This window comes from Carassius auratus, chromosome 31, assembly GCF_003368295.1.
Source record: "Carassius auratus strain Wakin chromosome 31, ASM336829v1, whole genome shotgun sequence".
In the NCBI taxonomy this organism is placed as follows: domain Eukaryota; kingdom Metazoa; phylum Chordata; class Actinopteri; order Cypriniformes; family Cyprinidae; genus Carassius; species Carassius auratus.
The window spans coordinates 18,798,414-18,857,419 of NC_039273.1; the positions used below are offsets into that span (position 1 = coordinate 18,798,414).

The 59,006-nt window shown below is 41.7% G+C and overlaps 1 pseudogene; it reads right to left on the reverse strand.

Moving 5' to 3' along the window:
• Window positions 1–32,081: 32,081 nt before the first annotated feature.
• LOC113051114 (uncharacterized) lies at window positions 32,082–34,029 on the reverse strand (annotated as a pseudogene).
• Window positions 34,030–59,006: the final 24,977 nt, after the last annotated feature.

The window sequence follows — 59,006 nt, forward strand, 5'->3', positions numbered from 1 at the left end:
GTAAATGCTAATGTCAGGACTCTCAGTCCTCCTCCTAGATGGCCAGTGTCCTGCAAAGTTTAGCTACCCCAAATAAACACACCTAAGCTAAGCAAGGTCTTCAGGATCAGTAGCAATGTCCAAGTAAGTGTGTTGGAACTGAACTCTGCAGAACATGGTTCTCCCGGTTCAGGACTGAGTTTTAAATCTATAAATGAATTTGTACAGTTGGGTGTCTGCATGCAGAGGTGTACTTCAGTAAGTACAATGTAAACTGTAATCTATAAAGACAAATTCTTCAGATAAGCATTTAGGCCACTGCTTTGAGGTTTCCATCCATTGGTCAAAACAGACCTCGCACCCCACCACACTCCTGCTAGCTTTCAACATTAACTGCGGCTGGTGCCAAATAAAAATTATTATGTATCCCTTGTGCATTGTTCAAATTCACTACCCTTTCGTTATGTTTGGGATGAAAACATTCACTCAATTAAACTGCTGTAAGCATTAGATAAAAAAAAAAAAAAAATTCCCCTAATTTATTGTTGGTGGATGTTTTTTTCACTGACTTCCATTATAATTACATTTTTGATTGCAAAGCCATGACACATAATCATGCATTCTTGATTGTTTGTGGTTTTCCCTGTTGGTTTTTTCAGATACATCAAGGTAAGTGCACAAAGGTCTCTCTCACCCTCTCTCTCTCTCTTTCTCTCTCTCTCTCTCTCAAACACACACACACACACACACTATAATTTGCTGTTAAACTCCATATAACTCCATATACAGGCCAGAAACTAAGCCTTTTTTTTTGCACAGGCCCATCTAAAGGGTTAATGGTCCCACCTAGTGATCAACTGTAAAAATAACAAATGTTACCTCTTCCCAACAGGGAAAACCACCAACAATCAAGAGTGCATGATTATATGGTGTCATGGCTTAGCATCAAAAAATGTCGTTATAATGGAAGTCAATGGGGCAAAAACAGCCACCAACAATAAATGAGGGAGAAAAAATTAATCTAATGCTGCACAAAAACTAACAATACATCAAAGCCAATCTACAGTTACTAATCTTTGACATGCCCAAGACTGTCATAAAAGGTAAAAAAAATATCCAGTCCACAATTACTTTTTATATTGGAAATATGTCATTTTGTGTGTTTCTTCCCAAATCAGTGACATCATTTATGAACTTGGTAATTAAAGAGTTAAAATCTTGGGTTTTCTTTTTAAACATTTGGTAGTTTTGATCAGGACTGAGGGTGATTAATAGATTTATGCAAAACAAAATAAAAAAAATCTTTATCTGAGACATTTTTACAGCATTTTAATTTAGTGGGTGTTTTCATCCCGAACATAACAAAAGGGTAGTGAATTTACCCACAGTATACTGTTGAGTTTTTGAAAAATGTCAAGCATTTTCCCAAAATAAGTGTCAAAATAAGATTTGTCACCAATCATTCCATTAGCTGCAACACAGAGAAAGTTGTGGCCAAAAGACTCAACTTTAACCCCTAGTGGACGAAAACGTCCCCAACAACGCATATGGGGTATTATGTAACAGCAAGTCATTTGTGCAAGTACATTTGACTTGCAGTTTTCCAAAACTTTTATTTGGCACCAGCTGCAGTAGTTAATGTTGTTTTATATTATACAGCTATCATTGAGCTAAGGCATACCCCCCTACCACACCATCTATCATTGAAGAACCTGTGTTACACATGAAATTAATGTATTTATCTGTCATTTAAACTTACATAAACAGAAATCCTGTCTCCCCCTCTAGTGGACCTTAAGTGTAAGACCTTCATTGTTCAGATAATGAAAGTCACTAGGATTTTTTGAGAAGGACAAAGTCTGACCAGTTACAGCGACGAGTCAAACGAGTCTGAAGATCTGAGCTGAATTTGGTGAAACAATACAATTTTAGTCGTTGTCAATTACTCTCATAATAAATGATAATAATGTTCAAATATATGTCGGCTTTCTCAAGGCCAACAAAGAAGACTAAAAGAATAATATCATTCAATTTAGTATGGAATAAAACTAATATTACTACTTTATTTCATAAATTTAACTATATTAATTTTCCCAATTAATTATTAATGTCACACACACCTACCTAGTGCCTTTAGACTTAAAAGACGAGAGTGGTAAATGTTACAGACATATTATCATGGAACTGTTCAGTCTATTATTGATTTTTATTTCCACTTCACTTTTATCCAAGGAGACAAAACTATTTGCACTGTATTTACAGTGGGACAATATTCATACAATACTATAACCTAGAAATAATTTAAAGGCGTGACTTGCAAGTCACAGCAGCACGAATTATGTGCGCAGCAACATCTGACTCAAATATTATGTTAATTAACAGTGAGCTGTGGTTTCAGACACTACTCTTATAAGACTCTTATTCTGAAAGAATGTAAGATCGAGTTGAAGGCGGAGCGATTCGACCAATCAGATGAAAGGAGCGTTTCAGCTCCGCCCACAAGTGCGTATGAAATATTGAAGCCATAAACCGTTTTTTAAACCCCAAACGACAAAATGAGAATTCAAGTCAAAAACTAATTTTCCGTTTGTTTACCTAGATGGAATAACGAATAAACGAGCCATTTTTCCATTTCTCGTTATTGAATTCATGTTCTCTCACTTGAATCCTCTTGAGTTTTTCATTTTCTGTTTTTTAATTTGAAACGGATTTGGAATGGACGGAAGATACCCTGATTGTGTGTGTTTCACTCATAGACAGTAAAAGAAATGGACACAGCGACCCCATTGGAACTCAATTGAGACAAATGAAGCCCAGTTTTAGCATTTTTTAGCACTTCCGTTTCTGACGCGCAGACTCAAACGAAGCTTGACGACGTCAGCAACCTGTCTGCCAGATGTAAATCTTCTAAGTGGCTGTGCGTGAAAACTGCCATCGTTAATCTTGCAGAGACGGCGAGCTTGAGCGGGGAGTTCTTTGTCGTGAGTGAGCAGGAGTAAGTATTCTGATTAATTATTTTGTATAGTATTTTAAAATGTAACGCCAGTACGCCATATTAAGTTAATTGCCTGCGAGATTCTCCTCCTGTCTGTACGGTAATGCGACAGAGAGCCGAGTGGTTATGACGCAATCGTTAGCCTATTTTTAACAAAAACTGTTTATACGGGGCCATAATGTAACATAGAAGGTAATGGAGCCCTTTATACATTGTCGTGTATCTTTAGAAATAAATAATGGACAAACAGAGTCTTTAAACGCCTCAGATGTAAAGTTATTCGCTGTCAAAGTGACGCCAAAATGAATGGGAGTCAATGGGAATGCTAACACAAGTGAAGTTCTGCTAAAAGATGGCAGCCCCCACCCGACTTCAACTTCCGGTCGAGTTCCTTGCCCCTTGGTTTCACTTTGGTGTTTTCGTCTGATGCCAGTTAGTGACGGTCGTTATTGAACGATTCGGTCATTTTAAACGAATCTTTAATGTGACTCGGGAAGAACGAGTCGTCTCGTGGAGTGATTCGTTCAGTCGCGCATGCGCAAAATTATATAGTTTCTGTACAGGAATTAGTCTAGTTCACCTGTTTCAGACTGACTTTATGCAGCCATGTTTGTTTGTAAATCTTTATATCTTCAATAAAAAAATAAAAATAAAAAAAAAGTTCACCTGTTTCATTCAGGCGGCAAGGAACTCGACCGGAAGTTGAATTCGGGTGGGGGCTGCCATCTTTTAGCAGAACTTCACTGGCGTTAGCATTCCCATTGACTCCCATTCATTTTGGCGTCACTTTGACAGCAAATAACTTACATCTGAGGCGTTTAAAGACTCCGTTTGTCCATTATTTATTTCTAAAGATACACGACAATGTATAAAGGGCTCCATTACCTTCTATGTTACATTATGGCCCCATATAAACAGTTTTTGTAAAAAAAAAAATAGGCTAACGATTGCGTCATAACCACTCAACTCTCTGTCGCATTAACGTTTTTACGTAACTCTGCTCAGGTTTCTTTAGCTATTAATATTATTAGTTTATTTTCTCGGGCATCAGGTTTACATTTAAATATTCACAAATGTGAATTATTTTTTTTAATTAAAAATTGTTGTTTAACAAACATAGACAGCATCCCAGTGAAAGAAAAAAATACTTACCTAGGCATAGTCGTTTCTAAGGATATGAAGAATAGATGTGTTGATAACTTCTCTCCAATGATGGAAAAGACCAAAAAGAAGCTAAATCTATGTTTACACAGAGATTTGTCTCTCAAGGGTAGAACTTTACTTTCTAAAGCAGAGGGTCTCTCACGTCTAGCCTATTCTGCTACATCTCTTTATGTTGATGCTCAGACTTCCAAAACAGTTGATCAATGTTTATTTAATTTCTTATGGAAAAATAAGAAACACTATATTAGAAAATCTGTAGTTATGAATTCTTATGAAAAAGGTGGACTTAATTTTATCAGCTTTTCTACCCTTAATTATACATTTAAAATAAATTGGATAAAACAACACTTAAAAAATCCCACCTCTTTATGGAACTTTATACCAAATTTTATTTTTTCTAAATTAGGTAGTCTAGATTTTCTGCACTTGTGTAATTATAATCCTGACAAAATTCCTTCCAAATTATCTCACTTTCACAAACAATGTCTTTTATCATGGTCTTTAATTTACAAGCATAATTTTTCCCCACACAATTATATAATTTGGCACAACAGAGATCGGCTGTACAAAAACAAATCTATTTATTTTGATAATTGGGTTAAAAATAATATCATTTTGGTGAGTCAGTTATTCAATGACCGAGGAATTCCATTAAAATATGAGGAGTTTCTGTCACATTATAAAATCCCAATTACAGCAAGAGAATATGCTATTGTTTTTGGAGCTATCCCTTCTGGGATTATTATGTTTATGAAGGGTTTTAACAACAAGGTCTCTCAGTTTGTGCCATATCTCAATGTATTTGATACATATGTCGGTAAATTATCCCTAACCACCAAATCAGATAATAGGAGTATTCGTGCTCTGTTCCAGAATGAGGTTGTCTCTTGTCCGAATGCCATCTTTTATTGGAACAGACATGTAGGTGAAATTAACTGGGATAGGGTCTGGGTTTTGCCGCAAAAATTATTTTTATATAATAAGACCAAAGAAGTGTCTTATAAAATTATACATCGGTGCTATCCCACAAAATGTTTTTTACGAGGACTTTGATGTAAATTGCTCCTTTTGTGGTCTCCAAGCTGAAGATTTAACTAATTTATTTTGGTATTGTGAGTATACTAAGAATCTGTGGAAAAACATTTTGAGAATTTTTTTGTGGTATAATTCCTGACATTTCCTTGAAATATGAAAATGTTATTTTGGGTTATATACATTTTGAAAGAGAACAATCAGATGTTTTTTATTTACTTAATCTTATTTTGCTTCTCGCCAAATATTTTGTCCACAAATGTAAATATTGTAAATGTAAGCCTTTCTTTAACCTTTTTCTGGAAGATTTAAAACTGTATCTGTATTTGATTTCGGATTCTTACAATAAGAAAGCTGTAAAAACTGTGAATCTTTTTAAAAGGTATATTATTTTTTTGCTCCCTGGCATGTAATATGTTGATGTCATTCTGTGTTTCAAATGTCATTATAATAATAATAAATAAATAAATAAATTACCATACAGACAGGAGGAGAAGCTCGCAGGCAATTAACTTAATACGGCGTACTGGCGTTACATTTTAAAATACTATACAAAATAATTAATCAGAATACTTACTCCCAGGGCCGGCCCAAGGCATAAGCGAACTAAGCCCTCGCCACCAGGGGGCCCCCCAATAATAATAATAATTATATATATATATATGTTACTCCTGCTCACTCACGACAAAGTACTCCCCGCTCAAGCTCGCCGTCCTCAGTGCCTTACTCGGAGACTGGCCCCATTCTCTCTTGCGCGGCTGCTTCTCTAGCATCGTTGGATGCCGATCGCAATTCGGGAGTCAAGACCGAAGTTTGAGCCAGCGGCTTGAATTGATATGGCTCAGGCCCTGGCCCTGTGTCCACAGACACCTCGACATCCTCCACTTCAGGTGAAGGTGGGGGAGAAAAGTCCTCTACCTCAAATGAATGCTCTGTTGCAAAGCTACTTGCGTCACTAGAGTCACTCTCCATTTTAGTGACTCTGACAGCAGCTGTCAATTAATCCGTCACTGTGGGTCTTCGCCCCACCCGCTCACCCTCGCTCTAGGTTCGTCCCCTCTATCTCCGCTGTGCTCTGCCCACTTTTCAGCATTTTCCAAATATTGCCAGTGGGTGGAGTCAGGCTCTGACCAGGGGTTTAGTTACCCTTTAAAGCCTTATCTCTTGTCAAAAGGCTTGACGTGACCGCAGACTTGATGAACACTGCTGGCAGCAGCGACGTCTGTGTCCGTATCATTCTTATCAATGAGAGCATAACCTCGTATCTCCCCGCTCCCAAGTCATAAATCTTGTATGTCTGATTAAACATGATTTTGGGGAAATGTTGTGTTAATGTTGGTATACAACAGTATATGTGACCAATCACGGAAAGTAGGGACACAAGTCGGTTCTGGGGCATTTTGAGTTATTCACAGATTCTGAAAGCGTAGTCTCCAAGCTGTAAGGAAATATTAGCTCATTTATTCTGAGAAGAATCAAATCTAAAGATTCGAATTGCTTTCCTTGAACTGAGTCCAAATTGATTTAGTTTATACTTCATCAACGGTTCGTCCAGCGAACTTAAAATTCAGTATATCCTTAAAATCTGTTTGAGTTTACTTCATGAACAAGATAATACAAACATAAAGATAATTTATACGCTACAGGCTAGGTAGCACAGGATCTGAGCAAAGTTTAATCTTAAAATACACCACACAAGACAATACTTCTTTATAAATGAAACAATAATTTATTGAGCTATTCTATAGATTATATGGATCTAAAACTAAATGAACACACACACACAAACATACATACACATACACACACACACAGTTGCAACGGATTTATGAGGTGAGTTAATGAGAAAATCTCTACCAAATTCATAGGCGTATCAAGAATCAATAAAAGCAGAGCCCTAGTTTATCTTTACAACTTAAAACAACCTTGCACCATTTCAGCAATAGATAGAGGTTTGTTTGCCTTTACTTGTGGTTGTGCTGCTGGCCGCGGTGTCGTTTCGTCTCCTTGGCTCGCGTTGAGCTGAAAGGGGAATCCCGGCTGGGATTCGTGGTTGCGTAAATGACGTCTGGGGATGCCCTTTGCCTCGATTGGTTGGTTGACTGCCCGGCGATTTTGAGAGATTCAACAGCTCTTGCCTTGACGGTGGACAAAGTTTCTTCCGAGTCCTCTCGTTTGCGCGGCGTAAGCTTTGAAGATTCTGTCACGGAAAGTTGAAGTTCTTTATGTCTTGCAAGCACGCTGATGGCTAGAAGCCGGGGTTGAAGAGGGGGAAGCAAGCATAGTTTCGCTGTCACAAAGTTTCAACGGAGTGGTTTTGAGTTCTGGATGGCAAGAACGCTAGCAGCGTGTAGGTAGTTCAAGCCATGGTCTAGATGGAAGAGCAGCGTAGCGCACCGCACCGCATTTAAGCGACACGATACACGACACAACCCTTGACAAGAGATGACGTGCTTGGAGACTAGACTGGAGCATTAGGGTTTTATCGAAGCAGATTTGGTCCATCCCACGATGCGATCTCCCAATGGGATGCTGTTGCAGAGCTTAGACACGCCCTGTACTGTTTCTCGATTAAACATCATGTGGCATTGTCATGTGGGATGGATCTTTGGGTTAATACCTTATAAAGTTTCATAATATGCACACAATACAGAATCTGGAAATTTCATTTGCTCCAAGTTTAGATAAATAACGTGAGCTTTCATTCAATACTAAACTTTCCATATCTTACACACATTTAGTATCCCTATCTGTTATAAAAACAATGATTAAAGTTACACAGATTACATTGAACACATCAAACATTTACAGGACATAAAACATTATTTGTGAATCTAGTTAAACCTTCAGATTCCTTAATGGTTGTCCTTTTGAGATAGTTTGTTGAAAAGTTCAGTTCGTAGCAAGATTTTCAAGCAAGCAGGTAGCAAAGTCATGGGATGATCCTGTATTGGTTCTTTGTGTTGAGGTCCACTAATTTATAACAATTCCTGGGGCGTTTTCCATACGATGGGGATCATGCGATGCTGTGATACACAGGATCCTTGTATCTTGTAAAAAGAGTTAATTAAATCAGCTCCTTTTTAGAGACTCAGGATGTCGATGTCTTATTAGTTTCCTCATGAGCGGGGGCATTTCGCAAGACCTTTCCTCTGTTGTATGATCACGTTATCACTTCGCTTAATGTCGCAATGTCCTTTAGCCATTTGTTTCCCTGACAAAAAGGGGTCCAGACAATCTTGAGCATTGTTTTCCTCCGCTAATCATTAACTGTGTTCAGATCGCAGATGGGAGGAAGTAGGCTCTTATAATTACTTTGGCCGAAGCAGCCGATTCTGCAGTTATTGGTGTGAACATCGACGGGCACTAGAACAAGACACAACACAAACAACATCTCCATGACTTGCTGAATTATGGTGCTGGACTTGGGTAACTTGGGATAGATGGGTTAAGAACACTTCAAGTGACATAGGTGTGAATTGTTTAGGATTAGTTATAATTGGGTTTTCAATCGATCTAACTGTCAGTGGTTCGACGAAGCGTTATGGGCGTAATCTCAATCAGGTTGGTTGGGTTCTTCAATACGGGTTCCTGGTCAGTTTTAACACGTCAAAAAAAGAAAAATTCTTAGGACGCCATACGTGCGTTTACTGAGAGACTCTTGTACGGCGTTCACTCGCTTGTGCAGGAGGAAGGCTAGTATCAAGGTCACAATAAGAAAAATTCTTAGGACGCCATACGTGCGTTTACTGAGAGACTCTTGTACGGCGTTCACTCGCTTGTGCAGGAGGAAGGCTAGTATCAAGGTCACAATACATCCTACGATAGTAGAGATACGAAGCGCTATGTCAGCAACGGACAAAGACCGAACGATTGGCTCACCATTGGGCGGAAAGCGAGCTATAGCTACTAAGGCTGTATCCGCGGGAGTCAAATCAATCAGTTGTGTTCCTTCCTACCTGATCTTTTCTTCCAATTATGGATCAAGGACGACAGAATGCGGTTTGAAGAACATTGAGATTTCGAGTTCAGCCTAATACTCATCGTCGTTGAGGTAATACAATGCTAGATCATTGATACGGAGGATCGAGCCCTTAGTGACATTGATCCACAATGTTTAGGTTAGGCGAGATAATTTATCGTAGATGACGATACAGATTCTGCTGTGTCGTTAGGAGCTGGGAGACACTCTACCCAATTCTTGCGTGAATTCGCAAACCACAGTGAGGAAATATTTGTTACCTCGTGTTGACCGTGGTAGGGGTCCTACCCAATCTATTTGGTGGTCTGACCATGGGTACGTCATTCCTTTCCGTTGTAGTGGCGCTCGGTGGTCTGGATTTGCCGGTTGGAACTGGCAACACACCAGGCATCCTTTAACATATTCCACCATGCCTTGCTGCATGCTAGGCCAGTACGCCACTTGCTTGAGTGTTTCGTAGGTGGCCTTGGCACCGTGGTGTCCAGCGCATGGTGCATCGTGGGCATGTGTCAGCATCATCCCCCTTTGGCCTTGAGGAACTATGAGCTTTGGCGAAGTTAGGGGCTCAGGGACATATGTGAGAACACCGTCTTTTGAGATGCAGCATGTGCTTGATTGAGTGAAGTTGGCGGAGATCGGATGAATTGGACAGGTCGGAGGAGGAAATGGGATGAGTTAGTGGGTCAGTAATGTGAGTGGCAATGGTTTGTAGGATTGGATCCAATGCTTGAAGGGTGAGGAGATCATCAGAAGTGAATTGAGGTGAGAGTTCAATTTGGGAGGAGGTGGGGGTTTGCGCACCAGTGGCGTGCTGGTGGCGGGTTATGGCCGCCACTGATGGGGTGGGTGGGAGGGAAGAAAATGTCCAGGACTCTCCATGTAATGCACCTGCTTTGGCGAGGGCATCAGTTTGGTCATTGAGATCTTTGTCTTGTCATGGTTGACGTGAGTGACCTCTGACCTTTTTCCAATAAACGATCATGTCATGGTCGGTGACAATGGTATCGCATGCTTGGAAGAGTTCCTGATGTTTGACTGGCTTGTTGTTAGTTGTCTTGAATCCATTCTGTTTCCATCCAGATAGGTGGCCTGAATTGTTGTGGTGGGCAAGGGTCGTTGTTGAGCCAGACCACACCAGCTCCAGCCTTCAAGTTGCCCTGTTGATTGTAAGAACAGCCATCGACATATGCTGTGGGCATGCCTTCACACACATTCTCCTCAAAGTACCTATAGTTTGTCACCTGTGGTTGTGACAGTTCTTTGGTTTCCATTGAATTGTGCGGCATGTCCATTGAAAAGTTTTGGCAGGCTGCTAGCCCATTGCCCAGAGATGACTTGTGGTTTTGGGCATATCTTGCCTCGACGTCCGTCCTTGGAGTGTCATTAGCCATGTAGCTATGCGTGCGTTGGTTACCACGCCATCCCTGATTCGTTGGCTGTTAAGGAAGGTCACTGGCTGGTGACACGTTTCTATGATGACCTTTTTTGCGCTCCAATGTAGTTGGAGAAACGCTGAATGGCCCATAGAGTGCAAAGCAACGCTTTTTCACAGTCTGAGTATTTGCATTCTGGGGGAAGCAATGTTTTGCTGGCATAAGCGACCACTCGTTTGTCTTTGTCATGGAGCTGGTAGAGGCCTGCACTGAGGCAATCATTGGAGAATCCAGATTCCAGATAGAATTCCTTTTCTGGGTCGGGGTAGGCCAGGCAAGGTGCAGAGCATAGGCGTTCTTTGAGCTTGCTCATAGCTGTGTCCTGAGCTTCCAACCGAGCAAAGGGTTCATCCTTTTTCAGGAGGGAAGTTAGTGGTCTTGCGATGTCAGCATAGTTCTCGATGAACTGTCGTGAGTAATTGCATACTCCAAGAAAGCTTCGTAGCTCAGAGATGTTAGTGGGTGTCTTTATGTTTTGGATAGCTTGTGTACGGCTGGACTGTGGTTCGATGCCATCATGTCCGATGAGCAAGCCAACATAATTTACCTTAGTTTTGCACCACTGTCCTTTGTGTAGGGCAATTTTTGCTCCTGCTGTTGTCAGCTGGTTCAGGACGTGGTCAATTTCTTTGAGGTGGTCTGCCACATTTGAGCTCTTCATAAAGACATCATCCACGTAAACAAGGTTACCTCTGGCTCTGGCATCAGGGCATGCTTTGTTTAGGAAGATGTTAAATTCAGCTGGTGAGTTGGCATAGCCGAAAAGGCACCGTGTGAAGGTGTACTGTCGATTGCCAAAAGTGAATGCCAGTTTGTGTTGGTCATCAGGGTGGACAGGGATTGTCCAAAATCCGGAAGCAACGTCCAGTGTGGACAGGATCGTTGAGCCTTTAATTTTGGGAATCTCTTGGTCCAACTGAGTCATGGGCCATCGCGATAAGGGAACTTGTTGGTTCAACTTGCGATAGTCTATGGTGGGCCGCCATTTGCCGTTGGGCTTTAGGACTGGCCATATTGGGGCAGAGTAGGTGCTGTTACAAGGCCGGATAACCCCCTTTTCCAACATAGAGTCAATGATCTCCTGGACCGATTCGTAGGACGCTATCGGAATTTTGTACTGCCGCACAAATGTGGGTGGTGCATTTGGATGTGTTGGGATGCCCACCATGTGGATATCTGTCAAGCCACAGTCCAGGGAATCCTTTGCGAAGGAGTCCTTGTATTTGCATAGAACTTCTCGAAGTCCTTGGCGATCCATTTCACTGTGGAGGGCATCCGCCTTACTCAGGATTTGTTGGACTTGCGCATTGAACCCGGTGTAGGGTTCCTCTGTTGAATCATTTGAGGTACTCTGGGACTCAGTGATCACCCGTTCAGTTGATTCTGTCGCAGACTGCATTGAGACAGCATAGACAGCAAGATGAGTGTCGTCTGTTAGTTCTGAGCGACAGACGCTTTCTTTGGACACTGGCAGAACACATGTAGCAACAATCACTTTCTGGGGAATAATTAACTCAAATGAAGTGAATATTCGTGAGTCTATGAATATAACGTGCTTATTGCTTACAAATATTAAATTACCCAAAGAGGGAATATTTAATCATTTAAAGGTAACCTTTACTAGAATTAATTTAAGTTACTCTAGACAATCTGTTCGTCCAGCGAACTGGAAGCTAGACTTCCTTAGCAAAATTCAATAAAAATACCCTTCTTACAAACTCCAAGAAATATTAATCTTCTGATCAGGAAAAAACAATATTTTCTGTGTCTGTACTACTAAGATTACTAAAATTAATTAATATAAAACAAAGCTCGTAGCGTAGATCACACGATTCAGGGACTTCGATCTCAATGAGCAATAAAACAATTCAATTCAAGCAAATTAGAGGATTTAATAAAAACAGACTAAAGAGTACACAACTACCATTCACACGGAGTAAATATGAGTATATAGCAAAACGAAAATACAATTTAAACAAGGTAAATGAACAAGAATAATAATGAGATAAATGAGAGAGAGAGATAAAGAGAGAGAGAGAGGGAGAGAAAGTGAAAGTGAAAAGCAATCTCAGCGTGGCAATTTCAAACAGTTAACTTTGCAAGAGACCCCAAGTCATTGAATGATTTCACAAACATGGAATAGCCTAGACAACCTTAAACAGCAATTTTAGTTGCGATATAAGAAAGTACTTGCTTTGATCTGGCTCTTGTGCGTAGCTGCGCTCAAATTGTCCGGTCTGTGCGGCCTCAGCGTGGTTCTTTCCAGAGCAGATGATGCGCAAGCTCGATGGTTAACGCGAAGGTAAACTTTGCCAAAAGATGACTAGACTTAAGTTCGTTTGGCTCGTGAGGGCAATTGAACGAAGTCAAATATCAGCAGACAATAAAGAAAAACTAGAATGAAACGAAAAGTAAAGAAGAATAAACGGAGAACTTCTTGAAGTCCGGTTGCAAAGCTGGGAATCCTCTTTTCTCTCTGGCGGAATGCCCAGAATACAGGTTTCCCTGAGCTTTTAAGTAAATCTAGGTTTACACCTATTTTTTTAGTATGAGCCAATGAAGTGTAAACAAACTAAGGTGGGAAAAATCTTCTTTGTTTGCTGATCTCCGCCCACTGGTCTAATTTATGGCGATGTCAATGTTAAACATTTTTCCTAAGCAAGATCGTTCCTCTGAAACAATGCATCTTTTTGTAATTTGCTATCAAGATTCGTTACAGTCGTGTTTTTACGATTATACAGACACCAAGAACTATGATTTTACCAGTCCCGTATCCAAATTAAACACACAGTAACATTCATATATTCCACTATGCCGCATACATACATTTGAGCACAAAAAGGGAGACATTAAAATACATTTAGAGGTAGTTTTAGTAAAAGAAGGTCCATGGGCCAGCAAAAATGCTTGTGCCTGTTTTTGAGTGTGTGTGCGTCTCATGAATGTGTGTGTGTCTGTTTCACTGGAATGTGCGATCAAGAAGGGGGGGTGTTTGTCTTCCCTTTTGAAGTTCGATATCGCATCTCTGGATAGTCTCCGAGGTGTTATAACTCTCATCCCCGCCAGGACGTTGCTGTCATGGTGGCGCCCAGGGTGGTGAGTTATGTTGTAAGAGGGTTGTAAAACGAAAGTCCTTGTTTTTTCTTTAACTCACGTTCTGGTCTTTGAGTGTAGAATGTGTCAAAAGGGTCAGGATTCATTAATATGGAACAGATGGTTGAATACCATCCGCTCATTGTTGTTACATTCCCCCTTTGTGGTCGGATGATGCCCTGTGGTCATTATCGGACAACACCCACCACCATGGTCGGATGGCAGGTGAATCCTGACAGTCGGATAGCAGGTGTTTGTTAGGGCTGAGGACTCAACTCGATGAGGTCCTTATCCGTCTCTGGTGTGGTACCTTCCCTTCGGGGTTTCCATCGGAGACCTCCAATCCTAGTTGTCTTGAGTTTAGCTGCAGAGATTCGCATCTCGTTGAGTTTCCTGTATAGGACTAAGGCCACGCCAAGGGTCAGGGTGTGGCCGACGACCATGGAGATACACAGTGCTGTGTCAGCTGCAGTCCAGGCTTGGACAACAGGTGAGGTGTTCAGGATGGGCAATCGAGACAAGGCTTGGAGGGCTGCGTCGACGGGAGCAATGTCAATGAGCTGAGGCCCGCCTTTTTCAATCCACAGTTCCAACTCCGGACCTAGGGTAAAGTTGTAGTTCTTGAAGAAGGATGGGATTTCTAGTTCTGATTGGTACTCTTCACTCGGAAGATGGTATAAGGCCAGATCGTCGAGGTGGAGGATGGCACTTCGTGGGACTTGAATCCACATGCTCTGGTCAAGCAGATTGACGCGGGTGGCTGTGTCATGCTGGTCGTAGGTCAGTGTAGCGGTACATACTGGAGTGTTAACGAGCCATCTATCACCTACAATCTCAGCTTGCGTATCGGTGACGTGGCTGCGAGGCTGGGCATCGGCAGGGCAACGCGTGTCGCTGATCATGGGTTGCAACCCGCAGATTCCATCAGTATTGTCTCTGAGAAATGGTTTGCTGGGGCAGAGGTAGTGAATGTCTTTAGTTAGGGTGCACATGTGCAGGTTTGGGGCTAAGTACAGCTGGGTGTTGCTGTCATGGTACGCCACCACCTCAGGGGTACGTATCTTGATATGAGTGTTATCCTTCCAGAACCCCACATTAACAATGTCTTTGAGTCTGTAGATTCGGCTTGACTCTATGATGGGTAAGTTCAGGAGGAAACTCATCTCCTTCTGCTCAGGATCCACGTAAAGGGGAATAGCACTACCTAGAGAGTAGGCAAGGTGGATTTGCATAGGATCAGTGGGTGTGGTGATGGCGGAAGCCAGCACATTTTGCACCAAGCTTAGGGGTATCAGGTATGGTGGAATTCTTCCCATGGCTAGACTGTCGATGGAAGAACTCACTTCCCGTAGCATGTCAGTCATTAATGCTGTGACCAGCTGCGTTTGGGCAAAGTCATTCTGGAACACAGTGAACAGCTGTTTCATGGAGTTCATGGTCTGGTTCAAAAGCACGCTGTGGGTGTTGAGAATGACCACCGTTCCTTTCAAAGTCTTTCCAATGGTTTGCAAGGATGCACTCTGTGTAGTGAGTTGCTCTTTTAGCTGTGGAAGTTCAGTCTGAATTTCAGCCACATGCCATCTCACAGTGGCTATATTTACTGCATTGACACTGGACATACCAATGTTGAACAGAGTTCCAACAGCAGCGGCGGCTCCGAGCAGCGCTCCCAGGAAACGTTTGGGGCGGCGGTTGTGTCCACCTAGTTCCGCCTGGGTAACAGTCATCTTCTCAAGTTGGTTGAGCATGTGCTTGACATCGGCCTCGGCGTGCTGGAGGGAATCCTCTGTCCAACGGGCACCGGCCCAGCTGTACTGGGCTACTGCGCGGGGGTAGTGTGCTCTGTAGACATTGCGGGGGTCGAGTCGAACGTATACTTTCTGGGTGTACGTCCGACAATTCGTGATCAGGAGTCCTGGTTGCTCTCTCAATACAATGCCCGAGGCAGGACCCGGTGTGATAATGTCTGATGACGGCTGGCCTCTGGTTGACTGGAAGCACAGGATGAGAATCCACAGCAGCATCCTGTTACAGGCCAGAGAGAGAGAGAGAGATGGGGAGGAAAAGGGAAAAGAGAGAGAGGGAACAGGTCAGTGAGGTTTGTCCCGGGTTGGATGGGACATGGTGTGAGGTTTGTCCCGGGTTGGATGGGACATGGTGTGTCGTGGGCGTACATTAGCATTACCCCCTTTTGGCATCGTGGCACCACAAGCCTTGGCGATGTGCTCTCATCAGGTGCAAACCACAGAATGTCGTCTTGTACACGTAGCATGTGTCTGGTGTTATACAGGTGTCGGAGGCACGAGTCATCATTGAGCTCAGCTTCAGTGATAGGGTGGTTGGAGGGGTCAGAGAGGTGGTTAAGAATTGTCTTTATGGCAGTGTCAGAGGCTTGCATATCCGCAATGTCACTGTTGGAGATCTGCGGAGTTAGCGATAGCGACTGTGAGGCGGGCACTGCCACAGGTGAAGGTCGTTTGCTGCGGGTTAATACTGCAACATCGGGCATGGGTGTGGGTTCTGGGGGTGACCACACCTCCCCGTGTATTGAGCCTGTTTTGGCGAGGGCGTCGGTTTTATCATTTAAGTCTTTGTCCAGCCCTGGTAGCTTAGAGTGTCCTTTTACCTTCTTCCAGTACACAGTCATATTGTGCATTTCGGTGATGTTATCACATTCTTGGAACAGGTGTTGGTGTTTGACTGGCTTGTTGTTTGCCGTTTTGAAACCATTCTGTTTCCAGCCGGTAAGGTGGCACACAAAACTGAGTCTGGCATAGTTAGAGTCTGTACAGATGAGGATTTCTCTGATGTCATGGGCTGATGCGATCTGCAGAGTTATGAGAATGGCTGCTATTTCTGCATATTGTGATGACTGGGGACCTAACTTGAAGTGTTGTGGGGAACACGGCTGGTCGTTGACCCACAGCACTCCTGCACCTGCCTTAAGGATGCCATCGTGGTTGTAGGAGCATCCATCGACGTAGGCTGTGAGCATGCCCTGACACGCATTCTCTTCAAAGTACCTGTGACAGGTCGGTTGTTGCTGTTGGGGTTCTTGCACGCCCATTTCTTCTGCAGATATGTTATCAGAACAGTTTTGGCATGCGGCCAGGCCATTGCCCAGTGCAGACTTGTGATTCTGTGCATACCGTGCCTCAACATTGCGTCCTTGGAGAGCCATTAACCATGTGGCTATGCGTGAATTGGTGACCACGCCATCTCGGATTCGCTGGCTGTTGAGGAACATTACTGGCTGGTGGCAAGTCTCTATGATAACTTTCTGTGCCCCAATGTAATTGGAGAATCGCTGAATGGCCCATACAGTGCAGAGCAGAGCTTTTTCACAGTCTGAGAACTTACACTCTGGTGGAAGCAGTGTCTTGCTGGCATAGGCAACTATTTTCTTGTCTTGGTCATGCCGTTGGTACAGGCCAGCACTGAGACATTGGTTGGAGAACCCAGCTTCCAGGTAGAATTCCTTTTGTGGATCGGGGTAAGCAAGACACGGAGCTGTGCATAAATGTCTTTTTAGTTCTTTCATGGCGTGTTCTTGAGCCTCTGACCAGACGAAAGGGCAGTCCTTTTTTAGCAGAGCTGTCAGAGGTCTGGCAATGTCCGAGTAGTTTTCGATGAACTGTCGAGAGTAATTGCATACCCCTAGAAAGCTCCGCAGCTCAGAGACGTTGGTGGGAGGCTTGATGTTCTGAATGGCATGAATGCGGTTTGACTGAGGTTCAATGCCTTGGGATCCGATGAGCAGGCCCACGTAGTTAACCTTAGTTCGGCACCACTGTCCTTTGTGGAGGGCGATCTTGGCTCCGGCGGTGGATAGTTGGTTCAAAACATAGTCTATTTCTTTCAGGTGGTCGGCCACCATTGTGCTCTTCATGAAAACATTGTCTACATAGATCAGGTTGCCTCTCATTCTAGCGTCTGGGCAGGCTTTGTTCAGAAAGATGTTGAATTCAGCTGGTGAGTTGGCGTAGCCGAACGGACACCTGTTGAAGGTGAACTGTCTGTTGCCAAATGTGAATGCCAACTTGTGTTGGTCTTCCGGGTGCACCGGAATGGTCCAGAATCCAGAGGCCACATCAAGTGTAGAGAAGATTGTGGCTCCTCTGATTCGGGGTAGTTCTTGTTCTAGCTGGGTCATGGGCCATCGTGACAGCGGCACCTGTTGGTTCAGTTTCCTGTAGTCAATGGTGGGTCGCCATTTGCCGTTAGGTTTGAGGACGGGCCAGATGGGGGCTGAGTAGGTGCTGTTGCATGGACGGATGACCCCCTTTTCAAGCATAGATTCGATGATCTCCTGCACTGGTTCGTGTGAGGCGATGGGAATCTTGTACTGTCTGACAAAAGTGGGAGGAGCATCAGGGTGCGTAAGGATGCGCACCGTGTGGAGGTTGGTGAGACCACAGTCTAGAGAGTCTTTGGCAAAGGATTCTTTGAACTTATGCAGAACTTGTCTGAGTCCTTGACGATCCGTATCGCTTTGAAGTGCATTAGCGTCTTGTAGAATTTGCTGCACTTGAGATTCAAAACCTGGGTAAGGCTCCTCCATCGGTGTGTCATCAGTCGGGTTGGCATTGAGAGGTGTAGTAAGTTCATGAGCCTCACCGACGTTCTTGTGGGAGACTGTGTATATTGTGAGGTGTTCATCCTCGGTCAGCTACGTTCTGCACACTTGGTCTTTAGGCACCGACATAACAGATGTGATGGCAATGAGTTTGAAGGGTGCAGTGAACAATGTACTGTCTGTACTCCCTTCGGGTATCAGTGCGGGTGGAATGGGACCAATGACAGGTAGTACAAGTTCAAAATCATGAAAGTCATGGCTTACTAGCCATCCCAGCCGGTAGGCCTTGGGAATGTTGATGTCAGTTGCCGTGCAGTTGTTGAACAGGATGTAGACTACACGAGATGACACTTCAGTGAGGGGTGTGGCTTCCAGTGTGAGTCCGAGTTCCACACATTCAGGTGAGGGTTGGAAGAAACCCAGCGTGTGGTTTAAGGTTTGACCCCATCGCATGTTGAGCCGAATAGCGACCCCTTTGGTGTAAGCTGGTACCACCGTTTCCTGTTCGTTGACTAAAGTGCAGACTTCTGGGATGGTCTGCCCTGATATGAGGTTGTCATGGTTGATGGAAACGTGTGGCTGCAAAGTCAATGGGGCCCATACAACTTCATTAAAAGTGTCCACATGAGCCTTGAGGCGAATCAAGAGGTCTACTCCAATGTAAACATCGTGGGGCAGGTCCGGAAGGACCAGGAAATAATGAGTCAGGCACCGATAATTCCATTTCACATGCAAAGCGCAGATTCCTCTAGCAGACACCATTGAGGATGGGTGTGAGTTCACAGGGAAACGAGTGCGCTTGCTGGCATAAGGGAGGTCAGGTGTCTTCTCAGTGATTGCATTGTATAGTGACAGACTAATGGCTGAGTTGTCTGCCCATATGGCCAGAATACTGTCCGTTGTTGTTATATCATGCAGCTGCAGTTCGGTTTTGACCTTGGGGCAGTAGGTATCAGAGTCTTTAGTGGCCTTGAAGGTACAGAGGATCGAACTTGAGCCTTGGTTTGTTGTTGAGGCTGGATACCTATGGCTGGCTGCTGGGGTTCCCGTGACCTCTGTGACCCGACAGTCTGGCTCTGTGGGAATTCTCGTGACCTCTGTGACCTGACCGTCTGGCACCGGCGACCCCTGTGGCTGGAGGGGAAGAGGTTCTCGCACTTGAGCCCAGACTTTCAGCTGTTTGAAATCTAGTAAAGGCTCAAAGCGATCAAGCAGGTCTTTCCCGATGAGAAATGAATAATTGTTCATTGATGAGACATAAATAGGATGTACTAGGCTCATAGGTCCGATTGTCAGGTGGATGGGAGCTACATTTCTGAGCTGGATGTCATTTTGGCTGTACGACTGCACATTCAGCTTGCAAGTGTGAAAATTAGAGTTCGATTCTGTCTCTGAGCTTCAAATTTGAGCTTATCAAATAGTTGAGCCGAAATCAACGTGAGGTCTGAGCCTGTGTCCACAAGGGCTTCGAGTCTCATTTCCTTTTCTAAAGTGATGGTTAGGTAGAGTTTCCGAGCCACTCCCTTCTCGATCAGGTTCCCCAGGAGTTTTGGTGTTGGGGCTTGTGTGTTGATTGATAAGCAGTTAGGGTATGTTTTGTGTGTTTCGTTGTGGGTACAGATAACCAAAACAGCACTTTCTGGCACCTCAGTGTGTGGGATAATGCTTTCTTGGTCAGGAGGTGCAGACGTCAGCTGGACTGAGTGGGTGTTGCTATTGTTTGATGAGGCAACAGCTAGTTCAATAGTTTGTGGTTGAAACACAGTGTTCTGTGTGCTTGGTTCAGTTGTGGAGACGTCGGGAGTGGTGCTGGTTTCAGGCATAAGGTTTAGTCATGCGGTGTCTGGTTTATCCTTCTTGTCCTCCTTGTGAGGTTTCTTTTGAAGGAACTCTCTCAGTATTCTCAGAAGTTCTGCAGCTTCGGATGTGGCTGCACTTTCCTTGTGAGATGTGGGCTCAGCCTTGAGTTTCCAAGCATCACGTCGAGAGTGTTCCCCCTCCCGCCTCCCTGGGCTTGATGTTCTGGAGGCTGGAGGTTGGCTATTTCTGGGTCTCCGGCCGGCTTCCCAGGTGGCCCCCCCGTTTTGGTTATGGGAGGGGCGAGGCCAGTCCCAGGATATTCCAGAGCGGTCGTTCTGGTGCTTCGGACGGGCACCACCACCGCGACCGCGCTGCCCTCTGCTGGCTTGGAACGGTCTTGACTCTCGGTTGCTGGGTGTATAACTGGGGTGCTGTTGGGCGCCCTCTAGGGTCAACTCTGAATAGGACTCAGAGACAGAGCAAATAGATGGGTGTTTTACAGTCTTTTCTGACACAGTCTTTTGTTTGGTGTAGGCCTTATGTGCTAAATCACGTAACTGTTGCGTTGACATGCTACGCGGGCACGCTAACACTCCCAAATGGTGGCTGACAGTAGGATGGAGGTTTCGCAGAAACAAAGTTCGGAAGTTGACGTCTTCCTCCATGCCTGGTTCATTCCTTGCTCCGAAGTAGGCACGTCGCAGTCGGTTGTAGAAATTTGGTGGGGTTTCAAGTCGACCTTGCTTGAGGTCCATTGCGGTTACTAGCCCTTGGTCTGATTCTGGATCAGAGAATTCACGCACCAAAGCTTTTCGCAGTTGCTGGTAGTCCATTTTGACAGTCTCTGGTTGACGGTCTAAGAAACTGCGTACCTCACGACTGGACGTAATTCTGAGCAGGTACAATTTGTCCCAAGTGGTTACGTTGGTGACAGTTTGCAAGTGAAAGTCTATATCTTGTAAATAAGCGTGAATGTCGTGGCCTCCTGCAGGCTCTGGGTTGAACGTAGGGATGTTTCTAGCCAGCTTGTCCAGTTCTTTTGGAGTTATGTGTCCGTGGCTGGTGACCCGGACTTTCTGGAAGGGTTTTCCTTCCCCCACTGCTGACAGGGGTTCGTGGAGGCTGGCTGGTGACATTTTGAAAAGCAGGCTTTCACCCCCTTTTTCAGCTCGAAGTTCTTGGCTGACACGCTGGGGTTCACTGGCCAGGGGAAACTCTGTGGAGTGTGTTTCCTCTTTCTGTTCACGTTGCAGGCTATAAGAATGTTTCAGTTCTCTGTGAACCATGTCAAGTTCATCTATTAGAGAGTCTTTACGCTGTGTAAGGTCGTGGATTTCAGCTCGGGCCATTTCCAGGTGATTTTCATAGGCCTTCACTTTAGCATCTCTTTCTTTCAGTTCGATTTCAGCCCTTTCAAGGAGAGCGTCACCTTGTCGGAGCTTTGCCTCGAGTCTCTCTCGGGTTTCTCTCTCCAAATGTTCTCTTTGGTCTGTGTCCAGACGAAGATTCTCCAGGGCATTTTGAAGTCTTTCCACTTCTTTCTGTAGTTCTGGATCTGTAGCGTTCTCTTTCTCGTGCTGGTCTTGGGTCTCGAGAAGTAGCTTATCTAGACAACTCTGGGTGTGGGCCTGATGCTGTAGGGCTTCCTCCAGTCGAAGTCTCAGAGCCGCGGCTTCCTGCTCCAAGTCGTGGTTGCTCCTTTCGCTGATCCGTGCCTGGGCGATGAGGAGGTGAGCTAGGGTCCCTGTGATCCTGGCGAGTTCTTTGTGGGTGTAACTCTGCATCGGATCGTTCGCCATCAGCTGGTCGATCTCATTATCCAGTTGTCTCTGGCTCAAGTGCTGCAGGTCACTGGTGTCCTTTGGCAGGAAGGAGGTCGTCATCGGCTCCAGCCATGTCGCTAGCTGATCCCAAGGGACTGCGGGACTGGATGCACGCGACATCTTGGCTCACTGCGGACAAGAGAAGCACAACACACACACAAAGAGGCCAATGCAAGTTTGTTCTCTGGTTAACGAGCTATCGTACGGGCTATGCCGTCTATATGAATTTTGGCTAACTGATGCAGACAGTTAGACAGGGAGGCGGGTCCAATTAGGGTCGGCCCAAAATAGAGACTTGACAGGGGATAGCCTCGTGGGTCACCTGGTGACACCGGCTGCTCGGTTGTCGCTCTACTACTTAGCTCTCCTTGGGGTCTCTCGGTGAACTGCAAGAAACAGAATCACAACAGCATGCAAAAAGGTGAAGATAGGAAAGAGCACCGTGAAAACAAAACACCAAATAAATTGGTCTGCAATGAAATGGAATGAATAAGAACGCTAGAAGTGTTAGGTAGAGAATAAAGGGGCTAAGCCTGCTACTTTTCACAAGAGTTTCTGCTAGGGGCTTCAGCACGTGCGGCTAGGGGAGTAAGAGACCTAGGAAAAGGGTGTGGCTTAGAGAGGAAATGGACCAAACACTTAACATAAATATCAGGGGGAATATCTAATATTCTGCGCCTTATAATAAGTGGATAGGTTTTATCACTTTTGGTTCACCTGGTGGAATCCAGCGGCACGGTCAGCCTCCCTGGCGCTCCCAAACACTCAACCGCAGTGTCCCTGGCCCTCCGTTACTCTGACGTTGCGCCCTCTCAAACAGCTTGTGACTTTTAACACAACCGGCAACACCAAGAGGTCAACCGCCAGACAGCACTACAAAATTGGGCTGTTCCCCAGAACCCTCTCTTTAGAAAAGAAAGTGGGCCCCGATTTAGCCCCCGGTTTAGGTACTGGTCCCAGAGATTGCGTCGTGTGTCGGCTGGACTGATTGATCACCGTTGGAGTGCCAAATTGCTGATGTCTCCACTGCGTGCCGCAAACGGACAGAGATAAGAGGGACCGAGTTTCACTCACGGCCAGTGTTGTTAACGCCGGTTGGCCCCCTTGCTCACTGGAAACCTGAGATGACTGTCCAATCACCAAGGGAGTTCTACAATCAAATACACAAAGGATGAACAAAGGAAACTTAAAGTGAATTAACGTTTGGTTTGTTTAATCATCAATTGAGTAAATATATATGTAGAAATGAGAGGTAACAGCTTTACCTAATAATGATAAAACAAAAACAAAAGCTTATGATAATGATGGTAATTATCAAAATAACCTAAGCCAAAAGAGAGAGAAGAAAGATAAACAACAAAAAGGGCTATATAGAATAAAATTTTTAAAAAAATTGAATAAAAACTAAAATTAAAAATAAAAATAAAAATAAAATAATAATAAAAAAATAAATAATAATAATAACAAAATAAATAACAAAAACAGGAATGAGCACGGGAGAAGAAGAAGCTGGTTTTCACCACAAAGGGGGCGTATTCACTCTCTGTGGCTTAACCTGGTGGGCAGAAAACTTAATTCAAATTAAAAATTCAAAACTGGTTTAAATCTAAATTTAAAATAAGCAGGTGAGAAGAATTAATAGGAAAAATCGGAATAAATGCCCTATAATACCCAACGATAACAGTAATGTATCATTAATAATTATGAAATTAATCAGAAAGGGTAAAAGTAGATGAAGCAATTCAAAACAGAACCGAAAAGAAAGAGATCAGAGAGATGCAAGCTGTGAACTGACTTAACAGGTTACTGCCACTAGATGGCTTACTTCCTTCTAAATGGGTTAATCAGTGGTTGGGCTGAGACACTTAATTTGCACTATTAAACAATTAAATTCTAATTCAAATCATGTTTGAACCAAATTCAAAGTAAATGTGAACAAAAACAGGCAAAAATTGTCTAATGCTGAAATAATATTCGCACGAGCAAAGCTGTTAATGCAAATAATTATTGAGAATTTAGACAGCTAATTCAATAAATCACAGAGAGAAATAGAGGTTAGTAATTCGAGAGCCTTATCTGAAACGGCCACGAGATGGCACTCATGCAAGCTGGAATCAGAAGACAGGGCAACTTGAAACTTCTAAAATTCCCTCTGGTGTTTAGATAGCAGAATGACAGTCAGTTTCACTATGATCTAATCTCTGTGCGCTCATCAGCGCTGATTCTCTGCATCAAAATCACAACTCACAAACAAAGGTTTTATGACCCTTGAGGTGCTAAATTAGACAGCGCGTGAGGCCAGAGCTTTTCTCTAACCAACACACGACTGTTAAAAACAGGTTTTGTCCATCTGTTGACCTCCCATAAACATTTAACAAAATAGCACTTATGATTTAAATGTTTTAGGTTTAAAATCGGGTAGCTAAGCCAATTTAGACCAGGAGTTTTTATCGTTTAAATTTTGAATATCACTGTGGCTCACCACGAATTCAATAACGATATTTAATAAGCAAGGCCTTTTTAACTGAATCAGAGGAACATCGCTCAGGTTCAGATTTACATATTACGATTAATAAAAGATTTCTTCATCTTTTAATTACTCATATGAAAATGTTGGTCTTCTCTTGACTTTTAACATTTACTGCAGTTTACTTTTATCAAATAACAGTGACTATAGGTATTTTTAGAAACTGTTACTGCGCTGAACAGTTAACTTTGCCAAATGAGTTCGCTCGAAGCGCGACTTAACTCACAATTCAAAAATGCGCATACATAATATTAACATCCAAAAATGCTCATGAAAATGAAAATGAATATTGCTCACAAAAACAAAGTTTGAACGCTGCCCAAATTAAACTCCACCATAATAATGTAGCAACAATCACTTTCTGGGGAATAATTAACTCAAATGAAGTGAATATTCATGAGTCTATGAATATAACGTGCTTATTGCTTACAAATATTAAATTACCCAAAGAGGGAATATTTAATCATTTAAAGGTAACCTTTACTAGAATTAATTTAAGTTACTCTAGACAATCTGTTCGTCCAGCGAACTGGAAGCTAGACTTCCTTAGCAAAATTCAATAAAAATACCCTTCTTACAAACTCCAAGAAATATTAATCTTCTGATCAGGAAAAAACAATATTTTCTGTGTCTGTACTACTAAGATTACTGAAATTAATTAATATAAAACAAAGCTCGTAGCGTAGATCACACGATTCAGGGACTTCGATCTCAATGAGCAATAAAACAATTCAAGCAAATTAGAGGATTTAATAAAAACAGACTAAAGAGTACATAACTACCATTCAAACGGAGTAAATATGAGTATATAGCAAAACGAAAATACAATTTAAACAAGGTAAATGAACAAGAATAATAATTAGATAAATGAGAGAGAGAGATAAAGAGAGAGAGAGGAGAGTCACGTGACGTGCTCATGAACCTAGTCGCACTTGAGTAGAGTCCCATACGTTTGGCCCCTTTTCCAGATTTTTTCGTTTTATTTTAAGCTTATTTCATTAACAACACTTTTCTTAAATGTCTGGCAATCGGAAGCAGCAAGAGATGTCTCCGTCGGCTTCTCCGATTAAGAAGAAATGTAAACCACCGGCACCGACCACAGATGATATGGTGGATAAGATGGCGAATACTGTTGCGTACTTTGAGGAGATTCTAAGATCTGAGTTGTCAGCGATGCGGAACGAGTTCGCTTCTCACATGTCAGTTGTTCAATCGCTATGCTCCAAAATGGATCTTCTTACAGGGGAGATGAGAGAACAAAAGAAAGTTGTCGCGGATCACGATAGGCGAGTAGCAGCGCTCGAGCAACAGGTTGTTGATTTACAGGATCGCAACAGGCGCTGCAATCTGCGTCTGGTTGGATTACCTGAAGGGTCCGAAAAGGACGACCCTTTGGGCTTTTTGAAGAGATCGCTGCCGGCGTGGCTCCCGTCTCTGACAGGCAAAGAGATTGAAGTGGAACGAGCGTGTACACAAGGCTCTCCTCAGATCGCGCTAAACCACGGGTTTTTATCTTTAAATTGTTGCGGTATACGGATAGGGAGCTCATTTTGCGGGCCGCCAGACTTCATGCCCCGGTGAAAACATCCGACGGAGCAACGCTGTCTTTCTTTCCAGATTTTTCGCCGGCCACCGCAAAAAGAAGAAGTGCATTCGCGCCAGTAAGAAAGGAAATGAGAGAGGCAGGCATCCAGAATTTTCTTCTCTATCCTGCAACGCTGAAGGTCATTCTCAATCAGGGTGAACCTAAATTGTTATATTCCCCAGAAGAAGCAAGAGTGTTTTTCAGATCTCATTCATCCTCCAATTCTCACTGAACTCCAGCTGGGCGCTTGCTATCTAATCGGAGAAGAGATGCTCTTAGGCGACCGTGTCTTTCACTGTTTACTCTAATATTTACTTCTGAACTTATAGTTACTATATAGTTTCATTGAACATACAGTATCGCTTACTGATCACGGTGGTATAATATTTATGTTCGTTGTATTTCTTCTTGCTTGTTTCAATTAATGAATTAATTTATTTTTTATTATTTTTATTTTTTATTATTATTATTATTATTTTATTTATTTATTTTTATTTACTTATTTATTTATATTTTTTTATTTATTTATTTATTTTTTTTTCACTAAAGATACTATCTAGTCAAAATGTGACTTTGGGGCCAATGTTGGTGCTTCTGTAATGTGCAGGTTTTTGTTGACGCCACGGATCATATTAAGGGGTGGTGGCAGATCAAGGTTCGTTCTTGGTTTGGTCTGCCATAGTTCATGGAAATATGTTAATATATTTTTGAAAACTGATGGGAAGGGTGGGGATGGGGGGTGGTTTGATGGTAGACTCAACTGGTTTTGTTTTCAAATTTGTATGTTGTCTTATTTTGTAGTAATGCTGTTTGATACCTATGACTGACCTTAATATTCTAAGTTGTAATATTAATGGCCTAAATGGCCCACACAAACGTACAGGTTTTCTGGATTTTTTGCGAAGGAGAAAGATTGATATAGTGTTAGTTCAAGAATCCCATTTGAAAGAGGAGGATGTACACAGGTGTAATAATAAGTTTTATGAAGTAGTATCTCATTCATCTTCGGATGCTAAAACCAAGGGTGTTCTAATATTGGAGCGGAGGACGTTAAATATTACTATTTTAGATAAAGGTTGTGATCCAGACGGTAGAATAACACACATAAAAACAATAGTGGAGAATAGGAATATTGTATTTATTTCAGTTTATGCCCCTTGTACTCCTGAACCTACTTTTTTCTCTGTTTTGTCTTCCTATCTTTTAAAATTTTCAGATTTTGAAATTGTATTAGGTGCAGACACCAATTCTGTAATGTCGCATATCCTAGATAGATCTGGACCAAAGGAATCACACTCTCAAGCCTTGTGTTCTGACAAACTTAGGCAATGTGTAACCTCGTCTTCATTGGTGGATACTTGGCGTTTACTAAATCCTTCTGCTAAGTCTTTCACTTTCTTTTCTGCTACTCATAAATCCTATTCACGAATTGACTATATTTTCATTTCTACTTCTTTATCTTCAGCTGTTTGTGATGCCGATATCTGTTCCTTATCTTTGTCTGATCATGATGGAAATTTGTGCAGATTATCTTTGATCCCTCGACCGTCTCGTGCGACTAGATGGCGATTTAACCCTAAATTGTTACAAGATGAAAACTTCTGTAGTCAATTCAGAAATAATTTTGCTGAGTTTATTGAAATTAATCAAGGCTCAGTGGATGATCCACGAACACTTTGGAATGCAGTTAAAGGATTTATAAGGAATAACTCAATTTCATATGCCTCTTTCCTTCAGAAAAACAGACATAAAAAGATAGTTGAATTGGAATCACAGCTCCAGAATCTGACTAGAGACAATCAGCGTTGTTTCTCACACAATACACTCAGCAAAATCATGGCGGTTAGATCCGAGCTTAATTCATTACTGCGATCCAGGGCAGAATTCCTGATTCAAAGATGCAGGCAGAATTATTATTTTCAAGGAAGTAGACCTAGTCACCTTTTAGCTTTAAGAATACGTAACAGTGAAAAGTTTGCTAATATCTCAGCAGTGAAATCCCAATCCGGGCTCATTGTGACAGATCCAAAAGACATTAATATTTCTTTTCATTCTTTTTACTCTAACCTCTATACTTCTTCTGCTGTTGGTGACCCTGACACGTTTGCATCTTTTCTGTCCAACCTTGATTTACCTAGGCTGTCAGATTCAGACTCTGATTACCTGGCTGAACCGATTACCCTTCAAGAGCTGGAGTCAGCAATTCGATCTATGAACAAGGGGAAATCCCCAGGTTTAGATGGTATTCCTGTCGAATTGTATATTACTTTTTGGTCGGATTTAGGCCCCCTCTTGTTAGATATGATAAATTTTTCAGTTACTCAAGGTTCATTTCACCCGTCTATTAATATAGCTGTGATTTCTCTCTTGTTAAAAAAAGATAAGGATCCGACTTCCTGTTCTAGTTACCGACCTCTCTCTTTGATAGGGACTGATGTTAAATTATATGCCAAGGTACTATCTCGTCGTTTAGAGAAATATATGAACAGACTAGTTCACCATGATCAAACAGGGTTCATTAAATCTCACTCAGCATCAGATAATTTACGCAGGTTATATCATATTATTAATTCAACTAATAGTTCGTCCTCCCCTTGTGCAGTATTATCTCTAGATGCAATGAAAGCTTTTGACCAGCTAGAATGGAACTATTTATGGGCGGTTCTACAGCATCTGGGTCTAGGATCAAGTTTCATAAACATGATTAAAGTTCTGTACGCCAATCCAGCAGCCTCTGTTCTCACAGGTTCTGTCTGCTCTAACCCATTCTTTATACATCGAGGTACTCGTCAGGGTTGCCCGCTTTCTCCTCTTTTATTCGCCTTATCTTTGGAACCCAAATACTCTGGGAGATATTTATGATGATAGCGGTTTACAATCCTTTCAGAATCTCAAAACTCAATATAATCTGCCAGGCACTTCCTTTTTTATGTATTTGCGCATTAGGTCAGCCCTGCGGGCATATGGGGTGCCCTGGAACTCTCAATTGCCTATTCACCCTTTGCGCAAACTAATCCTTCCCTCTGAGGAATCTCCTTCCTCTGCTTCAGTCATCTATCTTTTTCTTCTTGAGCATTCTTACAAACCTCTATCTATTACAACTGTTTGGGCTAAGGATCTTAATGAGGATGTGCAGGTTTTATTCTCAGATCAGATATGGGGAATGTTTAAACTGTCTTCTAAAAACCCAAACCACCAAATTATTCATTGGAAATTGCTGCATAGGGTTTACTTGACCCCACTGAAACGTTATCATATGAATCTGTCGTCTTCTCATAAGTGTGTTCTCTGTCCGCAAGGACTTTTAGGCACATTTTTGCATTTTTTTTGGGAGTGCCCCTCTCTCTCTCCTTTTTGGATTCAGCTCTCACAGGACCTTTCTTATTTGTTGGGTACTGAGATATGTTTGTCTCCACGTCATTTTTTCATGAATGATTTTTGGGACCTCACCTTGTCTGTCCAACAAAGATGTTTACTGTTAGCTGCTCTCACTGCAGCAATAAAGTTGCTAGTCAATCGTTGGAATCCTCCTCACACAATGGACAGAAGAACCTGGGCGGTTTATTTGTTAGATATTATCTCAATGGAACTCTCAACTTCTCGTATACATGGATCTAATGTGAAAACTGTTAATTTATGGCATTCATCTTTTAATGTCGTATCATCTTTTCTAAAATCTTTGTAAGAATTATTTTATTATATTTTATGTATTAATATTACTTAATTTATTTATATTATTGTTTATTTTACTTTATGTATTTATTTATTATTTTTCTTCTCTACTCTTTAGTCTACCAGGGGGTGGGATGGGTTGGGATGGGTTCTACATTTGCTCAGTTGCTTTTTGTTTTCTGCTGTTGTAAACAAAAGAAAATTCAATAAACAGTTGTTAACAAAAAAAAGATAAAGAGAGAGAGAGAGAGGGAGAGAAAGTGAAAGTGAAAAGCAATCTCAGCGTGGCAATTTCAAACAGTTAACTTTGCAAGAGACCCCAAGTCATTGAATGATTTCACAAACATGGAATAGCCTAGACAACCTTAAACAGCAATTTTAGTTGCGATATAAGAAAGTACTTGCTTTGATCTGGCTCTTGTGCGTAGCTGCGCTCAAATTGTCCGGTCTGTGCGGCATCAGCGTGGTTCTTTCCAGAGCAGATGATGCGCGAGCATTTTTCTTAAGCAAGATCGCTCCTCTGAAACAATGCATCTTTTTGTAATTTGCTATCAAGATTCGTTACAGTCGTGTTTTTACGATTATACAGACACCAAGAACTATGATTTTACCAGTCCCGTATCCAAAGGTACAGAGTTATTCTTAACGAAATGCATATAAAGTTTGCATTAAACACACAGTAACATTCATATATTCCACTATGTCGCATACATACATTTGAGCACAAAAAGGGAGACATTAAAATACATTTAGAGGTCGTTTTAGTAAAAGAAGGTCCATGGGCCAGCAAAAATGCTTGTGCCTGTTTTTGAGTGTGTGTGCGTCTCATGAATGTGTGTGCGTCTGTTTCACTGGAATGTGCGATCAAGAAGGGGGGGTGTTTGTCTTCCCTTTTGAAGTTCGATATCGCATCTCTGGATAGTCTCCAAGGTGTTATAACTCTCATCCCCGCCAGGACGTTGCTGTCATGGTGGCGCCCAGGGTGGTGAGTTATGTTGTAAGAGGGTTGTAAAACGAAAGTCCTTGTTTTTTCTTTAACTCACGTTCTGGTCTTTGAGTGTAGAATGTGTCAAAAGGGTCAGGATTCATTAATATGGAACAGATGGTTGAATACCATCCGCTCATTGGTGTTACACACAAGTGATGGCAATGACTTCGTGGGGCTTTGTGAATGTTACAGTGTCGTCGCATTCATCCGACATTAGTTCGGCTGGTATGGGACCAATGATAGGTACTGCTAGCTCAAAGTCATGGAACGCTTGGTTGATGAGCCATCCCAGGTGACTGGCTTTGGGAATGTTGATGTCCTTGGCCGTACAGTTGTTGATCAACACATACACGGCACGAGATGATACTTCCATGAGAGGTGTGGCTTCCAAGGTCAGTCCTAGTCTTAGGTAGGTCTTGGAAGGTTGGAAGAAACCTAGCTTACTGTTGAGAGTTTGGCCAGGTCGCATGTTGAGGCGTACGCTGGCACTCTTGCTGTAGGCAGGTATTGTGACCTCTTGCTCACTGATCATTGCGCACGCATCTGGGATTGTTTGGCCAGATCGAAGGTTCTTGAGATTGACTGAAGTGGTCAGTTGCTGTGATGGGGGAGCCCATATGACGTCGTTCACTGTGTCAATGTAGGCATTGAGACGAACCATGATGTCTGCTCCTATGTAGATGTCATGATGTAGGTTGGGGACAACGAGGAAGTAGTGACTCAAGAGTCTGTTGTTCCAGCGTAGGTCTACAGTTCAGACAATCTTTGAGGTAGCCATGGTTGTTGACCATGGACTGAGAGGGAAGCGGCTGTGCTTTGAGACATGTGGTAGGCTCTGATATCTCTGATATGGTCCCACAGTTAGGTTAATTGGGGCCACATGTTTTAGTTTTAGGCCCGTGTCGGAATATGCCTGGAGGTTCAGTTCACACCTTTGAAGTTTGAGGGTGCTACTAGACCTCTTTGTTCTTTCTTGGACTTCTTCAAGGAGTTCTGACGACATTAGAGTAATGTTGGCTCCCGTGTCGAGAAGGGCTTCGACTTTGATGTGGCGTTCGATGATGATGGAGAGGTAAAACTTTCTTGCTATACCTTTCTCAATGAGGTCGCCTAGGAGTTGAGGGACTGGAGTTTGGGAGGAAACAGGTAAGATGTCAGGACTGATTGGGTGCTCTTCGGAGGAGTGGCAGACGACCAAGACAGCACTTTCAGGGACTGGAGAGGTTTCATCAGCAGGGGTTTGTTGAGCTCTGCCATGATCTGGAGCATCAGGTGTTGAGTTAGGGACTAACTCTGTGGCTGGGTTTTCAGGTACGATTGCTTGTCCATCTGAAGTTAGGGTAGTTATAGTTCTTTGAGAGTGAGGTGAAGGAGTGCTGTTCTCTGTGGTTTGTTGGGTCACGTGGTCGCTGTCTTCTCGTCCGGCCGCTAGTCAGGCTTTATCTGGTTTCTCTTTCTTTTCCCACTTTCGGTCTTCCTCCTTTCGATGGAAGAACTCTTTCATCATCATCTTCATTAGCTCTTGGGAGTCAAAGCACGGTGAAGTCTTTTGTTCTTGTGTGGATTCAGGTTGAGCTCGGTCAGCTAGGGATCTTTGTGAGTTTTTCCGTCGATTCATTGGGCTGGTTGCTCCAGGGTGTGTTTGTCGTTTTCCCTTGGAGTTTCCATTGAATTCCCATGAGTTTTTATCTCTTGAGTTTCCAAATGAGCTTGGCTTGGTTCCACGATCTTTCCCTATGTCTCTCATGAGGTCTTGTTTGGTCCCATGAGTTTTCCCAGTGACGTCCAGGTGAGCGTTGTCGCCCATGCGGTCCACCCCAGCGGTTGTTCCTTTGTTTAGGTTGTGTACCGGAGTGGCAGTCCTGTTCTATGTTGGATGAGGATGCATTCCACTCTCTGGGTGTTGCCTTGGCATGATCTTGACGTTGGGTGCCCTCTAGGGCCAGCCCTTGACTCTGAGTGTTGAAGTCGAGAACTGCCATGGTTTTGTTGCTCTTTTCTGAAGTCATCTTCTGTTTAGCGTAGGCCTTATGTGCCAAGTTTCGCAGTTGTTGAGCACTCATTGTGCGTGGACATGCAAGGACGCCAAGATGGTGGCTTACCCCGGGATGAAGATTCCTCAGGAAGAGGGTTTTTAAATTTTCATCCTCCTCCATATTTTGTTCATTGCGAGTCCCGAAGTAGGCTTGTCTGAGTCGGCCGTAGAACAATTGGGATGGCTCCTGGCGAACCTTGTTTCGTCTCCAGGGCAGCCACTAGTCCTTGTTCCCACTCAGGGTCAGCAAATTCTTTGATGAGGGCTTCTCGGAGCAGCTGGTAATCAGTCTTTATGTGGGCTGGCTGGCGGTCCAGGAAACTGCGAACCTCTGAGCTGGATGTTGCTCGGATCAAATAAAGTCTATCTTTGTCGGTGACACTGGGTCTCATTTCCAGATGAAAGTCGACATCTTGCAGATATCCTTTGATCCCCTGACTGCCTGGCCCATTTGGGGTAAACTTGCCAATGTTCCTGGCGAGTTTGTCGAAGTCCTTGAGGTCCAAGCCACGTGATGATCTATGGCTGGCTGGAGCCATTTCTTTCAGCTTTGACGTTACGTGAAGTTCTTCAGAGGGAGCTGGTGAGTGTTTCGGCACTGCCCCCTCCCCCCTTTTATCATGTGTCAGTCCAGGAACAGGGGACCCGGGCCTGCTTGGCAGGGGTGAGACTGGTGCCCATTGTGACCTTGGAGGTTCAGAACGCAGCGCGTAGGCATGTCTGAGTTCCTCTCTGAAGCTGACTGACTCCTCTTTGATGTAGTCCAGCTGTCGTGTTAGGTGGCTGATCTCCTTTCTTGATTCATCCAGGTGAGTTTCAAGGGCTTTAATTCTGCCGTTCTTGTCTCTGAAGTCGGCCTTGGCCTTTTCCAGGAGCTGTTCCGCATACTGTAGCTTGTTGGAGAGATCAGCGTAGTCTTCCTTTACTTGTTCCACTTCTTTTGTAGTAGCTACTAGTGTCTCTTTTAGCCTGGTGATCTCCTCCTCTGTGCCTTGTTCCACTTCATCTGGTTCTTCCTGTTGTTCCTGAGCCTCCAGTTCTAGCTGCGTGATGCGTCGTTGTGCACGTGTTAGCTCCTGCTGGAGATGGGCGGCATGCCTGTCGCTCAGCTTGAGGGTGGCGATGAGTGTGTGGCTTAAGGAGCCAGTGATCTTGGCTAGTTCTTTGTGACTGTAGCTTTGACTTGGGTCTTGTCTCATGAGGCTTGTTATATTGTCATCCAGCTGGTCCTGTGTCTGATGTTTCAGTGTTTCAGCAGCCTTAGGTAGGAGGCTGTCTGTTGTGACACTTTCAGGGACGTCTTGAGGTCCTCCTAGTGGCCAACAGGGTCTGTTGTGCGAGACATGTTTTGCCGCTTTTAGGGAGATCTAGAACCTAGACTGACACAGAACTTGAAGAGGAGAAAACAAAACAAAGACAACAGAGGTGTAAAGGTGCAATGTCACGTGTTGGTTGATGTGGAGTATGTAATGGGTAGGTGAGTGTAGTTCTCAGTGACTGTGAATCTCTGGTGGGTGTGCTTCTAATTTGTAATTTCTGTGGGGAAAATAAATGAGCACACAAAGATAAAACAGCTAGAGAAGAGAGAGATAAAAGAAGAGGGGAAGAAAAAAAAAACAGAGCAAGGAACAAAATATCTTTTGTCAGCTTCCAATTTGCCTATAAAAGAAAGGGTTTTCTTTTTCTTGTAAAGAAAGATAAGAGCCAATGGTAAGATGAGAGTGAGGAAGACAACACAGAATGAGGACAAAAAAAATAAATAAAAAATAATAAAAAATAAAAATAATAATTTAAGTTTGATTTAGAAGGATGCTTCTAGACAGGGCTTTTGAAATGGGGATTTCTAAATAACAGGATTAATTGATATTAAAATTCCTCAGTGCGGAAGAGAACAATAGCAATGACCGTATTGGTTTCTCAGCAAGTAGGATTGACAACCAAACATAAATCAGAGCGTTTCTAGCTGCATGTTCAATATTTGGCGGACTCCTATCGGTTCTCTTGTTGACCTACGTTAGCCTTGGCTGGGTAGGGATCCCAGGGTGAGAAGGGAAGGTACGTTGAGAGTCAGACAATTTTGAAATGAAGTGTTCAGGTTTCACAAAAAAAATTTTTGATTAAATGTTTCTATAGTTCTCTGCTTTTATGATTCTCACAGGTACAACCCAAAATGGCAACGGTAGTCAAATCAGAAGAGGATAGCTGAGAGAGAGAGAAAATAGAGTTTTGGTCCCAATGTTTAGGAAAGATGACAGGGTGGTAGCGCTGTTGAGTCGATACACCTAGAGGTTGGTTTTACTGTGTTAGCAGGGATAACACTAACTAACCTAAGTATTGAGGAAAATCCTTATTTTCCTTTTGGGGTAATTAAATAACTGAAAGGGAAAAGAAGTCCCAGCAGATAGACCCAAAACTAAATTGCAAATTAAATTCAAATTTCAAATTAGTAAAGGTATTTCCTGATTAACATTTGATTAATTAAATTTTAAAAGCCGCTAAGAGCAATACAAATTAAATTAATCAATAAGTATCTTGAAACAGGGTAGCCCAAACCCTACTAAATTGCAGAAGAAATTACAATTTCAGAGCAATAATGACAGTTTAAGTATTTAAAAATCTTTAATGTTGTTAAATTCAAAATCTGTAATTAAATATGAAATTAAATTAAAATTTCAAAACCATAATTGCTTCATAATATCTGCTGATGTCATTAAAATTATAAATGTTATAGCTGAATTAATCACAACTCATCATTAAAGTAATGAGGATGAGAACCATCTTTAATTAATAAAACAACAGCGTTTCAATTGATAAGAGTAAACAAACTAGCGTTTTTTAATTTTGTATCTGTCAATGTTCTTTCCAGTGGGAGGAGAGGAGAAGGGAGATTAATGAAGGTAAAAGAGAATGAATGAGGTGAAAATGAGTCAAAGTTCAGATGTAAAGTCACTTCAACACTTCAAACACTGCGAAACACACTGCATTTAAACCCACAAAAATGCTACGTTTTAACTGCTAGCCTTCTAGGCTATTGACGTTTGCATATGCTTCAATGCAAAGGCTCTAACTTCAGATAGCTTAGCTCATGCTATGCTATTTCTTTAAAAATAGCTCAAACTGCCCCGGTAAAAGTTTCTTAGAACTTCCCGGTTACTGCTGTTACTATGGCAATGTATACTGAGCGCTGAACCATCTCAGCTCTTTAGAGTGAGGTAAACTAATCTACAGATTAACTGGAATTAATAAAATACGTTATTAAGATCTCGGCGGATCTCAGCACTTGTTTAAGTCTACAGACAAAAACACATATGGATTTAACCACAATGATTTCCTTGATCAAGATTTCATAATTCTCCCATAACATGACGTCCAGACACTCTCTCTGAGCACCGCGTTCCCAAGTTCACTAGTTTTAGTGAATTAACTGGCAAGAGAACATTAATTAGCTAGATTAATGTCTCAAACCGGGGAGATAACATAGACGAATTTGATTTGGGACACGCACAAACAAATCGAACTATGGAGGCCTTTATCTTAAAAGAAAGGAAAACGAGGAACACGCTTGCTTCTTTCTTATGCGCTTTAGGGTGACTTATTTTGTCTCGGAGGACAATTAAATGCTTTACTGCAGTTCAACTTCAAACAACAACTCGAGTCATTCATTCACACACTGGCATGCCATAATAAAGTACCTATAATAGCACAACAACCTGTTTCTCTGTCTTTGATCTATTCTTCCGGATAAAATAGAACAAATACAATGAAAGATGTTTTGGTATTATGTATTTTTAGGTCAAATTTGCCCACTTTCATTCTCCACCATATGTAAGGAAATATTAGCTCATTTATTCTGAGAAGAATCAAATCTAAAGATTCGAATTGCTTTCCTTGAACTGAGTCCAAATTTATTTACTTCATCAACGGTTCGTCCAGCGAACTTAAAATTCAGTATATCCTTAAAATCTGTTTGAGTTTACTTCATGAACAAGATAATACAAACAGAAAGATAATTTATACGCTACAGGCTAGGTAGCACAGGATCTGGGCAAAGTTTAATCTTAAAATACACCACACAAGACAATACTTCTTTATAAATGAAACAATAATTTATTGAGCTATTCCATAGATTATATGGATCTAAAACTAAATGGACACACACACAAACATACATACACATACACACACAGTTGCAACGGATTTATGAGGTGAGTTAATGAGAAAATCTCTACCAAATTCATAGGCGTATCAAGAATCAATAAAAGCAGAGCCCTAGTTTATCTTTACAACTTAAAACAACCTTGCACCATTTCAGCAATAGATAGAGGTTTGTTTGCCTTTACTTGTGGTTGTGCTGCTGGCCGCGGTGTCGTTTCGTCTCCTTGGCTCGCGTTGAGCTAAAAGGGGAATCCCGGCTGGGATTCGTGGTTGCGTAGATGACGTCTGGGGATGCCCTTTGCCTCGATTGGTTGGTTGACTGCCCGGCGATTTTGAGAGATTCAACAGCTCTTGCCTTGACGGTGGACAAAGTTTCTTCCGAGTCCTCTCGTTTGCGCGGCATGAGCTTTGAAGATTCTGTCACGGAAAGTTGAAGTTCTTTATGACTTGCAAGCACGCTGATGGCTAGAAGCCGGGGTTGAAGAGGGGGAAGCAAGCATAGTTTCGCTGTCACAAAGTTTCAACGGAGTGGTTTTGAGTTCTGGATGGCAAGAACGCTAGCAGCGTGTAGGTAGTTCAAGCCATGGTCTAGATGGAAGAGCAGCGTAGCGCACCGCACCGCATTTAAGCGACACGATACACGACACAACCCTTGACAAGAGATGACGCGCTTGGAGACTAGACTAGAGACTAGACTGGAGCATTAGAGTTTTATCGAAGCAGATTTGGTCCATCCCACGATGCGATCTCCCAATGGGATGCTGTTGCAGAGCTTAGACACGCCCCGTACTGTTTCTCGATTAAACATCATGTGGCATTGTCATGTGGGATGGATCTTTGGGTTAATACCTTATAAAGTGTCATAATATGCACACAATACAGAATCTGGAAATTTCATTTGCTCCAAGTTTAGATAAATAACGTGAGCTTTCATTCAATACTAAACTTTCCATATCTTACACACATTTAGTATCCCTATCTGTTATAAAAACAATGATTAAAGTTACACAGATTACATTGAACACATCAAACATTTACATGACATAAAACATTATTTGTGAATCTAGTTAAACCTTCAGATTCCTTAATGGTTGTCCTTTTGAGATAGTTTGTTGAAAAGTTCAGTTCGTAGCAAGATTTTCAAGCAAGCAGGTAGCAAAGTCATGGGATGATCCTGTATTGGTTCTTTGTGTTGAGGTCCACTAATTATTAACAATTCCTGGGGCGTTTTCCATACGATGGGGATCATGCGATCATACTTTGGCCGAAGCAGCCGATTCTGCAGTTATTGGCGTGACTGTTCACCGAGGTCCTACAAGGCTTTCCAACGATGTATAACACATGGAAATCTGATAATATTTGGAGAAGTTGTGGCCATTTGAAGGTAGGCACTCAAAAAAGCTCAAAAAGCAGAAATAGCCTCTGAAGATTGTGCAGTTCTCACTACTGCGAGTCAATGGGGCTCATTTACATCTCATTTAGATAAGCCATACCCCCTGCACAGCAACGACAGACACAACGGGAAAAATCGGACCGCATACTATTAATAATAAAGGAGAATGTGCATTGTAAATGTCAGTAATTTATCTTTTTTGACTTTTATAAAAATGATTTAGAGGCTGAAATATGTGACAAACTTTGATGTTTATGGAAACTCACCCCATGTGCGTCTGTTTGCCTCTAAATGTTATGGATTTTCCCCATTTCTCTGTCTTTATCCCCATCAAATGTTACTATCGATATAGCCTCTGATATCTTACGGTCCAACTCGTCTGACGCCAGTCCAAAACATTCTTCCTCGTCGTCATCTTCGCTCAGTTGTAGATTAGGGATATTATAATATAGTCTTATTATGCCGCTTTCATCGCCGCTCAGATCGTCTTCAGAATCAGTAAGCATCCGGCTTGTCGAAGAAGTACTTCAAAGCATTTTCAGTGTAACGCCACGGTTCAGCTCGTCTGCGTTCATCTTTGCGGCGTACATCTTCACTGAATTTTGATATCAGCTAGACAGCTACAGCCGTCCAGAGCGCTGCATACTAAGTAGCCACGCTTCCCTCGGAGGGCGGGGGCAATAACAAAAGAAACAAAAGCCGGCTTATCCAGTATGGAAATACAGACAGACAATGAAATGCCCCTACTGCGTGCTAGAATCTCCGACAAACTAGCTAATTTCAACCTCAAAATATACGCTTTTAAATATACCAACACTGCTATCTCAATCACGGAGAGGCTTCTTTGTGATATCAACTAACAGATTCTGCCAAAAAACGAAAATCACCAATTTTGAAAAAAAAAAAAAAATGCTTCTTTCTCATTTTGCTCGAAAGTTGTGCTGCCAACTTGTGTCATTGGTTTCTGTAACGGGTCACATATGATAACAATATAAGGTATAATACCAACTTTTGCGATACAATGTTTAATATAAAAGAGAATGGAAACTGTGGAACAGAGGCAGAATCCCTTTGATCTTGATATCAAGTTGCAAGTGGTCCGGTTGCGTCTGAGAAAGTTGCAAAAGAGCTCTCAAGCTTCCTCCAAGATGGTGCGACACACAATGCCATCTTTATGGAACAACGTCTGGCAAAATCAAAAAAGAACAAAGAGCTTCTGGGAGCCAGAGAAAATAAACCAGTGTGCAACCTTCAAGGACATGAAAACATCAGTTGGAGTCAGCATATCTAGAAAGGTCCACATGGACTCAGACATACTCTTTCGAAGATTACTGGCTGTTTCCAAACAAAGAGAGGTGTCCATGGAGACTGTGATGTCTCACGAACTCGCAGCTGTCCCACCCTCTTTGTTTTTTGATGATGGAAGCATGAAGAAGACAACAAACAACTCGATGCTGTTGTTGAAGAGACACAGCAGCTGCCAAATGTTTAAGAACCATCAGCATATATCATTGATGCCATGGATCTTCTTCAAAGTCTCAATGATTCAGCTTTTCAAACGTTCAATGACCTGGGTGAGTGTGTCTTGAAAAAGATCGCAACTTTAATGGAAAAGGAAGGTAACAGCTGTGTCGTTATAGTGTTTGATAGATATGACCACCAACACTCAATCAAAGATCTTGAAAGACAAAGAAGAGGCACCAAGATGGGCATCCTTGCACCAACCTGGATGAGCTGAGGTACACACTAGCATCTACCACAGATTTGTCAGCAGCAAATCTACCCCAACAGAAGATGGCTTTCCAGCAACATGTGTTGAGAGCCATGTACCAAACAGCAGTGTGGCGTCACAGCCACCTGGCCAAACCTCTTCTCTGGAACCCAGTTGGTAGAGGATGGAGGCTCAGAGAAGATGGGTGCATTAAATCTGTGATGTTCCAGAAGGCACCAGCACCTAAAGGAGTTAGAGACCTCACCCACCTCTACTGTAAAGACGGAAACTGCACCGATGACACCAAATGTCAGTGTCTTTCAGTGGGCTTGACCTGCACAGAGTTTTGCTCTTGTCCTTTCCCAGACTGTCCAGATATGACCCACTTTGTCAATGATGACAATGCGGATGAGTGACAGTGGTGTGTTGCAGTTGTAACATCATGGGGGGTTGACCCCAGAATAGTCCAAGAGGGTCTGGCTGCAGGCTTGCACTTGCATTCTCAGACTTGCACACTCAGACACTTGCATTTGCCAACTAGTCTTGAATTTCCCAACATTTTATAACAGTAGCCAGGTGGCGAAGACAAGAAAAAAGAAACTAAATTACAATGTCACTTGCAATCGCTACTTGCACTCTCCGCTACCTGTGACGTCACTTGCAATCGACACAAATCGTGCATGTTGCCAATGGAGACAAGAAGCTGTGGTGGTGATTAAATGATTAAAACTGATTTAGTACTATAATGTACAGGGTCCTGCAAGAAAAAGACAAGACTGGCAAATCTGTGGCCAGAACAGCAGAATATGAACGTTTGCGCAAAGTCTCTCGCTAAGTGTAGAAAAAAACACTTAACATGGCTTAATATATTAAGATGCTATTAAATTATCAAATTAAATATACAGTTAATTAATATAATGAATATGTATATAGTATTTTCCTCACATACCGCAAAATGTGGCATAATGGACTAAGATGATAAAGGCCAAACTCAATATTCTTCTCTACATTATTAAAATACATAACTAATAGGTACAGGCAAGCACGTGAGCCCAGAATAAACGCAACATGCAAAGTTTCACGTTAAGCATTTTTCCATATAGAATAAACTGTCTACAACTCGTTTATATCACTGTACTCGTCTGCTTGCCTGTAAGGAGTTGATCCTTTTAAAATCACTTAATGCATTTCATAATGCACGTACACATTTTCTGAGTCAACAACAAAAGAAATATAGGCTAGACCTACTGAATTGTCTGCATCATCTTAGTTTGTTATTAGGCCACATTAAAGGGATAGTTCACCCCCCCAAAAAAAATCATAATTATGTTATTAATAACTCACCCTCATGTCGTTCCAAACCAGTAAGACCTCCATTTATTTTTGGAACACAGTTTAAGATATTTTAGATTTAGTCCGAGAGCACTCAGTCCCTCCATTGAAGCTGTGTGTACGGTATACTGTCCATGTCCAGAAAGGTAAGAAAAACATCATCAAAGTAGTCCATGTGACATCAGAGGGTAAGTTAGAATTTGTTGAAGCATCGAAAATACATTTTGTTCAAGACATAGCAAAAATTACGACTTTATTCAGCATTGTCTTCTCTTCCGTGTCTGGTGTGAGAGAGTTCAAATCAAAGCAGTTTGTGATATCTGGTTCATGAACGAATCATTCGATGTACGCAGATCTTTTTGAACCAGTTCACCAAATCGAACTGAATCGTTTTAATCCACAAATGACTTGAGCGGTTAACTTTTTTTAATGTGGCTGACACTCCCTCTGAGCTCAAACAAACCCAGACATCCCAACCTGCAAAAAGTCATTTCAGGGAGGTATCCCGAAGACCCCCCCCCCCCCCCCAAAAGGAAGGAAATACATCTCAGCTGTAGCAACCTTCTCAGTGAGACTTTGCCTATCTAAATAGGAGAACTTCCCTGCGCTTAGCCTCCCTAACATGTTGTGGTCCCTAAAACATATAGCATAAAATATTATTTCTATAAGCTGTAGGCCTATGTAATTATTCGTTAATTATGTTTAAATATGTAGATTACTTTTACTATTTATATAATCTGCTTATACAATTTATGTAAACTGCTTTTATTTATTTTCCATTGCAACTTTAAACAGGTCTAAAGAGTTTGTTGTTTTCATGTAGCCTTGGCAAATAGCCTGAATAATATGCAGATGAAATGAAACTTGTCAACTCACCTCAACATGCCTTTTGCAATCATTTAACCTGCCATGGGCAATGCTTGAGCAAGACTGTCATTATGTTTTACATCTATAAGACAGGGGTACACTTTCGTGTAGTCTGCCGTAAAATGTGTCTTATACTTTTTTTTTGTGGCACTTTCCCTCTGCCATGGTGCTCCTGTTTCTAGATAGACATAACTGATTAATTTTGTTCGGAAGAAGCCCGCCCACACTGACAATTGATTGGTTGATTTGCAGAAACAGGCCAATCAGGATGCTCTCTGTCTGACATGCGCTTCGCACACACGCACATTAGCACACACACGCACGGTCTTTCGCTCCCTCTCCCTCTCTGCCGTGCGCGCGCTACGCGGTTTGAATCAGTATCTGTTCCGCATGCGCGCTTTTTCTCGCTCGGTCTAGATTCCGGGAGATTTTAACTAATTTGCGGGTCTCAGGGAGCCACTTTCAATATGCGGGAGACTCCCGGAACTTCCGGGAGACTTGGGATGTCTGCAAACCATATCCCGGAGTAATTCATTTACTCAAACAGTACACTGACTGAAGTGATGTGAAGAGAGAGATGAACACCGAGCCAAGCCAGATAATGACTCGTTCACGAGTTGCATCGGTTTTCGGATCACCAGTAGTTCTTTCAGACAGTTCGAATAAACCGGTTGAAGAAAACGGTTCACCAGTTCTTTTGCGCTCGACATGATGTCATTGGCGATGATTGCAAAGCCTTCAGTTTACCCGCGCTCATAACATTAGCTCAGAATCAGTTCAGAATCAATCACCAAAAGAATCATTTCAGTTAAGATGCTCTGTGTGTCGGTTTGCTTCACGCTGAATCACACATGTGCAGTATCATCAGCTCCTCGGTTCATGAATCGGACACGTCTGACAGAAACGGTTCTTGACTCATGAACCAGTCATTATGTGACTCGGCTCGGTGTTCATCTTCAGTTCTCTCTTCACAGCAGTTCAGTCAGTGTACTGTTTGAGTGCATGCATTACTCCGGGATATTGGTTTGTTTTAACTCAGAGGGAGTGTCAGACACATTAAAAAAGTTAACAGCTTAAGTCATTTGTGGATTAATGCGTATTGGACACGCGAACCATTTAAAACAATTCAGTTCAATTTGGTGTACTGGTTCAAAAAGATCCGCTTACATTGAATGATTAGTTCACGAACCGGATATTACAAACTCCTTTGTTTTGAACTCTCTCACAACAGACACGGAAGACAATGCTGAATAAAGTCATAATTTTTGCTATTTTTGGACCAAAATGTATTTTCAATGCTTCAAAAAATTCTAACTGACCCTCTGATGTCACATGGACTACTTTGATGATATTTTTCTTACCTTTCTGGACATGGACAGTATACCGTACACACAGCTTCAATGGAGGGACTGAGAGCTCTTGGACTAAATCTAAAATATCTTAAACTGTGTTCTGAAGATAAATGAAGGTCTTACTGGTTTGGAACAACATGAGGGTGAGTTGTTAATAACATAATTATGATTTTTGGGTGAACTATCCCTTTAAGCGTTTTGTTGTATGGGAGGACAAAGTTTGCGCATTGTCTTCAAAGCCATCTGCTTACCTTGTAGTACTTTAAATAATAACTATATGTCATATTTGTTTTTTTAATTGAACATAATGTACCTTAATACATTATGCCATATTAAGTGTTTGTTTTTTCTGCAGGAGGAAAACACTTAATGAAAGACATGTGCATTGCGTTCATATTCTGCTGTTCTGTGGCCACGTTCCGGGCATGTCTTTTTCTTGCAGGACCATGTACATTATAGTAGTAGGCCTACTAATTTAGTTTTAATTGTTTAATCACCACCACAGTGTCTTGTCTCCATTGGCAACATGCATGATTCGTGTAGATTGCAAGTGTAAGTGACATTGTAATTTAGTTTCTTTTTTCTTGTCTTCGCCACCTGGCTACTGTTGTAAAATGTTGAGAAATTCAAACAAAATGTAATAAAAAAATTCAACAAAATAAAAAATATAGACTGCAAGTGGTCACTAGCGGAAGTGCAAGTGTCTGGGAGTGCAAGTCTGAGAGTGCAAGTGCAAGTCTGCAGCCAGAGTGACCAGTGCCGGCCCGAGCCTCTTGGGGGCCCTAAGCAGAATTTTATTTGGGGGCCCCCCCTCCCACCATGCAGAGTCACCTGTGCTTCAAGATTATTGACACAAATGTCACACTATAATGTTACATTATAAATGAAAACAGTGAGGTTATGTATTAATACAAAATAAATAAATAAAAATCAATACTTAACATACTTCAATCTTAAACTTCTGAATACAAACTGTCACAAAACATGAAATAAATAATTTGCAAATGTCCAAATGCAAATGTGCATTAAATGTGCAATCTTTTAAATGAAACCAAAATAGACAAACATTAATATAGTAAAAAATATAATGCTACACATAGTTAAAAACTTAAATAATGAAAGCAAACATAAGAACAGCTATTCAACAATGACAATTGTACAACAATGACCTCAAAATTGTTCCTTGCTAGCTTTTCACTTGAGTGCTGTCACTGATGACATCAGGACAGCAGGATTGTATTGTTGTGCCCCCCTTCCTCAAATATGATGATGGAAAATAAACACCTACTATGGGGTGAAACTAGAACTTTAATCAAATAAAAAAGGAAAAGAATAAATTTTATTATTTACTAATTACAATTCAACATTTACCTATGGCTATAACTTTATTATGACTAATTTATTTCATAGTCTTAAGAATTCAGAAATCATGCAATGGGAAATTAAGCAGTTTAAACCATAGTTTATTTTTTGTACGGGTTGTGATATGCACGATTTTTGTTGAAGAAATTATATAGGCTATGTAATCTATAGCAAAAATGTAACAGCAGAAATTACTCCCTGTGGCTCCCTGTGCAGGAATTTGTAATAACATGTACATAAATTGTTTATTTTGTATGTGCCTACAATATGTATTTTAAAAGTGTTATTAACCAATCATTGTTGCCTCATTTTTTTTTTTTTATATAATGCAATAATTTATGTGAAGTCAATTTAAAGACTATTGATGGCTTAGGTCTGTTTTTATAGCAACAACAACAACAACAACAAAATATTACAGTATATTAATACTTCTTTGTAAATTATTATTTGAAGTAACAAAATTTTGGTTAATTTGCAGTTGCCATGGCTACAAGAACGATGATTTGTGGTGTTATTGATAAAACCATGGGTCATTTTCGTAAGGGAACCAGAAAAAAAAAAAAAAAAAAAAAAAAACTTTAACAGGAATGTGCCTGAAAGTGATAAACGGGCGCTTTTTTACCTAAATTATTTATTATTTATTTTAATATATATTAAAAATGTATACGGTGACTGCAAGTTTTTCTCCTCAAATGCTACTGAGTTTCAAATTTGCCTTTGAGCCCATGTGAAAAAGTAGCATAATTTACATATACTTTACAGTTTATTTTCATAAATATTCAACATTATATTCAATTGTGCATTATAGCTGACACCTAGATGAACAATTACAGTTGTTTTTATGACTGTAAGTCATTGTCCTCAAATGCTACTGACGTTAGAAAAGTGTATACCAATATCGCATGTAACTTTAGAGACAGTCCCTAAATTTGAGACTCTCGAACGTCCAACGACAAGCCAACGTTATGTCATTTTCTTCTTTCTCTTTTCGGCACCAGAGGGATACATCCTTTTTGTGACATGGCTTATCATTTATTACAGTGAGCGCACTTGCTCGCCGACGCGAGGTGTCTATGCGCAATTGCGCATGACTCAAACGCTAGCAGACACAGCAGCAGTTGTTGGTAAATACGTTTTTTTTTTTTGTCTTGAACTATTAATTTATTCGTTCATTATTCATTCATTCATTCATTTATATCACTTGTTTAAGTTATTTAATTGTAAATATATATATATATATATATATATATATATATATATATATATACATATATATATAAATAATAATTATTATTGGGGGGCCCCCTGGTGGCGAGGGGCGAACAGCTGCTTAGTTCGCTTATGCCTTGGGCCGGCCCTGAGCCAGACCCTCCTCGAATGGTGACCAAAAGCAGTTCATGTTCCAAATGGTTGCTGCTAGAAAACAAACTTAACAGCCTGAGAAGACAGGGCTCATTACCCCAAAGAGTGTTTGTTTGTTTAGTTAGATTGCCATTTGTTTTATTTAAGAGTAATTTAATTTGTATTGTGTGAAGTTAAGTTATAGTTTTATTAAAAAGTGCCATATGAAATATTTCATTTTTAGATGTATCTTATATTTGAATTTGTCAACAGTCTTCTCATTATCACAAACTGATAATGGGCTTTAGACTAAATTATGTCAGTGTTCCATTTTAATTCATTTTGGACACCTCATACATTGAGTGACAGAACACTCCTATTTGTCATGCTATATTTACATATTTGGTATTGCTGGATTCAGCATAACCCCACCTTTCCAACAAGTCATCATATGTGTTTCTATGATAATCCCAGGCAAAGCAAGCACAAAGTATATGAAAACATTTTGCATAAATATTAAATTTGTGTATTTCTTACTTATTTTAGGTATGTGTTTACATGTCTCTATTTATTCCATACATAAATATATTTACATCCAGTCTTTTCTAGTAGCTGAATCAACTTCCTGACTATAAACATGTCAAGTTTCAAAGCTCTCAGAGCTTGTGTGATTGATCTGCATTAGTTTATATGCCTTAACTCCCATACGGACAGGTTATATTTTAGTCCTTTATTGGTTTTGGGGTGTATAACAATATCAGTTAATTTAACAATCTTAGCAGTAAAATATTTTTAGCCAAGAATCCATTTCATATATGGGAGACCTTAGAGATGAGGAAAAACATTGTTGGGTGTAGTTCTACCTCCGGTAGGGGTATCCCAAAAATTCAGGGGCATTGTCACTAGCCTAATTAACGATCGGCCGATCGTGATCGGAGCACCCCTAGTTTTAATGTTTGTATTGTTTATTAATAATAATAATAATAATAATAATAATAATAATAATAATAATAATAAATACTGTATAAAAGGCTTTATCCTATCATTCGTTGTCACTTGACGTGACGGCATTGGATAGAGAAATTAATTTACATGCTTCCTTACAAACAGGTGCCTATAGTCATTATTGTTATCATCATTATTATAATTATTATTTACTCTTACTGGATTTCTGAGCTTTTTACTTTTTACAGTTTATAAAAGTACAAATTTCTATCATAATGGTTATTTTCTATACACTGAATGTTGTAACAAAGGTAATAAAGAGTACTTATTAATGAACACATATGATTATGGTGGGTTTCATTTCCTTGATTACTCTTCTTTGAACAAAAAATTAATTGGATTAGACATTGTTTGTTTAATCCAAACTCAATATGGATTTTTATCCCCAATGAATACTTTTCCAAATTAGGTGGTCTCCCTTTCCTATTGATATGTATTCATAATATTGCTAGAATCCCTTACAATTTAACCAAATTTCATAAACAGTCATTACTTGCATGGTCATTCATTTTTAAGCACCCCTCAGTGGGACTTCATTTGGAAATTTTTAAACTATAGAATTATGGGCATGTGCGACTGAATGAATTACTTGCGGAGACGACTTGTTCTTCCTGAGTCACTTTAAAGATTTGTTTAAAATGACCGAATCATTCAAGAACGACCTTCACTAACTGGCATCAGACGAAAAAACCAAAGTGAAACACACAAGCTTGTTATCAGTTTCCCTTCCATAGGTCACTTCGATGCTGCGGTGACGTCACCGTATGGGAACACCCCTCGGTGTGACGAATGTCTGAAGCCCTATACCATCCCGCCAATCCTATTGGCCAAATAGCGCTTGGCACCACCCCTATGCATGCGCACGCATCGTATACCTGGGTGCCGCGCGCTATTTAGCTCAGATTTCATTCCTTCAGGGAAGCGAATCATCTGTGCCCTAGGAATCATCTCGCGTTTTCAGTGGTTTCTATGAGGAGTGCTAACTCCTCTTTGCGGACGCGATGAATTTTCGCAAATGTAAGGAACCGTGTACCAGGTTCATCACAAAGGGTGACTCACATGAAAGGTGCGTAGTATATTTAGGCTTACATCACGCACAGGCGGTGCTTAGCGGCCTTTTTTCTTGTCCCCACTGTGATGGCCTGCAGCTTAGAGTACTGTGCTCGAGGGTAGAGGTGTTTTCTAATGTCGCCCCTGTGCCTAACCCCCGTCATGTCACTTCTGTGGCTGCCGAGGCACCGCACGAAGCAACGGATTTGGCGCTACGTGCTACCAAACATACTGCTCGAGCAGTGGGCCGTTCCATGGCTGGTTTGATCACGGTTGAGCGCCACCTCTGCAGACACCGTGAAAACTACAAGGGATAAAGCATATAATGTTCAGAATATGCATTTAGTCTGGTTCTTTTCAAGTCTCTCATTTAAATGTCCGCTGATACGCAAATGAACACATGCGACAGTCCGAATCCGATTACATCACTATTTACACATAACATTGTTTATATAAACTGATATAAAACAACATTATACAGAAAATACAACAGATTTAAAGATGAATTACCGTGTGTGCCCTCTTAGACCATGCAGATAAAGATTACTCTTTTCCAGGCTCTGTATACCATTAACATTACTCTGCATTCATGTTTCTTCAACCCATAATGCAGCGGTCCCGCGTTCAACTCAACCTGGTCATATGATCTGTTACGCTTCGATATGAACTCTTTCTTAAAGAACCCATGACATTAAACATTCTAAGGGAGCACATTCTCTACTTTTAAACAATAAATGAACTCAAATTGATTGGACTGTTTAAACAAACATAAATAATACACATATCTTTGAAAAACATGTCTTTTGACAGTTACACTCCCACCAAATTACTACAATTTATGATTAACTTTACGTAAATATTTGAAAAATTAGTAATTTCACAAACCAGATATTAGAATCACATATCTCTGACTCTTGGTTCAAGACTACCAGATGAACTTGTGACACTTAAAAGTCTCAAGATCAGACAATAAATCAGATTTAATTGTTCTCTACAAGTACCACTAATTTATGAATAGGACGTTCAAGAATTGATGGATTAGTCAGTCATTGACCCTTTTTCCCTAACTTCCTATTTCATATTTGAATTTTGGCTTTTCGCACCAATCTGTCTTCATCTGCACAAGCATCAAGCACTAGTCCAAGTCTCCATTCATTGCGGGGAAGCTCTTCCTCCTTGACAATGACAATATCTCCAATCTTTACATTTCGTCTTGAAGAGTGCCACCGTTGTCTAAGGGTGATGTTTCCCAGATATTCCTTCCCCCATCTACTCCAAAACAGGTCCTCTGGCACAAATTTCCCAGGTGGAGGCAGAGGGACAGAAGATTTCATGGTGAGTAAATGGTTTGGGGTAAGTGGCTCTAGCCCTACATTAATGTTATTTGAGGTGAGTGGGCGATTATTTATGATTGACATGGCTTCATAGAAGAAAGTTCTCAAGGAGGCATCATCCAGTCTTCCTGCACTCTGTGAAAGGAGCCAACTTAGAACTCTTCTAATGGTTCTGATCTGCCTTTCCCAAACCCCTCCCATGTGACTGGCATTAGGTACGTTCAAAATGAAATCACATTGCTTTTGAGATAGGTAAGCAGTTAATCTCTCCTGGTCCAATTCTTCCAAAGCCTTTGTCAGCTCGTTTTTTGCCCCAACAAAGTTTGTCCCTTGATCCGATCTAATTTCCCTTACAGCTCCACGGATTGCAATAAAACATCGCAAGGCATTTATGAAGGCATCAGTGGTTAGATCTTCTAGCATCTCTATATGGATTGCTCTTGAGGAGAAGCAGGTGAATATGAGACCATATCTTTTTTGTTCTTTCCATCCTTGCTTACATAGAAATGGCCCAAAGCAATCCATCCCACAGTATGAGAATGGTGGAGAGGAGTCAACACGGTTAGCAGGTAGATCCGCCATCATCTGTGTCTCTGTTGGCCTGCGAGCTCTCCTGCATGTAACACATTGCTTAATGAGGTTAGCCACAACTTTGCTGCCACCAACAACCCAGTAACCATTTCCTCTCAGTTCATTAAGGGTCTGTCCTCTGCCTTGGTGTTGAGTCTTTTCATGGCAGTAATCCACTGTAACAACAATGAGTTTTACATAGTAATTAACTCAAATGATATATAGGGAATTTGAATAATTAATCAGGAATTTGATTAATTTATATCTCAGATGACAGTTACATTAAATTTGATTGATTATGAAAAATAGCTCAATTGCCTATAACAATAAATAATCACAGGGCACTGTAACTTACTCATTAATATGTCAATATTACATTCTTCATATCAATTATTGTGATATCTCTTACTGTAAATTACTGCAAATCAAACCGTGGTATGTCCAGCAAACCACTGTAGACCTATCAATTTTCAATAAAGTTATCACACCTTATAATTCAAGGAAAAGTATTCTCTGGCCATGAAAATATTATCCTATCCTTATGATAAATTTAGTTTCTAAATTTAGAGCTTGTAGCTATAGATCAGACACATCTCAGTGACTCGTAATGTGAGTGGGGTGGAGTCCAAGTCAATCGTCAGTATATGGGTTTTTAATAATTAAACTAGTAATACATCAAACTACAAATCACACAGAGTAAATATGCGTACGACAATACAAACAGTAAGCTTTATACAATACATAACGAATCCAAATAAAAGAGAGAAAGAGAGAGAGAGAGAGAGAGAGAGAGAGAGAGAGAGAGAGAAAATAGAATGAGATCACATAAGGAGCTCAGGTATGAAAATCATAGTCAGTAACTTTTGGAGCCAACAACAAATCAGATCATAACAACACTTTAAACCAGCATTTAAATCTCCATAGAAAAGTGATACTTGCATGGCCCAGCGCGTGAGCGTGGTCTTTTTGTGAAGCTTTGTGCGCTTGTCCTTTTGAAAACAGCGTGCGTGTGCCGGAGGCCATGTGACGCGCGTGCACGCTTCGCTGGATCTTTGCGTGAGCGTGGAGCACGTGGTCCTTTGTTCTGTCCTCGCGCGGTATTTGAAAGGTTCAACAAACAATGTCCCAGAATTCGTCTTCCTTGCGTGGAGAGGCGAATAGTTGAATAAACTTAGTAAAGAAAAGAAACGAACAAAACGAAAGCTTCTAAAGGAGCGCGGAGGGTCGCACAGGAGAGCAGCGTGTCCGTGAACCAAGAACGAGAAGAAGAGGAAGAAGAAGAGAGGCGGACCTTGTTCGGTCGTTCTTATGGCTTGAAATGGTTCACGCCCCTTTTTCGCGTAAACAGCCAATGAAAGTCCGCGATCTGAAACAGAGGGAAAAGTTCCTTTGTCTCTGTGAAGACAGCCCCCCCCCCCCCCCGGAGATCTAGGGCTTGTCCAAATTCCAGGGATTATTCTAGCAAGTTTGTAATTCAGGTAACATACATATTTCATTACTTTGCTCTAGATAAATGGGTCTGTCAGAGCATGACGATAAGAACAAGACTAAACATAATAGATATATGTGATCAAAACATGAAGTTACATTCAAATGTAGAATTAAACATTTAAAGATTTGCTTAAAACATGATAACACTGCAGATGTTGGGAAACATCTAAATGTACCAAAAGGGAATACGTAATACATTTATACAACATAAAAACTAACAGGTAACGAATTCATTCCATAGAATGCATTGGGGAGAAGATTTGGCTTCTCTCCTCTCCAGTGTGGTCGTAAAGTTTTATGACCTGCAAAGATGGGGGTTGCAGAAACGTGGCTCTCTTTGAGGAGGTTAAAGTGAGGAGAGACATTTCCTAAAGTATGAGCTTGCAACTTATACTCTTCACATAACAAGGATTAACCATTTTATGCAATCCATAAACATAATTAAAATACATATTAATAATAAAATGAAAGTAAGGAACTTATACGAAAAGTTCCTTTGTCTCCAGTGTTGGAATGTGGTTGGGGGGTTTTCATTTCTTCTTTGAAGTTCGCATGGGCATCGTAAATAATTTAAGTCCAGCCAGGCTGGCGCCAGGCCAGGCACTTGGTGCAAAAAGAGTTTCATTTGGAAAATCTGAATTAAACACATGAATCGATGATCTGCATATCTGTTACACATCCCCCTTCCGTCAGATGAAGTCCCTGTGTGGACATCATCGGACGGCAATCATCAGGATGGGCAGATGACAAGTGAATTGTGATGGTCATGCAGCAGGTCGGTCATGATGACAGGTGGTTCCTGAAGCTGAGGATTCAGCTTGGTGAGGTTCGGTATTGTCTTTGACTTTGCGTCCCTTTTCCGGGGATTCCATCGGAGACCTCCAGCCACAGTTGTCATGAGTTTGGCTGTAGAGGTTTGCATCCGTTGAGTATCCTGTATAGGATGAAGGTCACGCCAAGAGTCAGGGCGGGACCAATGACGGTGGAGATGCACCGTGCAGTGTCGGCAGCAGTCCAGGCTAGGACCGCAGATGACTGGTTCAGAATGGGCTGTCGAGACAGTGCTTGGAGGGCTGTGTCGACAGGAGTAATGTCAATGTGTTGGGTGGTACCTTTCAGTACTTGGTCCAGCAGGTTGGCACGGGTGGCGGTGTCATGCTGGTCGTAGGTCAGTGTAGCTGAGCGCACAGGAGTGTTGACGAGCCATCTGTTACCCACAATCTCTGCTTGCGTTTCTGTGACTTGTGTACGAGGCTTGGCTTCGGCAGGGCAGCGGGTATCGCTGACCCAGGGTTGCAGCTCGCAGATTCCTTCAGAGTTGTGTCTGAGGAAGGGTTTGCTAAGGCAGAGATAATGAATGTCTTTGGTTAAAGTACACATGTGCATGTTTGGGGCCAGGTACAGCTGTGTGTTGCTGTCGTGGTAGGCCACCACATTTGGAATGTGTGTTTTGGTGTGGGTGTTGCTCTTCCACATCCTGACACTGACAATGTCTTTAGGTCTGTAGACTTGGTTTGACTCGTTGATGAGTTGGTTCAGGAGCACGTTCACTTCTCTCTGTTTGGGGTTTGCGTGCCGTAGGAAGGCACTATCCAGAGAGTTGGCCAGGTGCATTCGTAGCAGGTCAGCTGGCATGGTGATGGTGTAAGACAACCCAGTTAACACAGGCTTAAGGGTATCATGTATGGTGGGGTTTTACTCGTGGTTAGGCTGTCATTGGAGGAGCTAACCTCCCACAGCATGTCTGTTGTTAACGCTGTAAGCAGCTGAGTCTGGGTAAAGTTCTTCTGGAAGACAGTAAACAGTGGTTTCAAGGAGTTTACAGTCTGGTTCGCTGCATTGACACTGGACATAACAATGTTAAACATTCTGGCGGCAGCAGCGGCTCTAAGCAAAGCTCCCGGGAATTGTTTGGAGCGGTGGTGGTGTCCACCTAACTACATTTGTGTAACCGTCAATTTCTCATGTTGGCTGAACAGGTGTTTGACATCGGCCTCAGTGTGAGTGAGGGAGTCCTCTCTCCATCGGAACCTTGTACAGCTGTATTCGGTTACAGTGCTGGGGTAGTGTGCCCTGTCATCGGTAGTCAGGAGTCTCAGCGGTTTTCTCGGTGGCAGCTGTCCTCTCTTTGGCTGACAGCACGGCACGGCAAACCACAGCAGCATCCTGGTACAGATAATAGGGAGAGAGAGAGAGAAAGGGGAGAAAGAAACAAACAAGGCCTGTCTTTGGTTGGACAGGACAGTCTCTTTGCTTCGTGGGTGGCGACTGGGTTTAGCTCGCCCTCGCCCATGTTTTGCCACATCTTGCTGCTGGCATGATGCTTGCTTCAGTGTTTTGTCAGTGGCTCTGGTGCTGCGTGGTGCAGCACATGCTGCGTCATGGAAATATATTGGCAGTATCCCCCTTTTGCTCCGTGGCATTACACGCCCTGGCATTGTGATGTCAGACGGTGCACAACCCACAATATTGTTCTGTGGACGCAGCATGGTTTGTGTATCATGCAGTGGTCTGGGGCTTTGGTTGTCAGTGACTGTAGACTGGTTGCCAGGGTGGATGGAGGGGTCTGAGAGGTGGTAAAGCAAAGTCATTATCAAGGTTTCAGAAGCCCGCATGTCTGCTATGTTGGTCTGTGTAGACAACGGAGCCTGCGTAAGCGATTCTGAGGTAGGCAGTTTAGCTAGTAAAGTTCTTGTGCTGTGTGTAATCACTTCAACCTTGAATGTGGGTGGGTGGGTTGGGAGTGACCACAGAATGTTGTTTAGTGTGCCAGTTTTGGCAAGGGTGTCAGTGTGATCTTTAAAGTCCTCGTCTAGACTTGGTAACTTCGAGTGTTCTTTTACCTTCTTCCAGTACACGATCACATTGTGTGTTTTTGTGATGTTATCACATTGCTGGAACAGGTGTTGGTGTTTGACATGCTTGTTGTTTGCAAGTGTGAGTCCGAGTTCCACACATTCAGGTGAGGATTGGAAGAAACCCAGCGTGTGGTGTAAGGTTTGACCACCTTGCAGGTTGAGCCGAACAGCGACCCCTTTGGTGTAAGCTGGTACCACCGTACCCTGTTTGTTGACTAAGGTACAGAGGCTTGAACTTGGGCCTGTTGTTAGGGCGTTGTACTCATGGCTGGCTGCTGGGGTTCCCGTGACCTCTGTGACCTGACCGTCTGGCTCTGTGGGAGTTCCCATGACCTCTGCGACCTGACAGTCTGGCTCTAGCAACCTGTGTGGCTGGAGAGAAAGAGGTTCTCGCACTTGAGCAAAGTCTTTTAGCTGTTTGAAGTTCAGAAAAGGGTCAAAGTGTTCTAGCAGGTCTTTGTCGATGAGCAATGTATGTGTGTTCATTGGTGGGACATACATGGGATGTATTAGACTCATCGGAACGAATGTCAGGGGAATGGAAACAACCTGTTCAAACTGGATGTCATCCTGTCTGTACACCTGTACATTCAGTTCATAAGTTTGAGGTGTAAGAGTTCGATCTTGTCTCTTAGCTTCAAATTGGAGTCTTTTGAAAAGGTAAGATGAGATCACCGTCAGGTTTAATCCTGTGTCGATCAGGTCTTCCCTGTTGACTCCTTTTCGGCCCACCCCCTTTTTGACAGGGCTGCCCAGGAATGTTGGCATCAGGGCAGGTGGGACGATCGGTGGGTGGTGAGGACCGGTCTTGTGTAGCTCGCTGCGAAGGCAGGTAGTCAAAACAGCATTTTCTGGTACCTTGTGTTTGTGGTACCTGGCGTGAGGACCTGTGCTGTCTCGTTCAGGGTGTGCAGCTGTTGACTGTGGAGCTTGGGTGTTGCTGTCACCTTGTGCTGTGACAGTTAGCTCTGCGGTCTGTAGATGACGGGCAGTGTTCTGGGTGCTTGGCTCATCTTCCTTGTGAGTTTTCATGTGAAGAAGCACTTTCAGCACCCTCAGGATCTCTGCTGTCTCAGACGTGGCTGCACTGTGTTGCCCTCTGCTGGCTTGGAATGGTATTGACTCTCTGTAAAAATGTCTGTGACTGTGGTGTTGTAGGGCGCCATCTAGGGTTAACTCCAAGCAGTGCTCAGAGACAGAGACTTTGGGGTATTTCACAGTCTTTTCACAAATAGTCTTTTGCTTGGTGCAAGCTTTGTGGGCTAAGTTCCGTAACTCTTGTGTAGTCCTGTTACGGGGACACGCTGGGACTCTGAGATGAAAACTCCAACTGGCATGTAGGTTTAGGAGGAACAGAGTTTTTAAGTTGAAATCCTGTTCCATACCTGGTTCGTTGCATGCTCCGAAGTAGGTGTTTCGTAGCTGACTACAGAAAGTCTGTGGGTTTTCAAATCGGCCCTGTTTGAGGTCCATAGCAATAAGGAGCCCATGGTCTGAGTTTGGATCAGAGAATTCAAGAATCAAAGTCTGTAGCAGTTGCTGGTAGTACGCTTTGACAGTCTCTGGTTGACGATCCAGAAAGCAATGCACATCACGGCTGGCCTAGCGGTAGCCTAGCGGGTCGTGTGATGACACCGGCTGCTGGTGGTCGCTCTACTATTTAACTTCGTTGGTGGCTCCCAGGTTACTGTCTCTATGTGAAATGAAAGAAACAAATCACAACAGAACAGAGGGTAGAAAAAGATCAAAGTGAAACACAACACTTGAAATGAGATGAAAACAATAGAAACACAATGTGTTAGTGAGAATAAGGAGGCCTGAGCCTACTGCTAGGTTTTAAGATAGGGCCAACAGGTGAGTGGGCTATCTGGGTAGGAAACCTAGAAATATGGTGTGGCTTATAGAAGCAAAAGGGTTAAACACTTAAAACATATCCGGGGGAATATCTAATATTCTGTGGCTTATAATAAGTGGATAGGTTTTATCACTTTTGGTTCACCTGGTTGAATTGAAGTCATTCAGGTGGGAACCAGTGGCTTGGTCAACCTCCCCGGTGCTCCCCAAACACTGAACCGCAGTGTCCCCGGTCCTCCGTTACTCTGGCGTGGCGCCGTCTCGAACGGCTTGTGACTTTTAGCACAACCTTTGGAGTGCCAAAATTGCTGATGTCTCTTGGGACAAGAGGAACCGAGTTTCACTCGCAGCTAGTATCGGTAACACCGGTCGGGCAGCCTTGCTCACTGGAAACCTGAGATGACTGTCCAATCACCGAGGGAGTTCTACAATCAAATACACAAAGGATGAACAAAGGAAACTTAAAGTTAATTAAGGTTTGGTTTGTTTAACATCAATTGAGTAACTATATATAGAGAGGAAAGGTAACAGCTTTACCTAATCATGATAAAACAAAACAAAGGAATTATGATAATGATGGTAATTATCAAAATAACCTAAGTCAAAAGAGAGAAGCAAAATAATAATCATCAAATAAAAAAAAAAAAAAAAAAAACAGGAATGAAACAAGAGAGAAGGAGTAGCTGGTTTTCACCACAAGGGGGGGGGGGGGTACTGCTTCTCTGTCTTTAACCTGCTGAGCAGAAAACTTAATTCAAATTAAAAATTCAAAACTGGTTTAAATCTAAATTTAAAATAAGCATGTATGAATTAAAAGGAAAATCTGAATAATATCCTACAATAACCATTGATAGCTTGTAAGTTATCATTAATGATCATGAAATTAATCAAACAGTGTGAGATTAATCAAAGAGGGTAAAAGTGGACATGCAATTTCAAACAGAATGGAAAAGACAGAGGTCTGTTAGTCGATTTAACAGGAGACTGCCACTAGATGGCTTACCTTCTAAGTGGGTCAAACCTTAGTTGACCTGACACATCTAGATTTCCACTATTAAAACAATTACATTTTAATTCAAATCATGTTTGAACTAAACTCAAAGTAAATGTAAACAGTCAAAGGCAGGGAACATTCTTTTATTTCCCTGTAATAATATTCGCACGAGCAAAGCTGTAAATGCAAATAATTATCGAGAATTTAGACATCCAATTCAAATATACATCACAGGGGATTATAAATTAGCAATCAGAGCGCATTATCTGAAATGGCCACAGGTTGGCAGCTTTGCACTCATGCAAGCTGGAATCAGAAAGCAGGGTGTACCCTGAAATTTCTAACCCACACGTTCCCTCTGGTGTTTAGATAGCGGAACTACAATTTCAATATGACTTAGAAATTATCTGATCGTTTGTCAGGCTGATTTTCTGCATCAAAAATCACAAGTAACAAACCAAAGGTTTTAATCTCTGAGGTGCTATATTAACATAGGTTGAAGAAGGATCCGTTCACTTCCAAAACACAACTGTAATAAAAACAGGAATTTTCCAACTGTTGACTCCAATAAACATTTATCAAAATAGCACTTATGATTTAAATGTTTAGGTTTAAAAATCGGGTAGCTAAGCCAATTTTAGACCAGGAGTTTTTATCGTTTTATTTTTTAATATTATTGTGGTTTACCACGAATTCGATAACGATATTTTAATAAGCAAGGCCTTTTTAACTGAATCAGAGGAACATCGCTCAGGTTCAGATTTACATGTTGCAACTATTAAAAGATTTCTTTATCTTTTAATTATTCATATTAAAATGTTTTCACTGTAAAACGATTTTGGTCTTTCTTAACAGGATACTTTTAACATTATACTGCAGTTTACTTTTATCAAAAATAACAGTGACTGTACTGTTAAGTTTCTACAAATACCTAGCGCGCTGACTGACCAGCTTTTTGCCTCAGTCAGTAGTGAGTTCGCGTCTTGCGACTTATCTCACAAGTAACATTACATAATTTCATACCGCACGTGCAGAAATTATTAAAAACCATATACATAGATTGATTGCTCACAAAACGAAGTTTGAAAATGCCCCGGCATCTCCACCATAATGTAACAACAATGAGTTTTACATAGTAATTAACTCAAATGATATATAGGGAATTTGAATAATTAATCAGGAATTTGATTAATTTATATCTCAGATGACAGTTACATTAAATTTGATTGATTATGAAAAATAGCTCAATTGCCTATAACAATAATAATCACAGGGCACTGTAACTTACTCATTAATATGTCAATATTACATTCTTCATATCAATTATTGTGATATCTCTTACTGTAAATTACTGCAAATCAAACCGTGGTATGTCCAGCAAACCACTGTAGACCTATCAATTTTCAATAAAGTTATCACACCTTATAATTCAAGGAAAAGTATTCTCTGGCCATGAAAATATTATCCTATCCTTATGATAATTTAGTTTCTAAATTTAGAGCTGTGAGCTATAGATCAGACACATCTCAGTGACTCGTAATGTGAGTGGGGTGGAGTCCAAGCCAATCGTCAGTATATGGGTTTTTAATAATTAAACTAGTAATACATCAAACTACAATACAACAGAGTAAATATGCGTACGACAATACATAA